At 37.9% G+C, this 61,706-nt stretch overlaps 9 protein-coding genes and 2 pseudogenes across 13 annotated transcripts in view; 8 read left to right on the top strand and 3 right to left on the bottom strand.

Annotated features, from left to right (window-relative positions):
- Positions 1-3,185: 3,185 nt before the first annotated feature.
- LOC137712344 (F-box/kelch-repeat protein At3g23880-like) lies at positions 3,186-5,254 on the top strand. The gene is made up of 5 exons (XM_088684623.1): positions 3,186-3,356; positions 3,439-3,547; positions 3,935-4,599; positions 4,695-4,888; positions 4,954-5,254. Exons 1-5 carry the CDS (start codon positions 3,186-3,188, stop codon positions 5,252-5,254), a joined length of 1,440 nt encoding a protein of 479 aa, XP_088540749.1.
- A 3,149-nt stretch (positions 5,255-8,403) lies between these two features.
- Positions 8,404-11,159, top strand: LOC137712788 (manganese-dependent ADP-ribose/CDP-alcohol diphosphatase-like protein). Its single transcript, XM_068451950.2, is given in 3 exon segments — positions 8,404-8,542; positions 9,948-10,926; positions 10,928-11,159. Coding segments are annotated over 2 exon segments (1,056 nt in total). The 5' UTR covers positions 8,404-8,542; positions 9,948-9,966; the 3' UTR covers positions 11,024-11,159.
- Positions 11,160-11,540: 381 nt separating this feature from the next.
- LOC137713879 (high-affinity nitrate transporter 3.2) lies at positions 11,541-13,169 on the bottom strand. Its single transcript, XM_068453229.2, has 2 exons — positions 12,937-13,169; positions 11,541-12,220 (listed from the first exon to the last, which is right to left on the bottom strand). The coding sequence occupies exons 1-2, from the start codon at positions 13,067-13,069 to the stop codon at positions 11,742-11,744; spliced, it is 612 nt and encodes a 203-aa protein (XP_068309330.2). The 5' UTR covers positions 13,070-13,169; the 3' UTR covers positions 11,541-11,741.
- A 5,110-nt stretch (positions 13,170-18,279) lies between these two features.
- Positions 18,280-22,306, top strand: LOC148691111 (uncharacterized). The gene is made up of 9 exons (XM_088684744.1): positions 18,280-18,922; positions 19,071-19,699; positions 19,957-20,171; positions 20,339-20,419; positions 20,656-20,742; positions 20,834-20,966; positions 21,074-21,145; positions 21,236-21,379; positions 21,871-22,306. Exons 1-9 carry the CDS (start codon positions 18,465-18,467, stop codon positions 21,984-21,986), a joined length of 1,935 nt encoding a protein of 644 aa, XP_088540870.1. The 5' UTR covers positions 18,280-18,464; the 3' UTR covers positions 21,987-22,306.
- A 2,729-nt stretch (positions 22,307-25,035) lies between these two features.
- Positions 25,036-25,553, top strand: LOC148691110 (isocitrate dehydrogenase [NAD] regulatory subunit 1, mitochondrial pseudogene; annotated as a pseudogene).
- A 7,454-nt stretch (positions 25,554-33,007) lies between these two features.
- Positions 33,008-34,198, bottom strand: LOC137712345 (uncharacterized). The gene has a single exon (XM_068451441.2). It carries the CDS (start codon positions 34,053-34,055, stop codon positions 33,045-33,047), a length of 1,011 nt encoding a protein of 336 aa, XP_068307542.2. The 5' UTR covers positions 34,056-34,198; the 3' UTR covers positions 33,008-33,044.
- A 4,055-nt stretch (positions 34,199-38,253) lies between these two features.
- LOC137713513 (uncharacterized) lies at positions 38,254-40,975 on the top strand. The gene is made up of 5 exons (XM_068452817.2): positions 38,254-38,699; positions 39,306-39,545; positions 39,637-39,723; positions 39,818-39,951; positions 40,568-40,975. The coding sequence occupies exons 1-5, from the start codon at positions 38,460-38,462 to the stop codon at positions 40,674-40,676; spliced, it is 810 nt and encodes a 269-aa protein (XP_068308918.2). The 5' UTR covers positions 38,254-38,459; the 3' UTR covers positions 40,677-40,975.
- A 1,224-nt stretch (positions 40,976-42,199) lies between these two features.
- Positions 42,200-46,223, top strand: LOC137713491 (putative serine/threonine-protein kinase WNK3). 4 transcript variants are annotated; one of them, XM_088684299.1, is made up of 8 exons: positions 42,200-42,691; positions 42,909-42,946; positions 43,123-43,350; positions 43,443-43,666; positions 43,774-43,931; positions 44,359-44,539; positions 44,609-44,749; positions 44,863-46,223. In XM_088684299.1, exons 1-8 carry the CDS (start codon positions 42,605-42,607, stop codon positions 45,702-45,704), a joined length of 1,899 nt encoding a protein of 632 aa, XP_088540425.1. In that variant the 5' UTR covers positions 42,200-42,604; the 3' UTR covers positions 45,705-46,223. The 4 variants fall into 4 exon arrangements, with proteins under 4 accessions (XP_088540425.1, XP_088540426.1, XP_088540427.1 ...); XM_088684300.1 differs by having other exon boundaries at positions 42,285-42,691; positions 44,615-44,749; XM_088684301.1 differs by having other exon boundaries at positions 42,352-42,691; positions 44,618-44,749.
- Positions 46,224-46,949: 726 nt separating this feature from the next.
- LOC137712018 (elongation factor Tu, chloroplastic) lies at positions 46,950-48,841 on the top strand. Its single transcript, XM_068451168.2, has one exon. It carries the CDS (start codon positions 47,232-47,234, stop codon positions 48,693-48,695), a length of 1,464 nt encoding a protein of 487 aa, XP_068307269.2. The 5' UTR covers positions 46,950-47,231; the 3' UTR covers positions 48,696-48,841.
- A 574-nt stretch (positions 48,842-49,415) lies between these two features.
- LOC137712019 (protein DEHYDRATION-INDUCED 19 homolog 5) lies at positions 49,416-53,747 on the bottom strand. The gene is made up of 5 exons (XM_068451170.2): positions 53,233-53,747; positions 51,596-51,738; positions 51,329-51,406; positions 51,011-51,225; positions 49,416-49,793 (listed from the first exon to the last, which is right to left on the bottom strand). The coding sequence occupies exons 1-5, from the start codon at positions 53,309-53,311 to the stop codon at positions 49,682-49,684; spliced, it is 627 nt and encodes a 208-aa protein (XP_068307271.2). The 5' UTR covers positions 53,312-53,747; the 3' UTR covers positions 49,416-49,681.
- Positions 53,748-61,588: 7,841 nt separating this feature from the next.
- The window catches only part of LOC137713370 (pentatricopeptide repeat-containing protein At3g48250, chloroplastic pseudogene), a 2,140-nt pseudogene continuing 2,022 nt past the window's right edge, over positions 61,589-61,706 (top strand). The window contains exon 1 of the transcript XR_015955958.1: positions 61,589-61,706. This exon is cut by the window's right edge and continues 2,022 nt beyond it. The product of XR_015955958.1 is annotated as a pentatricopeptide repeat-containing protein At3g48250, chloroplastic pseudogene (transcript).

The raw sequence follows: 61,706 nt of genomic DNA, 5'->3' as shown, positions 1-61,706 counted from the left end.
GGACAGTCCGAGAGAACTATTCAGACCTTGGAAGATATGCTGCGAGCATCGGTGTTACAGTTCAGTGATGCTTGGCACCAGCGATTAGATTTGATGGAATTTGCTTACAACAACAGTTTCCATTCGAGCATTGGCATGGCGCCATTTGAAGCTTTGTATGGTAGATCTTGTCGCACTCCGTTATGTTGGTCAGAGGTTGGCGAAAGAGTCTTAGTGGGTCCGGAGATTGTCGAGGAGACGACTCAAAATGTTCAGGTAATTAGGTCTAACCTGAAAGCAGCTCAGGACAGACAGAAAAGTTTAGCAGATCGACATGCTACGGACAGAACGTATGAGGTCGGAGATTGGGTATTTCTGAAGCTTTCACCGTGGAGAGGTGTTGTGCGGTTTGGAAAGAAGGGGAAGTTGAGTCCCAGGTACATCGGACCGTACATAGTCACAGAAAGAGTTGGTGAGGTAGCTTACAGGTTGGAGTTGCCTCCGGAGTTGGCTAAAGTGCATAACGTTTTTCACGTGTCTATGCTCCGACATTATGTTGCGGATTCGTCGCATGTGATACCTCCTCAACCGTTAGAGATAAATCCAGATTTGACGTACGACAAGGAACCGTTAACGATCTTGGATTGGAAAGAAAAGGTTCTGAGGAACAAGACGGTGAATTTGGTGAAAGTTTTGTGGAGGAATCACTCGGTTGAAGAAGCGACTTGGGAGACAGAAGAACGAATGAGGGATTTGTATCCTAGATTGTTTTTCGATTACTAGGGGTTATATGTGGTTGTTTTGAATTTCGGGACGAAATTCTATTAAGGAGGGTAGGTTGTAACATCCCGACCCTTCAACTCCGAAGATATTGTCCGCTTTGGCATTCCCCGCCCGAAAGGGGGCTACCGCACGGCTTTGCTTCTGTGGGCCGGTACTTGGGCCGTAGCCCAGCGCCTGCCACACCCCTACTGGGCGCCCACAAAAGGCCTCTTCGAAGTTAAGGAGCCAGGCATGGACATATAAGGCCAGGACTCGACCCTCGTGTGGCCGATGTGGGATGTAATATCACATCCCGACCCTTCAACTCCGAAGATATTGTCCGCTTTGGCATTCCCCGCCCGAAAGGGGGCTACCGCACGGCTTTGCTTCTGTGGGCCGGTACTTGGGCCGTAGCCCAGCGCCTGCCACACCCCTACTGGGCGCCCACAAAAGGCCTCTTCGAAGTTAAGGAGCCAGGCATGGACATATAAGGCCAGGACTCGACCCTCGTGTGGCCGATGTGGGATGTAACATCCTCCCCTACGGGGTTGAAGGGTCGGGATGTGATAATTTGGTATCAGAGCCGGACTCGTGCTGGTTCGATGTGCCGACGAGGACGTCGGGCACCCCTACGGGGGGAGGATGTTACATCCCACATCGGCCACACGAGGGTCGAGTCCTGGCCTTATATGTCCATGCCTGGCTCCTTAACTTCGAAGAGGCCTTTTGTGGGCGCCCAGTAGGGGTGTGGCAGGCGCTGGGCTACGGCCCAAGTACCGGCCCACAGAAGCAAAGCCGTGCGGTAGCCCCCTTTCGGGCGGGGAATGCCAAAGCGGACAATATCTTCGGAGTTGAAGGGTCGGGATGTGATAATTTGGTATCAGAGCCGGACTCGTGCTGGTTCGATGTGTCGACGAGGACGTCGGGCACCCCTACGGGGGGAGGATGTTACATCCCACATCGGCCACACGAGGGTCGAGTCCTGGCCTTATATGTCCATGCCTGGCTCCTTAACTTCGAAGAGGCCTTTTGTGGGCGCCCAGTAGGGGTGTGGCAGGCGCTGGGCTACGGCCCAAGTACCGGCCCACAGAAGCAAAGCCGTGCGGTAGCCCCCTTTCGGGCGGGGAATGCCAAAGCGGACAATATCTTCGGAGTTGAAGGGTCGGGATGTGATACATTTGCCATCTAAGATGGTAAAGAAATATGGTATAAAATTATGGTAATAATAGCATTATTGTTCTTATAAACCTAGAGTAGAGGTATACACTTTAGGTGCTCATTCATGGAGACAGATCGAGTGTGATATCGATTGTGATGCCTTGCTGATCCATTCCACTTATGTCTACTTCAAGGGATTTTTTGACTGGTGTTCTGCTGAAGTACCATGGACTAAGAGTATCATCCTTTCCTTTGACATGCATTGTGGAATGAAATACCAGATCCATATAGTACCCTTCAGAGAGAGAGGGAAGATATAGTAGACTTGCGTTGTGGAATGAATCCGTCGCTCTTTTTTCTTACCTGGAAAAATCCATAACCGGGATAATGTCTTCGATATGTGGGTGATGGATGACTCTAGAAGAAGTTGGAGCAAATGGTTAACGATCAAAGATGTACCAAGTATTGAGCTTCCGTTGGCATTTTGGAAGAGGGACGAGCTTATTATGGCAGCCGCTAATAGACGTATTGTCTCCTACATCCTAGTCACACGAAAGCTCAACAATCTTCTGATTCATCACAATGAACATCGAGCATATAATCAAGCTATTGTTTATGCAGTGAGCATTGTTTCTGTGAAGAGGGACAACAAGAAGCTTAAGGGCATAGAGCTAAACCGATTGGTTCTCTCCGAGATGTTAGAAAAACATAGCCAGAAAAGGAGAAAGCTCTACATGAACCAGAATTGATAGGAATTAATTTTATTGATGTTTAATTATCTGCGAATAAATAGTGGAAGTCCTATTCTTCTCAGTTTGGAACTTCGGATTGCCTACAGATTAGGAGTATCTCGTTTATTTTGAAGTATGTTGATCATGGGATTAGTTGTTCCATGTTTTTAGCTATTGTTGTTATTTCTACGTGTATTTATGTTGAAGTTTCGGTCAATGATTAAATTCTTGAGTTCAACCAATTTTCATACTCTCAAGCTTTCAATTCTAGTCTTTAGTTTTCAACATCTGGCATCAGAGCCCCCACTGGGGCCTAAGAAAGAAGCAGCAGCCTTCTTACTTGCAGCCGCGATCAATGGCGTCTGTTCTTGAGAATTACGTGTAGTCGGTGATTTCTCGCTTCGATAGTCACTACAATCATTGGAGTATGTTGACGAAGAATTTCCTGCGGTCTGAGGAGTTTAGGGATCTTGTGGAAATGGAAATTGTCGTACCTGAAGGTGAAGAAGCGCTGACGCAGGTGCAGAAAAAGAGTTGATGAACAAAGGTTGAAGGATGAAGAACTATCTGTTTCAAGCGAACGACCGAGCAATTGCGGAGATCGTTCTTGAGAAACATACGTCCAAGCAAATCTGGGATTCCTTGAAAAAGAAGTATCAGGGCTCCGCAAAGGTGAAACGCTCCCTGTTGCAGGCTCTCGATCGAGACTTTGAGATTCTACAAGGGGCAAATCAATTATAGATGCCACTATAATCACAGGTAGGGTCATTACAAATATGAGTGCCGTGCTAATTTACCTGATGACAAGGAAGAAATTGATAAGTTTGCAGAGAAACAGGATGAAGCCACTCTTCTCATGGTCTGTCAAACCATGGAAGAATCTTGCAAAAATGTGTGGTACTTAGACACGGGATACGGTAATCACATGTGTGGAGAAAAATCCATTTTTTCCACTTTGGATTAGACCTTTAAAACTACTGTCAAATTTGGAGACGACACCAAGGTTCCTATGATGGGGAAAAGAAACGTCAGAATCCGGACCAAAGAAGTGTCTTATATGTTCTAAGTCTCATTGCTCAGGCTTTCAAGAGAGCAAATCGAATGTCTCCTCCGTACATTCGGCATGATGTTTCAACCTGTTTCACTACAATTAATACCTAAAAATAAAAAGAAGGGTCTCACTACAATTAATAGACAGAACTCACGTTCATAGTAAGACCCTTCTTTGAATCGCATCAAAGATTCGCCATGACTTACGGACGCATTTGAATCGCATCAAAGATTTAGGTGGCAATCTTGTCAAGATTTCCACCACCACCATATCTTCCATTCGAGCAAGTTATCAGAAGATGTGGTGGTGGTGGAAATCCTGTCAAGATTGCCACCTAAATCTTTGATGCGATTCAAATGCGTCCGTAAGTCATGGCGCAATCTGACCAGTAATCCTACCTTTGTGGCCAAGCACCTTTCCAATTCCGATTCCGAGTCTTCCACCAGCGTTGTTGTCAAACGTAGTGTCTTCAATGACACCACTGTTAACAATGCCGAGGGTTATCAGAAAAAGAACGTTCTATTGTCGTTTCTCAAGGTTTGTAATGACGTCACTAACGGCTTTCATGACAGTAATAAGGTTGAGGATCTTAGGGTTGTGCATCCTTCGTTCGCTGGTCCATATTACACTCCTCCGGACGTTGTAGGTCATTGTGATGGGATTATTTGTCTAAACTTTTCCTTTTATGATGAGTCCTATCCCAACAACGACGACATTGTTTTATTCAATCCCGCAATCAAGGAATCCGAGCTGCTTCCTGAGTCTTGCCTATGTCGCCCTCCCCAGCACAAAGATCATGTTCGAGTAGTAAATCTCCATACTGTAGGTGTGGGGTTTGGGTACAATTTCAAAGCTAAAACTTACAAGGTTGTAAGAATTGATAGGGAATTTCCGGGGCCTGGTAATCGTAGAGAAGAGGTATATACACTTTAGGTGCTGACTCATGGGGAGAGATCGAGTGTGATAGCGCTTGTTGTTCCTTTTGGCATTTTCCTTGTTATGTTTACTTCAAGGGATTTTTTTACTGGTGTTCTACAGATATACAAGGTAGGGATGCCGTCCTGTCGTTCGACATGGGTGAGGAGGCGTTTCATAGTATACCGGCTCCATATGAAAGCTTTGAGAGATGTGGATGCTACAACAGCCTTGCAGTGTGGAATGAATCCGTCTTGCTGTTTTCATATCAGATGGAATTAGATAGTGGAAGGTATGGGTATGTATTTGATATATGGGTGATGGACAACTCTAGTGACCAGGTGAAAAATAAAGTAGATGGAGTGCGAAACTCTTAACGATCAAATCTGTACCGAGATTTGAGTGTCTGTTGACATTTTGGAAGAGCAACGAGCTTCTTATGGCAACCATCACTGGACGTGTTGTCTCCTACAACCTAGGCACACGAAAGCTCAAGTACCGTCCTATTGACGGGTTTAACGTCGATAAAGTACTTATTCAAGCTGTTGTTTACGTAAAAAGCATTGTTTCTGTGACGAGAGGCAACAAGAAGCTTAAGCGCATAGAGCGAAACAGATTGAATATCTCCAAGATGTTCCAAAAGGTAGCCAAAGTATGAAAAAGGTCTCGATGTTGTGCTTGGACAGGAAAATGCTGTTTTGATATCTCTCGATGATACAGAAAATTGCAAATTAACCAGTTCCTATGTTGAGGTGGACTAAATTTGAATCATGTCGTTAGGCTAAATCGTGTAGATGGAGACAAATTTGTTCGTGGATGTTTTTTTTTTTTTTAATATTAAGAAAATATGAAAATTTGACTGTTTGCGTGTAAGGAGCTATTTCACTTTGTAGTTAAATTACGTTTTGATGATGTATAAACTTTATTTTTTGATGATTTGAATGAGTTACCTTTTGCTTTTTGTCTGTGATCGAATTGTTCAAAATCTAAGAGAGTATCGACAACTAACTAATGTTGGAACCATATTAGGGGGAACAATATTAGGAAATATGAATATAAATAATAGAGAAATTCAACAGTACTAATTATAAAATTAAAAAAAAATAGCAACATTAATTGTGTATGAAATTAATATAAACAACAGTACTAATTATTAAAAAAATCACAACATCAATTGTGTATGAGATTAATATAAATAATTAGAGAGAAAGTAAGAAATACTGACAACATAAGGATGTCAACTGTTTGATTTGAGGACGGAAAAGTCATATCCATCTCCGTAATCACGAAAATTAATCATATCCATAACCACAAATTTATCATCAGGGATTATCCATAACTATACCCATCGGATAACGGATTCTCATCGGTCAACAGTTATATAAATCCATCCTCGTCAATGCAATAAAATTATCAGTTCAACAGACAGATTATAATTTAATAGATACTAATTATGTCATGGAATATCCACATCAACTCATCTAAAACATACAACACTTTAGATACTTTCTAGAGGTATTCATGATAAGCCAAATATGATAGCAAATTAAGACAAATTGGTCCCACGAAAAAAAGAGAAGGGATGACAAAAGCAAATACAACAGCCACTACAGAAGAAAGACAAAACAAATTATCAAAAACTATTCGCAGTTTTCCTCATATCCAGAAAATACTTGAGTTTTCATCCCGAAATCCGCCACTTTCGGGCGATTATCCGCGGTTATTAGGTTTAATGGATTAATTTGTCATCTATACTAACAAACCTAGAGATTGAGACATGCACAAATGCAATGTCTTAAAAATAAAATTTCACATATACTTTTGTGCTTGTGGGAGACGTACGTCTCTCAGGACTCAACAATACATAATCCGAAGTCGAAGCACCACAATCTTTGGACTCTAACGAATTTTATATATTTCATACTCTCAAGACACGACTTAGAATTTGACAAAGAAATAATGAATGAAAAAAAAACATAATGGAAAAACTATATTTCTCAAGAATAAAAATTAACTCTAGTTCTATGAAAACTTCATTATTTAAGAGTGGAGTGGAGTGTGCTTGAGTTTATATAAAACTCATGTCACCCTTTCATAAATTATGTGTCAAACCGGCACCTTTTTATTATTAAGGTATACAACTAATCAAAAGGTAAGTTATAATAATAAAGAAAACTAATGAAAATGACTTGAAAATTTTGAGTTTTAACAATAAGGGCAAAATAAAGAGTAAAGTGAATAGTACCAATATTGATATTTTAGTGTAAAAATGTAATTTTTTGTTAAAATAAACAGTACCAAAAACTTTTTGTTAAAATTCTCATAATAATATGGTGAACCAACCCCTTCAGAAAGGTTGACACCAACCGTAATTTTAAACAACAAAACCATGCATTGCATCCTCTACGATGGATGATCCCACCTCTTCAGAAAGGTTGACACCAACCATAATTTCAAACAACAAAACCGTCTCAATGAAACGGTGACAACTAGAAAATTTTCCATTCACACTTGATAATTAAACATTATAATAAAAAAATTTCAACAACTAATTTAATGAAAAAGTTACCACTAGTATTACTGTTTGGCGAGAAATTTCAAGCTCAACTAACGTAGACGACAAAACGTACGCATATGTACTCAGTTCGATACCTTACAACTGTTGACTCATTGAGTGGATCAGCAATAAAAAAAAATGGCAACGTTCAAATGAAAATGATATTTGCATCTTTTTTAATCATACATACTTATGTTTATTTATGTTTATCATGTTGAAATCACTTTTGAAGTTAAAATACACTAGTTTTTTTACATGCGCTTTTGAGCATGAGAAAGAATTTTTTTTAATAACGGCACGATACTACCGCTATGCATGACTTAAATGTATTTATCTACGTTAATCATTTCACTTGATCACTCTTGCGCGTGGAACTTGTCACTTTTTTTTACCAATCGCATTGGTAGTGTCCCACATGTTTTTATTTTATTTTTGTGTGTAGCTATCAATTTAACAAAAAATTGTGTGCAAGATTAACATTACACTTTTCTATCAATTAAATTTTGAATTAGCTTTCGTGCCTGCCATAATTTTCTTTTGTTTTATTCATCACGATATGTACCTCTAAAAGTTCAGTAATTTTGTGTGAAGAAAGTGAAGTAAGATAGACATCGTGGTTTGTATATTGTTGTTCAAAATAATCATTGAAACAGTAAAATAAAATAAGGGACATGGTTTCCTATCCACAAAAACACTATTGAAGACAGCAATTGACGTTGTCTGTTTAGAATGTCACAGTAACGTACCGAATGCAACTCCGTCGTCCTCCAACGACAAGAGCAATGTGGGGCCCACATAAACCACGTGATTTTCCCTACGTCGGTGGTGGTGTGGTGAGATGGAAAAATGGCAAATCTGGTAATTCCACCAGCAATCAAAAAGACTATTTTCACCCGCAAGCCGTTTGTTTGGAGAGATTTTTTTAATGTGATCGGCACACGAAGTAGTAGATCATATGTTATTATATAAAATAATGTGATATATATGTTAAAAAGTTAATAATTTAAAAAATAAAATTTTCCACCATTTACATAAAAATATGTAATATACCACTCGTAATCTCGTCGTAATAAAATATTTCTCGTATGTTTGCCGTGTTGTGCTGTCTTGGTTCCTTCATGCCCAATACAAAACTTGTATTCTTTCGAGGGGTTTATACATAATTTCAGTATTTATTTATTTTTTTTTAAATTAAAAGGAAAAAAAAAAAAAAAAAAGACTTTTGGTTGAAGATTGAGTGTGAAGAGAAGAAAGTGGGTGCACATTTGCGTAACCCAACAAAAGCCAAATCCGAATCCGATTCCAACTTCCTCGTCTTTGCATATAAGACGGCGTCGTACTGGGTTATCTTCCTCGTCTGTCCTTTCGGTCTCCAGAATCTCCCGCCTGGTACGTTAATCTTCCCCGTTTTCTTCTTTTCTTGTGAAATTTTTGTTGTAATTTAGAAAACCCGTTGTTCAAATCTCTTTAACAATCTAATGTACCATTTAATTTTGAGGATTAGGCGATTAAAATTTAAAATTCATTTAAAAGTCGACCCAATTACGATTAGTTTAATTCGGAATTATGGGTTTTTTAATTATTTTTTTGGGTTGCAGCTGCTGGCAATGTGTAACGTTAATTGTTTTTTGTTCTTCTGATTTGTTATGTAATTTTGGGTCTGAATTATGATTGGTTTGTTTCTGAAGCTGTGAAATTTGTCATTGGTTCAGTCAAATTCTGGAATTTTAATAACCCAGAAACTGAATTTTGCATTCAAAGACAGATTCTGAGGTTAAATGCAGTGTGGGTTTAGGTCATATGCTTGAAAGATTTTTCAAAGATACAAAATATAGGATTTGTACCCTTTTGGTTGATTAGTGTTACCAATTACAAATTCAGTATCAAACTTTGGTGACTAATTACTTGCAACCTATGTTGCACGGATATGGATACGGATAACCAGTAGGTGGGATCGGCTATATGAATCCTAAAACGTCATTGCACTCGGTTCTATGTTATGTCCTCCGTTAGATCCAAGTACTCTAAGTCTTTTCTTAGAGTCTCTTCCAAAGTTTTCCTAGGTCTTCCTCTACCCCTTCGGCCCTAGACCTCTGTTCTGTAGTTGCATCTTCTAATCGGAACGTCAGTTGGCCTTCTTTGCACATGTCCAAACCACCGTAACTGATTTTCTCTCATCTTTCTTTCAATTTCGGCTACTCCTACTTTACCTCAGATATCCTCATTCCTAATCTTATCCTTTTTCATGTGCCCACACATCCAACGAAGCATCCTCATCTCCGCTACACCCATTTTATGTACGTGTTGATGCTTCAGGGTAGGGGTAGTACGCCGATACGGCAAATTTCTAACATAACAAAATAGAGCAGGATATGGGAAGGTATTGTCGGGATCTAGGTATCCGAGACTCACCCTTGTCTAAATTTGAAGTTTTGGTGCAACATAGCTTGCAACTTACAAGTTTAGACAAGATGGAACTCTTAGCTTTTCAGTTACATCCTCATTCTGATTGAGTGAATCTGCGTGCAAATAAACTGATCTGGAAATTGTTTCCAGATATATGAAAAAAATTTCGGATTATGTAGATGATGGAGAGGTCATGTTTTGGACTCGCAACTTGCATAGATGTTTCACGTATACGTTACTTCTGCCAACAATTTATGGTTATCATAGTTGATTATGGATTTAGTCAGTGTGGCAGAGGATAACAGCTAATCTACTTTAGATTTTTATTGCACATCCAATGTGTTTGTAATGCATCGAGCTTCAATAATTTGTTCATTCTGTCTAATAGGATTGTGATACGAGCTTACATGATGGGCAGCACAAATGGCTTAACAAGTGTGCGGGGAAATCAACCTCTATTTTCGTTTGGGGTAATTTCTGACGTTCAGTATGCTGATATTCCTGATGGCCGCTCTTTCCTTGGTGTTCCACGATACTATCGTCATAGCATTGCTGTATTGCAAAGGGCTGTCCAAAGATGGAATGATCAGAAGAAGCATAAATTTGTGATCAATTTTGGGGACATTGTTGATGGTTTTTGCCCAAAAGACCAATCCTTGAATGCTGTAAGAAGAGTTGTTGACGGATTTGAGGATTTTAATGGCCCCGTCTATCATATGATTGGTAATCATTGCCTGTACAATCTTCCCCGCAACAAATTACTTCCGATATTGAACATTCCAAGTGTCGATGGTCGTGCCTACTACGACTTTTCACCAGCCCCAGAATTCAGATTTGTTGTTTTGGATGGCTATGATATCAGTGCTATTGGCTGGCCTCAAGATCATCCATGTACAATTGAGGCTTTGAAATTCCTTCAAGAGAAAAATCCAAATTCAGATAAGAACAGTCCGTCTGGCCTGGAGGGCCTCAAGAGAAGGTTCCTTATGTTCAACGGAGCTGTTGGAAAGGAACAATTAGAATGGTTAGACGGCATCCTTCAGGAAGCAACAAGTTTGCAACAGAAAGTAGTGATTTGTTGCCATCTGCCTTTAGATCCCGGGGCATCAAGCAAAGAAGCACTTTTGTGGAACTACGATGAAGTCATGAGTGTGATACACCGGTACAACTGCGTGAAGGTTTGCCTAGCTGGTCACGACCACAAAGGTGGCCACGCAGTTGATTCCCATGGAATACACCATAGAGTTCTTGAAGCTGCCCTCGAGTGCCCTCCCGGAACAGATGCTTATGGGTACATAGATGTTTATGATGATAAGCTTTCACTCAATGGTACTGACCGAATGGCGAGCACAGACATGCTATTCAATCCTCAAGCACACTTACAAGAAAAACGGCATCAAGAAGTTCGTAACTAATTCTTTTGAACTTTGTGTACGTTATTTGGAAATGTATGATTATCGATAATAGTTACACCAGAAGCTCAAAAGGGCTTGTTAATTATTTCCCTCTGCATTGATTTGGGAGAGTAGGCAAGCTTCTCATGTTCTGTAATCTGTACTCCCATGGGAACGCAATATACAAATTCACTGTTTGACTGTCATTACATGTGTTGTTGCTTTGCATTTTTGTTCTGCAAAAACTTGGTCTGTTCCCCGAGCACCAGCTACACTGTTGCTGTAACTTTGATACGAGCTATGTTGTGGGAGACGTAAATCGAACATAGGACCTCATTCTCATCACTCGCGTCCCTGGGTGTAAGGGGAAATGCTCTTAAAGACAAATTTCTACCAGCTGACCTTTGACTAAATAGTTTCATACTAATTTCCACTATGTTCGTACATTCCAAGTAGACAGGGAAAATGCAGGTTGAGAGGCACATCCAATCTTGCACACTTCGCAAACCAGTGGCGAACTAAACTGATTACAATTTTGATGGTTCATAATTTTTTAACCGTTGATGCATGAGAATCTCATTATGAGATTAACACATGTCGAAGATCAATAATAGGTTCATGATATCAATCAATTCTTGTGAAAAAAAAGGACTTGTTACATGCACGAAAAAGATAGAAAACACAAACTACCAGCGTTGAAAGAGTAATTTAGTAATATCTTGTACATGTAAAGAAAACTTTAAGGGTTTGTTACTCTTATGACGACATGACCAGTGGATATTTTACTTTTATGACGACTTTGTCCTTCTCTTCTCTGCAATAAAGAAACCAGCCAGGGACAAAACCGAGAAAACACTGAAGACAACCGATGCAATGTCAAGCGACACGTGGCGGCCGCTGATTCCCTCCACCACAAACAAGTTGGCGGTCTTTTTGGCGTTCGTAGTCTGACCATACGCCACCTCCTGACCCGCGGCGTTGAAAGCGTAGGCGCGTACGAAGTACGTGGCGCCCGGCACGTCGCGCTCGATGGTCCACTCGACGGTGTCGTTGGACTTGCTGGTGTACGACCTTTCGACGATCTTGAACAGGCATGTCTTGTCCTTGGCGAGGTTGTCGACGGTCTTCCTCCACCCGCGGTCGACTTGGCTCACCGGCGCGTAGCATAACTTGACCTTGATGGTCTTGAAGGTTGAGTCGGTGCCGGCTTCGTAGCTCTGGTTTAACCCCCATGAAACGGTGAGCTTGTCTATCCCTGCTTTCATAACTGCAAAACAATCATGGATTAAGATTAATATTGGATTTATTTTGCTAATTAAAATTAAAATATAAAGAAAAACCGGTTGGGAAGTTAGGTTTTTGGGGAGGAACGTAGGAGACTTTTTGTGTATTTGGCTATTTGTTTATCTTCGCAAGCTTTGGGAAGTGTAAAATTTGCAAATTTAAAATTTGCGGAATTAGGAGTATGGATTAAAAAGGTGGAGATTTTCAGTAGTGATTTTCACGCTATCGTTTTCTTTTCAACCGTGGATGAAAAAGTGCAAAAATCATTTTAGTATTCATGAATTGCAATGAGAATATAAAGAAACCCTAATGAAAAAGAGAAAAAAAAAAGTGTTTTGGACCAGAAATTTAATATAAAAAACCCAGTTGCAAAATAAGGAGGTTGGACTAGAAAGTTGGGGGACTTTTAGTATGGATAATAATTTTCACACTCGGTGTTTTTATCTTCTGCACTCCTCTTATTTCGTGTTTTGATTCTCTTTTGATTGAATAAATCGAAGAGGAGAGGAGAGGGATGGAGTGCAGAAGATAGAAAGAGTGCGGAAATCATATTCCTGTCGAATTTTGTTTACCTTTCCTAATTTGGAAACTGTAAAATTCATGACTTGCAATGAAAATATATAGAAACCCAATTGAAGAAACAAGATATGGGACTGGAAACTTGGTAAATTTTCAAGAAAAAATATCTATACTATTTACCCTGGTTTTCTGTGTGTGAAGCAGTAACAAAGAGACTATCCTTGAGAGAAGAAAAGAGGACAATCCCATAGGAAGTTTGGGATAAGCAGGAGAGCAGAAGAAGTGAAGACAACAGAATCCCATGAGATGCCATCTGATAAGTTTTACTTGCAGATCACCCAAAGATTGAAATTTTAGAGAGAGAGAGAGAGAGAACACTTTAGAATCTGATTCTGGAGGTGATGATATGAACTGGCACTAGGGTTCCCTTTATATACAAGTCCCAAAATTCAAAACTAAAAAAGAATAATATTTAAAAAGTGAGAAATTGGTTTTTGCAGAAGAGGTCGAAAGACTAAAAAGACCCAAAGTATATGCTGGAATATGTGAGGTTAGGGATCCAAAACATGCGGATAATTTAGTAAAAAAATTGTTTAAATATGTGATGGGAATGTTAAACGAATGAGGATCTCTCTGGGTTCATTTTGTGAGGATTTCGAGAATTCTCTAATTCTGTTCATTCATCATACATTGTGTGGTCAGAAATTATTTTAAAATTTTATTTAAAATTGAATACAAATGGTACCTGATAAAAACTAATTATATAATTTATAATGAACGAATACGATTAAATAATTCTCTAATAACCTCAAAGAGAATCCGAAGAGGGTTCTCTCTGTTAAAATGGCCTTAAAGTGCACTGAAAGGGTGGGGTTGTGAGTTTTTTTGTATAATTTTTGGGTATTAGAGTATTGAGATGACAAGGTTTCTGGGCTGGATGTGTGTTGGGATTTTGTTTATAGATTGACTTTGAGTAGGTTTAATTTTTTTTTTTTTTTAATTTGTTCCAAGTTGTGGTGGGAGGTGATAAGAGAAGATTTGCAATGGTGGCCCAATGTCTTCTTCCTCTTTGTCCTTTATGTCTTGTAAAGGGCAAACAAAACAAATCACCAAGTGACCGCTCAAAAACACTTTTCGGGTGGGAAAATAAATTGCAATTTCATAGTCTCTCCTCTGCGAGAGTTTCTTTCTCTCAGTGTGAGAGTGCTTTTGTGAGACCTTCTTCCGAATTTTTCGGTGGTACCAATCCTAGCTTCAGCTGGGGTCAGGTGCTCCGTTCTCTTCTCCCTTTTCTTCTTATTTTCTCTTTACATCTACTATTGGTTCTCCTTAATTTTCAATTCGGCCTATCCAATTCCTTCAACTCTGTGGGTTTTCTTCTTCTTGGTTCTTCCTTGCTTCATTTTTAAGCCATGTCCTCTGTCGAGTTCGTGTGTAAAGTTCTGACGCTTACACTGGGTCGGGTGTTTTCCACACCACAACGTTCTCCTTTGTGTCTACCACTTGCGACATTGTTGCTCGGGACTTGTTCTGAGCTTCCACCTAGTGATTGGACTCTTTCGTTTGCATGCTGATTACCCCTAACTTATGGCTGTGCGCAGGAGAAGTCAGTGAAGCAGATGATCGATGGTGGTTGGAGAATCGGCTGGTTGGCAATTCCTTGGACCGTCGGTGGAGAAGGCAGTGGGTGCTTCTCGGATGTTCCTTGGTTTTGGGCTTTTGGGCTTATTATCTGTTTCTGTTGTTTTTTCTTTCTGTTTAGGCCCTTTTTGGTTGTTTATAGGTGTTGTTGGGCCTTTGTCTGTTTGTAAGTTTGTGTTTTAGTTGAAATAAAATCTTCCCCTTGACCAAAAAAAAAAAAAAAAAACGAATCACCAAGTGGGTGGCAAGAGTTTAGATTAAGAAATGATAAACACACATTTTTCTGGTTAATTTTATTGGTTAAATAATTAAAAATAAAAAGAATTATTTGAGATTAAAATAGGTGTGTGAAAATTAACTCTCTTTGCAATTATAGGAAATAGGTTAAAGTTTGCCTTTTTTTTGGAGAAACTAAATCGCTTGTTTTTTGATAACTACATGTGCTTATGAGCAACGTCTTTTATCATACGATGTCTTACTCTTACTTGTAAAGAAGATTTTTTGACGACTCGAATCATAATTTTTCGATCACAAAAGAACAACTTTTCTGTTGTACTTATAAAAAAAAGTTGTGCACCAAAATAAAAATGTGTGCACAAACCATTTCCGTTGATAAAAATTTGTTGTGGTTCCAATAAAAATCAAGAATAGTTTGTGAGTAAAAATTGATTCTTACATAAGCACTTCCAAACCAACGTGGTGATCTGATAAACTCCATACTATATAATATTAATTTCAATACTTTTAGAGTCATGATATCTAAATTGAATGTTATAGTGTGCATAGCTGTTCAGTGGCAGAAAGCCTCCAATTTTAATATTCAAAGAAACTCTTTTGCTCTCAATTTGTGCAGCCAAGTGAGACAATCAAAAGATGTTTATGCACACAATTATTGAAAGTAGTCAACTATGTACTTTTCTCAAATCAAAGTCAACGAAATTGCTTCATGATTTCGCAAATTAGTTTAAGAGATTATATCCATGATCAAACTTTAATACAGCTTATGCAAGCATAAGATGAGATTAACATATTTTTCTCTTTAATTAGATTCTAGGATCAATGAGAAGGATTAGAATAATGAAGATATTTTGGAATAAATGTAATCAATTTGGGTCATTTGTAGGTGAATTTAGAGAATGACCCTTTTGATCAACTTGGGTCATTTGTGGGTGAATTTTTAGAGATGACCCTTTTTGAGTTGACGGTTGATATATGTCTTGTTAGCGTTCAAACTCAAGATTTCTGAGGGTGTTGATCACTTATGATTAATTGTTTTCTTTATTTATAGAAATAATGAAATAAATACTGTGAAATGCTACGTTCAGACAGATAGACTATTTAATTTATAACAGAGACGTGAAAGTTGAGAACAAATATGTCATCTTAATTAAATACAATAACAAAAACAAAAACAAAAATATGTATATATTAATCATATTTCATATAAGAATTGCCACAAAAGTGGAGCAGATGTTTCTTGAAGCCAGCCCCAATCAAGTAGGTGTTAAATATTAACAGAGTTTATGGTGGGCTAAAATATTTAAAGCCCCATATGATCATTGTTAATGGATATCAATTAGGCCCCATAAAGTATACTAATTGCTTGAACATGGATCAACATCTCCCAGACCCTTTATGCAAAGGGATCCTTATTTATTTATTTATTTTAATGAAGATTAGTTGTGGAGCTCACTCCATATCAAATTTCAACAATCCGAACGTCTATTTTATAAGTCTCAATTCATAGATCATCCTTGCAAAAATTCAATTCAATCCGAAACTGTTTGCCTATTTAATTATCAAGATAAAATTTCATTGTTTCTTATATAACAAAGTATTCGTTAATTTCTTTGAACCCAATTAGATGTCTTAAACATTTCCGATTTGGCTAATATTTTGCAAGAACGGTTCGAGTCGTTAAAGTTCGATGCAGTGTGGACCCCTCAACTAATCCTCATTTTATAAAAAAAAAAATAAGAATCCCTTCCCTTAAAGATTTCCCAACATCTCCTTCACTTAAGTAGTGCAAGTTTGAACATGTTTTGATGGTTTTGTCACAAGCTCAGGATATTTTTCTAGTTTTGCAAGAGGCCTTAAACATGGTTTTTTTGTTTTGGGGCATCAAGGCTGGGTCTTGATCGTGTTTAACGGTAAAAGCACAACTTCCTCAAGAGCAAGTTTTCTCAATGTATCAACTAAGTCAACAATAAGTTTTCATAACTATTGTTCATGCATATCTTCCGAGAAGCCAATATAGAAGCTAATGTTGTGGACTATGTCATCCTAATGGTTCTCAAAGTTTTCAGTGACATTGATGGCTCGTCTACTAATTCATAATCAGAACGAAAGCAGTTACATTGAGGAGGAGTTAGAATAAGGTAGAATCATAATTGCTTCATGTTGAAGCTTCTCCAACAGCAATTGGGAAGGAGAGATGGGTTTGTTGGAGGCTATAGGACTGTTCGTTGGAGTTGGACAGGTAAAACTGCAACGAGTGTTTTGGAATTAGCAAAAACCATGGGCTAATATTGGTACAAAATTGGATTCCTGATGGGCTTGATTTCGAGGAATCCAAATATTACCTCAATATCAAGAATCCAATTTCGGAAGTTTAAAGAGTCTGATTCCCCATTTTAAGTGGATCCCGTATATATTTTTCTTCCCCAAGTTTTGATAAACACTTGAATTACTAAAAATAAGTGCAATTCTCTGTCCTCTCATTTCATTCCCCATACGTAAACACGACATAAAAAATACATATGTTATTAAGTGTATGTAAAATCACCAAAGGATATTCGTTTCAGCTTGTTCACAAAAACAAAGTTTGAACATGTTTGTCAAAGGCATAGTTTGAACATGTTTGTAAAAAACACAAAAAAGGTGTGCAGCATTAATTTTTTTTGCTAATTACATTTTGGACACCAGTGGTTTGGGTCATATAGCAATTTGGTCCACATATTTAGAATTTGACAAAAACAACTCTTCGGTTGCGTTTGGTATGCTCGGGAATGAGAAAGGTTTTCTCATATTTGGCAAGTCCAAGCTTGAAAATAATTTCCTGGCCCATGAGAAATTAGGGGGAAAGTGAATTCCTCCACCCGTTGGTATTGATATAATTTTATGATAAATATATCCTCGTTGACAATTAGAAGTGCACATTATATCCCAAAAAGGTGATATTCCATGCCTACATACATTGCTAATGTAACCAAACATAACAAAAGAATTTGCATTTCCCTTCTCCTAAAAAAATACATGGAAAATTATTTATTTTCACATATCAAACGCAACCTTAAAGTTATAAATTGGTAGCATCGCAGTTTCATCAATCTATTGTTCATGGAAGCCAAATATTACTTGAAAGTTATAATAGGTTCTTTTGATGCCTCAATTTCTGAGTGCAGAAACAAACGTTTTAATAATTTGAAGTACAAAATTCTTGCAGGATTGATGAACAATTTGTTTTTTTTTTTTTTTTGGTTTTATTTAAGACATCGGCCCTAGTTGGAATTCAATGGTGGTTGAAAAGCTAGGTGACTAGCGAGTCTTTGCAGAGTTAATTTTTGGGCGGGTCTCGCTAGCAACTCCCTTTTAAATAATTTGAAGTGAAGTAAGATCCTCTCTTCTCCTCTTCCCTTCTCTCTCACTTTTTTCTTTATTTTTTTTCTCTTTATAAAGAAGTCAACACAAGATATTGACGTAACTTAATCGTGACTGTTCAAATAGGAGGTGACTAAAGAAAAAGAAAATTTGAAAATAAGAGAATTCTACTCCTTTGAAGTATTTTGAGCATGATTAATGAAATAGTAAGAAATTAAACTACCAATAAAAAAAGTATTTGTATGAGACAAATAGGCAAATAGTTTTGCCAGCAGAGTTTGGCATACATATTATACACGCCCCACAACTACAAAGCAAGAGACAGTGACCGGAAAATGCCGGCCAAAACGTTCAAACTTTCCTTGGTACTCTCTCCATGTCCAATCCAACGAAAACACTCCATATTTATATACAAATCTCCAACTCCAACACAAGAGAGACGACTCTGAGCTGAGAAATTAACAGCCATGGAAAGGAGAAGATTCGGCAGAGAAACCGGAAACGGGGGGCCGCTTTTAGCCATGCAGCACGATATTAAGCAGCAACAGCCAGTTGTTACTGCAGAGGTCCGCCGTAATAAACCCCAACAAGTGGCGGACCTCACGGACTTCATGAACGACATGTTCTTCGGCACCGTGAAGGTCGAGAACAAGTCGTATAACCTGACTGGAGACGACGTGGACGACGACGATGATGACAGCCCCAGATCCACCACACCCACTACGCCTACTAGCAAAATGACTCAGGAGTGGTTACAAGAGGCCAGGCGTATTGTTGCCTCGTCGCCGACTCGGAGTGACTCGCCCTCTCGACTCGCTGCTGGCTCACCACGGTTCGCAGCAGGTCCACAGGGTCATGTTAACCCAAGATTGTCGCTCTCTTCCGCCCTAGATCGACGGGACCCAATGTCTAGGTCCGCCAGAAGGTAGTGTATATGACGTCTTACATCGAAGTTCAAATTTATCTTTTTATAGATTATAATAATTTAGAATATTGTATTTGTCAAAAAGAATGAATACGATCATATGATCGAAAGTGAAAATTCAAACTATACCTTGTTTTGGGGTAAACAGGTACCGCGCAACGGAGACTTTTAGTGGCGAGATTCTATCCAAGTCAGCCAAGCACTCCCGAAACAAGTCTGACGTGCCGCTCCCTGACTCGCCCACATCACCAGCGTCGCCAGCGGAAATTTCACCGGCTTCTGCGGTGCATAAATGGTTTTCCAACATCCTCAAGCCCAACTCCAATCCCTCGCGGGCCCAACAACCCAATCTCCTTCAGGCCCAACAACCCAATCCTGAGCCTGCAGCCCAAACTATCGCCCCCCGTCAACCGGTGAGCCGCAGGTCGCGGTTCCAAAACGATCCCTCCTCTCCTCGACCGCATGGGATCCCGATCCCTTCTCGACGGACATTCCAAAGCCCGACACCGTTGCCTGACGCCCATGTGCTCTCTCCGCCTAAAAATCTTGTCCCGTCGGCCCGTCGTAGGTCCATATCGTCGTCTACTTGTTCCATTGAGAAGAGTGTCTCACGGCCCAATGTAATTGGATGGCCTAATGATGCAGCCCAAAATGAAGCCCAAGCCCAAGACTTTGACCTTAATAGGTTTCTCAAAGTGCAAAGGACCAAGGTTGAGAAAGTCTTGGATGGCCAAGTTAATTCCAAGGCTAAAATCGTACTTTCCGACACCTCAAATAGTAAGCTATTTCGAGTTTCAATAAATCATGCTAAAGAGATCGCATTTCTAAATCGCAGTGGGAGTGATACAATAGTAACCATACTTGCGACATAAATTACCATTTCAATTAACTAATATGGTTTACAATTCCTTGCGATAAAATGAAAAATGCTTTATGAACTGCTCATATTATATATTTGTTTACAAATTAATATCGCAAATATTTAATTAGAAGTCTAATGAGATGTCACCATATTGATAAAATTGGAAATGTAGGTACAAGTACAATGGTAGCAGCAATATGTTATGCATGGTTGCTTGAGAACAGGGTGAAGAAGGAAAGTAAGAGCAAAGGGAATGGGGAGGAGGAGGAGTATGTGGTGGTTCCAGTGATGAATGTGAAGAGAGGGAGGATGTGGAAACAAAGAGAGGCTGCTTGGCTATTTCACCATGTTGGCCTTGATGCCACCTCATTGCTCTTTGCCGATGAGGTACTTCAATTCCTTTATATATATAATTTGTGTGTGTGTGTGTATCTTCTTTTGCAATGCACTCTCTCTCTCTCTCTCTCTCTCTATATATATATATATATATATATATGCACACAACAAATATTTTTCATGATTTGGGGATTTTTGTTGATCCAATTTGGTTTCAGGTGGACTTGGAGAGTCTAATGATGGCCGGGAAATTAAACATTCTTGTGGTCGGACAAGATGTTCTGACGAACAATGGCGAGGTAATTGGAACGTACATGTTAGGTAGATTATGCGGTTACAAATTTTGAGTAAAAAATAGAATCCGGCGATACAAGACTTCCAATAAGCCGTATATAAACTACGGTTTAGTGTTCTTTAATATTATATTGTATGTTTAGTGTACGCTCAGCTCTATTTTCTAGCAAAACTTCAAAACTTCACTTAGACACAAGACGTGAACTAATACAGGTGTGTATTGTGCATCTTTCTTTATTAGGTTGGATCTCAATGCACCATTCTGACAGATAATTACTGCGAAGATGCCTACGATCTACTTGAAAACCCTTTGCTGAAGAAACTTTTGGTAAATCACAAAACTTTTAGTCGTCAAAAAACGCTTTTAATTCTTTTGTTTGAACCTGGATTAGGATTTTCAGTGACTTCCACTGTTGCAGCTTGCAGGTATTTTGTTAGACACTCAAAATTTGAAGCCGTCCCTTCAACTGTCCATGACAAGAGACGCCGAGGCAGTTCAGTTGCTACTGGTTGGCTTAGCCTCCAATTACCGGAATTCACTTTTTGATCAATGTAAGTACGCCTTTTTTTTTCGCTCTCTAGATCATCGACGAGAATGTGTTTCTTGTACATGTGTAGTAAATGTAATACTCCAATTTTCTTTTGGTTATTCCTATCAGTGACACAGGACCAAAGAGATGATTCCTTTCTTGAAGCTTTGCGGCAAAATTATGGGAAGCCTCCTAATGAAAGTAAACTTACTATTTTTGTGACTATACCTATGGTTGCACATTAGGGTTAAGACCCTTGACAGCCCTTAGCTCTACTTGTGACGATTTCAGGTGGGGGTGAGAGCAGAGAACGTGTGGAGCAGAAGGTTTCCGAGCGAAAATCAACCTCTATTTCCCGCAACCAACCCACCATCCAAAACTCAGACAAGAGTCCTAACGATGCAAGAAATGCCAAGGGGGTTTCCCCAAAATTAGGTTCGATTGCAGTTAAAACCGCTTTTCTAGCTATCAAAAACACCTCTAACTATCAAAAGTACTTTCCAAAAAGCAATTGGTTTCATAATAAAAGATTTGATAAAAGTTTTGAGCACTTGGTTTTATAATTAAAGTTTTGAACAAGAGTCCTAACGATGCAAGAAATGCCAAGGGGGTTTCACCAAAATTAGGTTCGATTGCAGTTAAAACCGCTTTTCTAGCTATCAAAAACACCTCTAACTATCAAAAGTACTTTCCAAAAAGCAATTGATTTCATAATAAAAGATTTGATAAAAGTTTTGAGCGCTTGGTTTTATAATTAAAGTTTTGATGTGTCATTCCCAGCATAAACGTTGATAAGTAGAAGTGCTTCCAACGTAATCACAGTTCCAAACGGACCTGTGTATAATCTATTGATAATTTTACAATACCTTCGAAAGTATTATTACATTTCCTTTATCCCTAAATCTTTGACATCTTTTCTGTTGTAGCTAAACCAAGCTCTTCGCCTGTCAAATCCCCTTCACCTGCAAAAGCCGCACCTGATGCCTCCCGAAAAAAGAATAAGTTCTTCCTGGCACAGTGGTTTGGTTTTGGACCAAAGTGAGGACCAATATCTGTTAAACTGTAAATTGATATAGAAGAGAGATTCTCAATTTGATCTCCTTACAAGAAACAAAAGGGAAATCATTTCCTACATATCTGCTAGTTTCGTCAAACGGACGTGATTTTTGTTCAACGAAATTGTTTGCTGTTCGTTTTTGGAAGAGGAAGAACTGAAACTACTACACATAAATTTAGTAATGGATTAGTACTTTTGTCTCAGACAGTAACGGTTGAAGTTGGTAAAAGTTTTGTATCTGCTATGGTAACAACTTTCTCATGCAGTAGTTTTTTGGACTCTCACTATTGTTCTTGTACACGATAATGCCGACATGCATTATGAATAAGATAGTGTTTTTCATACACTCGTTTTTCGTTTGCACTTTTCTTTTGTCCAAATAAATATTTTTATTTATTCAATCTAAATGCTAAAAGAACTTAAGGGAATACATGAAAAGAAAATAAGTGTGAGGAAACCATTAATGGTTTGTTTGGTACTCTACTTAAATCCAATTTTTTAAACTCAAAAACACTTTTCAAATTTTAGGCATTAAAAACTTGGTTGGTATGACTATTTTTTAAAATTGAACTCAAGACTAACTTAAAAATATAGCTTATTCTCTAAAACACCAGAGGTGAGTTTTTAAAATTTTTAAACTTAAAAGAGTTTTTAAACTAAAAATCACTTATTTCTTTTCCCTCTCTCCTCCTCTCTCACTCCAAATCTCTCTCTTCGTCTTCTATTTTTTTCATCTTCTTTCTCTCTCCTCTGATCCCCTATCTTTTCTCTCTCCTCCTTCTCTTTATATCCTCTCATCCTTTCTCTTCTTTCTCTCTCATCTGATCTCTTATTATTGCTCTCTCCTCCGATGTTCCCTTACTTTCTTTCATCATCTCTTCTCTTTCTACCTTCACTGCGACCCTTCTCTTTGGATCTCTTTGTCTAGTTTAAGTTTTAAGGTTTAAAAATTGTTAATCTCATATCAAGCAAGTTTTTTAGTCTTAAGTAAAATTGTTTTCAAGAGACGTTCTTAAGCATTGTTTTGAGAAATGATGAATTTTTTTAATAGGATACCAAATAAGCCCTAAGATTTGTGACTATCTTGTTTCTTCGAACTAGGGGTGGGTTCAGTTTCAATCAGTTTGGTTTTTTGCCAAAACCGAAACCAAACCGAAAATTTCGATTCGGTTCGGTTTGGTTCAATTTTTTTTCGGTTTGGTTTAATTTTGGTTCGGTTTTTTTCGGCTCAGTTTCAGTTTGGTTCGGTTTTTTTATAAGATTTTTTTTTTATTTGAAAATTGGTCTATGCTCTACAACTTTGCTTACAGTTTTTCCATTTCAAAGAAAGTAAAGAAAGAAAGAAAAAAAAAGAGAAAGAGAAAGAAGATGCAAGAAGAAACAGAGAGAGAGAAGATGTAGGGAGGGTTGGGTGGGGAGAAAAAAACAGGAAGAAAGTAGAGGGATGGAAGGGGAGAAAAAAATTGGAACAAAGAAGAGGGTTGGGTGGGAAGAAGAAAAAGGACTTGGATTATGGGTTAATGGTTGGCCTAAAACAAAAGCTTAAAACTTGGGTTTAAACTTAAATTGGGTTTGTAATATAAACACTCAAATATTAAATAAATAAATAAACTTAATTAAATTTAACTCGGTTCGGTTCAGTTTGATTTGGTTTTTGAATCATCGAAACCGAACGAATAACTTTCATTTCGGTTCAATTTTTTTTTTGTTCATGTTTTTTCTATTTAGGTTCGGTTTTTTTCGGTTTTCGATTTTTCCAACCTATCCCTATTTGAACTAGTGAAAAGACAAGCCGTATTTGCCATAATTTTGGTTTGTTGAATATGCTCCTTGATTTGGTAGATGCCATTTGAGAGGTGAATATGTTCCTTCATATGCTTTGAAAAGCAGTGAAATGATAAGATTGATAAGTTCTTTGGTAAAAAAAGCAAAAAATTGATCATTTCTATTTCTCCTTTGTTTTAGCAATGAGAAGGGGTCAATACTATTAAAAAATTTCGATAACGTAGTTTGATCAGGTCAAATTTTTTATTAGGTGAGACTAAGGAGAGTATGAATAAAATTAAGGAGTAATTAATTTTCTATATTTTTTCTAACTTGTTTAGACTAAACATCTGTTTCTTTATAAAATTTGCTTAAGATGCTTTGATCAATTGTCAATTCAGTATTTTTCTATGTACTTAATATACATCCACTTAAGTTAGCTAACAACTAATTTTCTACAATCTAAAAATTTTAAATTTGTAGCTTTATTAAAAATATAAATTTAATTAATTCCTCATTCTCATTAAAAATATTTAGTACTACTGTCTAGTAGTATTCCTCCTGACTTTTAAGTGAGAAGTCTTAGGTTTGATTCTCCTCAAGGTGAAGTTGGACCATATTATTATGGCAGTTTGGGATTGAGGTGATTAAAAAAAAAGCTGATATGAAAAAAAGCTAGGAAGATTTTTGGTGTTTGGTAAACTTTGAAAAACAGCTTTATTTCAAAGTTGGGGATGAAAAAAAGCCCAAAACCTGAAGCTAACCAGAAGCTGCAAATAGCAGCTTCCAAAAGCAGCTTATTTTCAAAAACACGGGTGAACAGTGTGCGTTTAATGAAATTTTCAATAACCCAAAATTGCCCTCCTTTCCCTCAAGCCTTCAGCTCTCGCCTTCAGCGCTCTCGCCTTCAACACTCTCGCCTTCAACACTCTCGCATACCCGAATCAGGAACACCACTCTCTCGTTCTCTTGTTCTCTCATTCTCCAGATTTCTCCAGTTCTCTCGTTCTCCAGGTTTCTCCAGGTTCCTTTGGTAAGCTTCTCTTGTAAAAATTTGTTATTTATTTGTTTGGATTTTTCAATTTGGGGATGGGAGATTGAGAGGGAAAGAGGGGTGGGAAGAGCAAAGGGATGAGGGTATGGGTGTCGGGAAAAACAATTGGGGATGGAGGGTGGGGAAAAAATTAATTGGGGAAGGTGATATGGTTTGTGGAAAAAACGAGTCAATCCGGAAAAAATTCTCTTGGAAAAAATTCATGTCCACAGCGACATGAAGCGAGTCCCGCCGAAGGTGATCGAGTCGATTCAGAAAAACAAGGTGTGCTTGAAGGGCGGGCTGAAGACTCCGGTGGGCGGCGGCGTGAGCTCGCTCAACGTGCAGCTGAGAAAAGAGCTCGACCTGTACGCTTCGCTAGTAAACTGCTTCAACCTACCCAGCCTCCCCACCCGCCACGAGAACGTGGACATTGTCGAGAGAACACCGAGGGCGAATACGCCGGGCTCGAGCACGAGGTCATCCCTGGCGTCATTGAGAGCCTCAAGGTAATCAAAAACCCAAAATTCAATCTTTAGCTCTGCAGTTTTGTGAAAATTGGGAATTGATTGTGAATGTGTTAGGTGATCACCAAGTTCTGCTCGGAGCGAATTGCCAAGTACGTTTTCGAGTATGCCTATTTGAACAACAGGAAGAAGGTGACTGCTGTGCACAAAGCCAACATTATGAAGCTGGCTAATGGGTTGTTCTTGGAGTCCTGCAGAGAGGTTGCTACAAAGTACCCCAAGTATTAATTACAATGAAATTATTGTGGACAATTGCTGTATGCAACTTGTTTCGTAGCTCGAGCAATTTGATGTGATGGTAATGCGACTTCAGCTCAGAATTCTGTTTTATGAATATGGTTTTTATATGTGGAGTGTGGATGTGTTCGTGGCATGATTAAAGTTTTATTTTTTGCTTCTTCTTTGACTAAGTGTGGATAATTTGGTTTAATTTTGGACTTGGTCTGACATCAGTTACTAGGATTTTGTTTGGCAGATGTGTTTGCCTAGTGATTAGGAGTTTGTTTGCAACAAATTTTGTCCTTCTCTCTTGTATTTAAGAGCTTGGAATAACTAATAAGACGTTAGTTAATGCATTGGAATAGACTTGCTGCCTAGATGGGGCGGCTGCCAAGTAATTTAATTTTCATCTCACCCTGTTCTATTTACCTTTTAGGCTTTAGCAAAGACATCTTGAACTTGGGTTGATTCGATTTTAAGCAAAGTTCAGGTTTCTTGGAATGATGATCTGGGACTAGGAATTATTGGAAATACTTGGTTGACTAGATTGTGATGAATTTGCAATTACTGGTATTCGCCTTTAAATATACTTTGGCCGTTGAAATGATGCCAATGTGAAAAGTTTCGAGCTTTGGAGTTTCTGTGATTTGAATTGTGAATTTGTGAGATGTATCTATGATTTGAATTGTGAAAACCATTTCTAATGTTTAGTCAAGAAGTGGTTATATTCATATCTTCTTATATGCTTCAGATTGGGTTTGACCGGTAATACAAAGGCTGGATATAAGATGAAATATTAGGTGCTTGTGACATGTCAGAATCGTCTGTTAAGAATCTTGCAAAGGCTCATACGCCAACTGATGATGCAAATTAGACATTCTCTTTTACTATTAATTTTGGTTTGAAGAAATTATGTATTTTAAGTGGAGAATTACTTCATAGCTTGGGCTTGTCAACCTTATTGGTGCCTAAAAAATCAAGACTGGCCAGCATTGAGCTACACTTTGGTATTATGCTATTGTGATGACCTATGAAGAAGTAAAAGAGTAAATGGAAAAGAGTTTGAGAGTTGAAAACCTGTGAGTCACATCAAAACATTGACTGAGTTTTTCGAGTCTGATGTCTATGTGGAGTTGATGTGGTAGGTCGAGAAGTAAGCATAGAATGATAGTAATCTGGGACTCGGTATTGAATCTAGGACTTCGTATTTGCCCTTGTAAATTGAATCTAGGACTTGGTATTTGCCCTTGTAATCTGGGTTCCAAATGGGAAGTATCATTTCCACAAAATGGTAAGACTGTTCATGTGGCACTTCCCAGACCCCACACTGGCAAAAGGCTCTGTTTATTAGATCATCTTGCATTTGAGAAAACGTATTGATCTGGGCCCAACCCTCAGCTTCGGATGCTTTATGCTTGCTCTTCATTTTAGCCAAAAGACCTATCTATGTTGTTGAGCTAAAAATGAGTTGTCTATTGAAATTTAAAGTAGATGTTTGCAATAAGTTGAAGGATCACATGAGATAGAGGCATTAAGAAATAGAATAGCAACAAGTTTGATGAATGCATCTAATTAGACTACTTTCAAGTACATTAACAATATTCTACTAATGAATCATAGCTATTCAGTTTAAAATATTTCAATTGAAGTAGTTTGTCATACTAATTAATATTTAAGATAAAGTTTAAAAATATTTTTCTTCTAAAAATAAAATATATTTAGTAATTCACTTTTATTTGTTAAGAAAATAAAATTAATACCCTTTTTGGTCATTTCACACAGTCACAACTATTTTACATAAAAATTTACCAAACACTATCATACTACTTTTTTTTTCCAAAAGAACTTTTACAAAAAAGTTTACCAAACACTTTGCTGCTTTATTTCACAGCCGCTTATTCTCACAGCACAGCCGCTTATTCTCACAGCAGTTTTTTTTCAAAGCACAGCAATACCAAACCAGCCCTTAGCCCACTCTCTCACCCCCATAGTGTAGATACTATTTTTCTTTTAACACACGATATTATCTACACTAAATAGACGGGGGAGTTAACTAAGCCTCATAATAAGTTTAGTGTAGATACTATTGGATGTTAAAAATAAAAAATAAAAAAAAGAGTAAACTTTTATTTATGTTATTATATTTAATTAGTCACTTTCTTCATTAAAAAAGTCATTAATACTTTTAAAGAAAACTTCATTAATTTTTTAAAATTTTATGCATAGTTATATAAAAAATGTATTTAAAACTCATGGTACATTTGAAAATAAAAGTACCGACTTTTAGTACGTTTAAATTCTAAATGTACCAAGAAACAAAATGCACCAGAAAGCCAAATGTGCCATAAAATCAAATGTACCCATAGTATGGATTATCAGATGTACCAATATAGTCAAACGTATCTATAATAAAATTGTAGAAAAAAATGTATGATCAAATTCATAAGAAGAACAAATGTTTAATCAATGAAATTGAAAAATAAGGTGCCTATATCAAAACATCCCTAAAGGGGTTCTTTAGATATAGACCATTACAACTCTTATTTCCTAAATAAAAACCTACCTAGTTACAAACATCAAAATAAAACCCAAATTTGAAAATGACTGCCAAGTAGAGAAGTAATTAACCTATTATTACAAAATATTTACAACTTGTACCACAATAATCAAAATAAATCAAAAAATGTAATTACTCACCTTAATTACAATGAACAAATAGTTATTGCACATATTATTACCCCTAACACACACACACACACACACACACATACATATATATATATATATATATATATATATATATATATAGTACTACTATATGTTCAAACATATTAACTAATTAATCTACCTATATGTAAATTTATGATGAGCAATAACGTATATTTTGTAGGTAAATTAATATTGAAACAAATAACATTCTTTTATTTTGTAGGTAATATATTTTCCATGTATTATTACATATATTTGGCACATTTTATTATTATAAGATATATGTACAAATAATAGGTAAACTAATTTTGAATCAAAATAAAATTGCTTTATTTGTAAGTAAATTAATTTTGAATCAAATAACATTTTTTCATTATGTAGGTATTTTATTTTGTATGTATCATCATATATATTGGATGTTAAATTTCAGGTAGACGGGATGAGGGTCTACTCTAACAACACCGATATTGTCCCCACTTTACCACCTGCTCAATCCGTCATGTGTGGGGCTTTAATCCAAAAGGCCTTGGTGTTAGTTAGAGTGGGCTAATTCTATTTAAACTGATTTTCTTCTCTTCCTCTGTCCGATGTGGGACAATGAATTCTAACACTCCCCCTGCACGTGAGACCCCATTTTATGGTTCACACATGAAGTTCCACACATCAGCAGCCACGTGGAGCCAAGTTGGGACTCACCCGTTCATGCGGGGCTAATTGGAGGGGGGGACCCATCCATTCATGCGGCATCTCTAGGCCTACGTGGAGCCAAGTCGGGGCTCACCCATTCGTGCGAGGCCAAAGGGGACCCACCCGTTCACGTGACAATACAAGCCCGTCCCCTGGCTCTGATACCATGTTAAATTTCAGGTAGACCTGCCATGTGACACACCCCGACCGAGATCAGGGCGTGCTGGCCGTCACACGAAGGTGACGTAACCATGTGCGCGTGCGGAAGCTAATGAGAAGGTAATATAAAAGTACGAATAATTAAAAACCTAATAACATACAAAGTACTAGTGTATGTGAGACACAATTCAGAGCAAGTCTACAACAGTCCAAAAGGAAAAGATACGACATAAGTACACCCGAAGGTGACCCTACAATGGTGAATGTCTGTCAGAAATTGCCGGGACGCCCTCTGGGATAAACCACCGAACCTTCTAGACCACTAGAACCTGGAGGGGCGCAAAACAAAAGCGTGAGTGGGCAAAAACAAAGTTCTTTGAAAACTCTTTAGCAAAATACATTCTAACCCCTCGCCGTAAAACCTGTATACTTCCCAGAAAATGAACATATATACGTATGTATAGATATGTCAATCATGCTCCACATATGCCATTCATGCTCACAATATGCCATTCATGCTTGAGAATATGCCACAACAGAATCTCATAATCAAATATAAATGCTCAAGCGTAATTCACATCGAATATATATAATATGGCAGCCGGGAGTCACCTAACGTGACCTGTACGGCTGAATCTAGAGCTCCACTCTCAACTCAATAACTGAATCTGCACACGAGTCGGAACCACCTAACGTGGTCTGTACGACAAGCTGGGTGTATTATATATATGTATGCTCTAGTGCTACGATCACGTGAAGCTGTGCGATAATCGCGGGTCACCTACAAGTCGGAACCACCTAATGTGGTCTGTACGACAGGCTTGCACCTATCTTGGATCCAAGGCGAGCATGCGGTGCTGGTGAACATACACGTGAAGGCTGTGCCCTGGCCCTGGGCGGGAGCACTAACACCGGGGGTGCAGATTATGAGCTCTCTAAACCTCTCAAACTACCATTGCATAATAAACAGGAATGCATAACCACATGAATACCGCTTACCTGGCACTTACCTGTGCGTCCACAGCACCAAATACACAGATATATATATGTATGCCACTACTAAAACATGCGATGATGCGTAAACAATATTCAAATGATGCATGGCATAATACATATAACCTTTTCTATTTAATTTCTGGGAATTAATATGTATATAGGTATATACGGAAAACAAAAGCCCACTCACTGATAATTAGAAGGGTCGTAGCCCCCCTGCCTCGAGTGTGTACGCTCGTCCTCGGAAAACGAATCACCTATACGCGACAAAGTTACGAAAACATTAATTTAAAAGCACCTAAGCAACTTCTCGTAATAACTTCTCATACATTGCTCAATTTGGAAAATTGAATATACCAACGTGACCTACACAACCTCAGGATCACGCCCATATTTTTAGAAAAATTTTTGGACCACGCACGCGCCCCCACGCGCCTGTACACGCACGGACCTACGCGCCCCCACGCGCGGCCCACGTGCACTGCACACTGACGGCGTCAGTTGACGCCGTCAGGAATATTCCGTTAACTGACGGAATATTCCGTCAAATCTAACCGGATTCTGTCACTGCCGTTAGGAATATTCCGTTAGACTTAACGGAATATTCCCCTTTCTTCTCCGGCGAACCTCCGGCGCCGGCGACGGCGCCGGAAAACTGGGTAATTTTCAAACTAAGTTTTCTCCTTCGTTTTTCAACCATTTTTCACGTTCTTTATACCAAAATGAAGCTTAGGACTAGTAGAATCACGTTAGACTAGTTTTAAGGCCTAAAAATCAAGGAATCTCACCTGCAACAACGATCCAAGTTCGGCCAACTTTGCACAGGACGATCCCGACGTCCAAACTCACCCAACGAACCACTCCGAGGCTCCTTGGGACCTCACAAACACATCTACAAGCTTAGAAATTCCAAAAACAAGCTAGTTTAGGTTTGCATGAACAGTGTTCAAATCGGACCTCGTGATATCGACGTGAAAATGGTGTTTTCCTTACCTGAAAATGGCACCACTGGACTCCTCTCAGCTCCACGAACACGATGGTAGTCTTGGTTTTTCGATTGGTGAAGTATTGAGTAAGTTTGTGTGTATGTCCGTGTGTTGAAGAAGGAAGAAGAAGAGAGGACTCGGGGAGGAAGAGAGAGAGACTGAGACAGAGACAGAGACAGAGAGACAAAGAGTGAGGGAATGAGGGAGAGAATCCCGGGAGAAAAGAGAGTGTATGAGTGTGTGTGGTCCCACAACCCACACAACACAAAACTACCCGAAAAAAAACGAACTAGGGGGTAAAACAGTAATTTCACACGTACGTTTCTTTAGTTTCGGGACGGGATGTTACACCATGGGCCCACTCCAACAACACTGATATTGTCCCCACTTGGCCACCTGCTTAATCCATTAGGTGTGGGGTTTTATCACAAAAGACCTTGATGTGGGGTTTGATCAAAGGTAGACGGGCCAAGGGCCCATTTCAATAACACCGATATTGTCCCCACTTTACCACCTGCTCAATCCGTCAGGTGTCCAAAAAGCCTCGGTGTTAGTTAGAGTGGGGTAATTCTATTTAAACTGATTTTCTTCTCTCCCTCTGTCCGATGTGGGACAATGGATTCCAACATTGGACACATTTTATTATTATATGTACAAATAATAGGTAAACTCATATTGAATAAAATAATATTATTTTGTATGTAGGTACATTATTTTCCATGTATTTTGGGATTTACTTTATTTTGTAGTTAAATTATTTTGCATGTACTTTACATTTATTGGGCAAATTATTTTGCTTTTTTTTAGCAATCTAACATTTTAAATTTTGAAATCTAACATCTTTTTGGACTAAAAAAAAAAAAACATTTTAAAAGTTGAATGGTAGGTGCACTGAATCAAATAACATTTTTTTATAGGTAAGTTATTTTGCTTGAATTTTTACATATAGCATGCATGTTTTTTTTTTTTTTTTGTTATGTGTGTGTGTGAAATAATTTACCTACATTTATATGTAAAATATAATTTAATTGACTAAACTATGCATGTGTTATTACATATATTAGTCAAGTTTTATTGTTATTATATATTAGGCAATGAATTTATTATTTTTTTTATTTTTGTAAAATCATTCATTCTCCTTTACAATCCGTATAGAATTAATTGTGTACATCAAACATTCAAATAGGGGTATTTTAGGCATCAAAAATTTTAAAATGTGTAAAGTCAAACATAATTAATGAATTTACTAATGTGGAATCTAGTCAATGAGTTTTATTCAAGTAAAAAACTTATGTTGGGTTTCATGTGGAGAAAATTAAATTTTTGGGGCTAAAGTCATATTTTTTTTAAATTAAAATACAAAAGAATCTCATACTTGAGTAAAAAACAATATGAAAAGCAAGGAAGGGAAAAAGGCAAATAAATAAAGTTATATATATTCATATAAAGAACTTTGGAAGACAACACATTCCCATATGCACATGCTGGTAGGAAAAATTTGCTCAATTATCAAAGATTAGATCAAGAAAGAGGAAAAAAAATATAAGAGGTGGAAAGATGCCTCTCTAGATTGGCAAATTATTGAGCATGTATGTGTATTGTGTGATACAATCTGTCTTCCTCCAATCATGCCCATTTGTTCATCCCAGCTGTAACTAACCTCCAACCACCCTCCCTCTTGGGTCCCAAACCCTCGTTTTCCAATCCAATCTTCCAACTCACCATCCAATCTGCATCCTCACCATCCCATGATGTCCCCATTCCTTGATGTCCCATTTAATTTGCCACCCTAGCTCATTCTCTTCTGGTGGGGAAACAAGGTGGATATCTAAACCAATCACGTACTGTCACGTAAAAGAATTAATACATATAAACAATCATAGTGCGTGATTGACTTGAAATATTATCACGGATGTCATCTGATGATGATGATGATAGTCTACCAAAGGATAGATATAGTTTCTCATTCAACTTTCCAGGCATAAAGAAACAAGCAAAACTCAGATGAACCGGCAGAAGTTACATTATTAATCCCTTCTACTGACCCAGAACTAGTCTGAGATGACAATGGAGTTGATGCCAATGACGAAAATGGCGGCGAGGACGACGAGGTTCTCGACAATGGCGACAGAGATGTACTTGAAGCAGGCAAATTTGGCTTGAAAATAAACAATGCATGCCTTAATCCAGGACTAAAAAGCCAGTCATGGACATCCCAATAAACCTCAATTCTCAACTTGTTGATGTGAATGGCCTCATTACCTCTAAACTTCCATTGAAGATGCTTCACATGAACCACCAAATGCCCATCAACCCTAATCTCCAACTCCGGCTCCACCCCATTTAGGGTACTTCCACTCCCAATGCTCCCGCTGCCGCCGCCGCCACCACCTCTGTTTTTGCATTCAATTGCAATTTCATGCGATCTGCCTCTCTCATAAAACTTAGCTTTTGTGGAAAACTTTTTCTTACCAAAAATGTGCTCCTTTTTGGAAACCAAAGTGGGATCAGTCAGGGCAGGTCTAAAACCTGTTTTTCTATAAGCATCTTTTTTGAGATCACCAAGAACCAAAACAACTTCCTCGTCACAAACAACCGCCACGTAGTACTCCGATTTCGGCTCCGTCCCGCCGTTGAATTTCGCCGCCTTGAGGTCCCAGTAGATTTCCACTGCTTTCTCATCAACCACAAAGCGCTTGGAGCCTTGCTTCCTCCAGAAGTACCACGGCTTGAGCTCAACTTTGCAGGTGTGCTGCTGGGTTTGATCTCCATCCGGGCCCTCCACGGACACCGACAGGCCGTGGAGGAGCAGGTTTTTGCACCATGTGATCGTGATCAAGCGGCTCTGACCGGCTATCTTGGCTCTGTACACTGACATGCACACACTGTGGCCTGACCTAGTCACAGCCGAAGCATCATCGCTTAACTTCTCACCTGATGAGAAGCAAGCAGGAATGCCAATGTGGTCTTGCATTTTCGCGACCAGGACGGATTCAGGATTTGAAAATAGAGGACGCTGAACTTTTCACCGGGGACGGATCCAGGATTCTAAAAGTGAGTTGTGCTAAACCCTTATTAGCAGCGACGGATCCAGGATTTGAAACTGAGGCGTACTTAAACGACTTTCCGAAGCGGAAGGTTTCTCTACAGAACGAGAAACTGGGGAGTGGAAGATGAGGAACAAATTGGAGGAAGGAGAGTTGGGGGGAGAAGGGAATTTCTAAGATGGTGGGAGAGAGTGAGTGAGAGATCTTACTCACAAGATGTGTTGAATCACAGATGCTGCCAGAGGTGTGTTTGGCAGCACTGATTGGAATAAACAATTATTTCCAAACTGGCAGATAGACTGGCAGTGAGTGAGAGTGAGTGTAGAACCACCTTTTTTATTCTTTTCTTTTTCTTTTTTAAACTATTCAGTTGTCTGCACCAATGCTAACCTCTCTCTTACCTGGATTTCAATTTGTTTATTTTGTTAATATTTATTTTAATTTTGTTACCGTTTTCTTTTTTAACATTGACAACTTTATTGAATCCGAGGTGGTTTTGCTTCTGCTGCACTTAAATTACATATTTCCATGCGCATTTAAAAGCAGCAATTGACCATTTGTCAAGAGATTAGGGTTCAGATTTCTACACAGAGTCAAAGAGCATGTTTGACAAATGATCTGTAGAGCGGGAGAGTCATAACGTTGCGTAGTGCTACTAGTTAACGTATTGTATGTTTGATGACATAAATGAAACGATAACAGCTTACGAAAAACGACTATACAAAGTTAAAGACCATCTCCAAAAGATATATTAAAATGTCAAAATCAACAATAACAATAAAAAAAGACAGCTGTAATGTTTTCCAACCGAGAAGCCAAATCTGATGTGACATGACATGGAATAGCAGCTCTCCCCCTTGCTGTCAAATTTGACAGCAGTTTCAAATATTCTTTTAATTAATTTTTAAATGTTATTTTATTAATTTTTTTATCAGATCTGCAACTCTACTCTCTCACTTGAACCTAAGAAGCGTCGCTCGTCCTTCATCTTCCCTTTTCTCGGAACCAAACCCAGAAACTAACCTCATGATCTCAACCTAAAAACCTCCATTTCGCACCGTTGCTCAAACAAGAGCTCTCGAATCCTCGCTGCAATGCCTCGGCTACAATTCGAGGAAGATCGTCGCTGACGGATTGCAATCCCTCGGCTACAATTCCTCCACCTGCAAATCGAAATGGGAAAAATCATCGTCTTTCCCTGTCGGTAATTTAAAATCCCACACTTTCTCAGCATCCAAACATATTTTATAAAAAATTGAAATTAAAAGGTTAAAAAAATTTTGGTTGTGGCCTTTGGATTTCAGGTGAGTTCGAGTATATCAATGTGATGGTAGAGGGTGATAGGTTGTTGATGGCGAAGAGAAGCAGGTATACAAAGATTCAGAAAATAAAGAACAAAGATGATAGGAGAAGTCTAGAAAGAACAGGTATAAAATAATAGTTTAATAAAATAAAAAGAAAAGAAAATAGTGTAATAAAATAATATTTAATTTGACATACTGGGTGGAGAGGAAAATTTTGAAAGATGTCAAAATACCACACAGGCTGTCAAATTCAAATTTTATATTTAAAATTTGACATCTTCTTTGGAGATGCTCTAAAGATGAAAGAGTTGGGTATTTGGTTTGCTTTCCAATATGGGTCTGTGGAGTTTTTAATTATTTGAATATGTGTTCATAAAGTTTGCATATGGGAGGTGCAACTTTTTTCAACTTGGGGAGGGGTAGCTGCTGCAGATCTGGTCCAGCTAGCTCCCTCCTTGCATTGCAGCCCTAAAGCTACCCACTAATGGTTGCTTAATAATGCTTGGATAATGTTCTATTTCTTATAATTGTAGATAAAATGGAGTTTGAACGAAACATTTTTGGTACTGTTCATTTTTAACGAAAATAACATTTTTACTCTAAAATGTCACTCTTGATACTATTCATTTACAACACATTTTTGTCATTTTGATTAAAACTCAAAGTTTTCAAACCATTTTCATTAGTTTTCTTTAAATAAAATGGAAGAAACAAACACATAAGTTTTGTGGGGGCAAAGACTTTGTATGGTATGGTTCTCATTCACCTTGGGTTTCATGTGTCTTTTGCACACTCACACGGAACTCACCCTTAAAAAAGGATAGTGTTATTCATACACTCGTTTTTATCTTTCACACATTTTTGTTAATGTTTTACCATTGATCTTCGTCCATTCATTCGATCTGATGGTTGAAAATTGAGAAGGGTGTGAGAGAGGTAAAAATGAGTGTATATACTAGATAGCACTAACATTGAAAAATGATAAAAGTAGTCCATGAGTTTGTCTATCGTAAATCACTTTGGTTATTCCATAAGAAATCTATCAATATCTTTGTCAAGTGGAGAAGAAGTTGGTTTGACAAAAATACCTTAAAAAGTTGGTCACGTGGTCATTCACGTGACAATTTAACGATGATATTGACAAATTTTTCACGGAATAACCAAAATAATTTACGGTAGACAAACTCAATGAACACTTCTATCGATTTTCATTGTCATTGACTAAAACAAATAGTTATATCAATCTCATAGACCATTTTAGCTAAAAAAAACCATTAAAGAATCTTACCTATAATTGAGATGTGATTATAACAATATTTTAAATCAATCAAAATATTATTAGATATTTTAATTTTTTCACATGATAGTCCTAAATTCGCTTCAATTATCGCAACATTGATACTCTAGTTATAGCTATGTTCACGTCCTTAATGGGAAAGAAGAATAAGGAAATGAAATTCTTTATGGTAAAGCTTCATCAAATGGAACCCAACTGTCTTAAAGGAAAAGAAGGTGAAAAGTATCATCGTGTGGCGTTTTCCACAAAATAATTATTAGAGTTGGTTTACAACAACTATCATTTACTCTTTTCTATTTCGTAAGGACAAAATGGCTCGCAGTGATAAGATATTCAAAAGATAATCTCTGTGATAAATTTAGGATTTAAACCCTTGTGGTAAAAACTATTAACAAAACTAACTCAAAAGTAAAATTTCCGTCCACTAAATGCGACGATAAATACGTACTTTTGTCGAACCTCAAGCTTTCTTTTGTTCACGTTCTCTCTCCATCTCTGTTCTCTCTCTAATCTGCATCTCCTTTACCAAATACACTATCACAGATTCATATTTCTTTCTCCTTGTCTCCTTGTTCTGATTTTCTTTGTATATTATCACATTTGTTTGTCTGTTTTTGTTCTTGGGCGACCGGGTGTTAAGGCGGAGGCATTATTATGTTAGATATTGTGTCTTGTTAGTAACCGAATGGAGGCATTGTGTCTGTTGTGATGGAAATGCAGATGGTTGAAGATGACAACCATGACTCAAATGAGCGCACTTGGGACAGAGAGAGGAAGGGTAACAGAAAGAAAGAGTGGTCGGTCATTTTTATCTCTGCATCTAACTGAGATTTGACAGAAATCTAACTTACGGTTAAATTTGCTAACAGTTTTCACCACGAGCGTCACGTGGGTTATCTTTCAAATACCTTATCACCATGGAACCATTAATCCAATTTGACCCATCGTAAAGAAGGAAAAGGAAATTACAAGGAGAAGAACGAAGTTGAAATATTACTGGCAAAGAATGAACCCAACCTATCTCGTGTAATTGAGAATATATTAGCAAACATCAACCCCCAAAAATGAGAATGAGCTATATATTCGTAAAATTAGTAAAGCTAGTTGGCTTTATTTAAAAAATAATTAGAATTAACATAATTTAGCTGTCATTCTTGACATATCTTGCGTGCACAAGAAATGAAAAAACGGATGAGTTACACGTTGAAACTAAATATATCATACGATTCATACCTATACAACCATGTTTTTCTTTTCTGTTCAGTTCACAGCTTCATTTCAAACCACAAACAAAACGAAAGAAAAGAAACAAGAAACAAGGAGAGCATCTCATACCGGAACAACCAGATATCATTCTCGTTCTTCACTTTTCTCACACTTGCTTCATAAGACGAGATATTACAATTAACGTTTATAGGCCCAAAGTCCATTACTGGGCCACTCAGGTTGTTGATATAGGCCCGTTTCCTTGGTCCCAAATCGGAGCCCTAAATGCCTTTGAAGCCACTGACGGCATTTTCGTCTATCTACCCTGCACATAAACCCCAATTCCCAAACGACCGCGGGTTTTGGGTACTGTCACTGGGATTGTTGTCACCGAGCAAGACCTGGAGCTGGGTAAGCCACCGATCATCCCTCCCCGTTTGGTTCCCTAGAAAACCCAATAGAAAATTGCATCCATTTTCTCAGTAACCAAACAGGAAACTTGATTGCAGACCCACATCGTAAAAATGCAATCTTTAAGTGCGAGCATCCGATTGGTCCGGAGGCAAAGAGTCGACGGCTCAAAAATTGCTCATTTCAGATCGATTGGAGCTTACCAATTGAGCGGCGGTTCTGGGTATAGCTCGTTGGCGTCGGATAGTTTGGCCTCTGCCAAGAAATTGGGGGATTTATCGGGTTTTGGGCCTTCGAAAAGTTCCTTGTTTCAGTCAGTTTCCAAGTTTTCGTATCGATCTTCGGCCCCGTTCGTATGTTTTCGACTCGCTATGCGCTCTCTAATAGCATTTTAGCATGTTTTGTGAGCTATTTAATCTGAAGAATACATTTTGAACATTTTTATAGTTTTGAATTTTACTATGTATGTAATTGTGAATTTTAGGTTTTTGGAATTGAAAAGCCCAATAATTGAGCGGTTTAGTTTAAATGTTGATACATTTACGAAAAGACGATTTCTTTGTCAAATTTGAGGTTTTTGATGCAATTGAAGCCTAGAAATTAATCTAGAGGCCAGCTTGCATTTTACATTTCGTCTTGTGGATTGCCACTCCGGCAGTGTTCACCATGGTCGTAAGTCATGACATTTTGTATAAATGGGGAATCGGGCGATTCTATTGATACTTACGAGATGTAAACCAGAAATGTGATAGAGAAGTAAGTAAAATATGTTCTTAAGAGATTTGGATTACGATAGAATTACTGTACAAATAGGAAACCGGAAGACGGGCCATCAACACTAGATGACATGTCATTAACACAGTTTTTGTTTTATGGTGTATAATTCATTTGGAGAGCAATATTTTGTCTTTCTTTCCAAATATAGCGTTTTTCTGATGCTTGTAGTGTTATTCTACCAGACAACAATGAGCTCTCAAACTGCGGCCCCAACTTCTTCCTGTAATTCCAACTTATTCAAGAGTGCTCAACTAAGCTTTTTTCGATGTGCGGCAGTTTCACCTCCTTTCCCGAGAAGGTGCATTGCAACAGGGGGAAATTCTGTTCAGTCGGCTACTCAAGATTCAGGAATGTCCGTCTCTGATGTAGCTCCTCGCATCAAATTCAAGAGGCTTGATAAAACTGCCCACCACATAATGCAGGCATGTGTGTATCGGTTTGTATTCGTGACAATACATAACACCTTTTCTGTTCCTGTTGTTATATTTATGTTAGTTGATTTATATGTCACAGATTCTAGATAAGGAAGCTTTAGAGGAAGTGAAGGTGCAGAGAGAAATACCAGATGTTAGGCCTGGTTATATGGTGCAACTCAGAGTGGTATGATGTGTTCTTTTCGGAAAAAATGGTGTTATAATGCTCCTTATGAGATTGAGTCCATATTTTTTCTCAACGCTTTTCCGTATGTGAACAGGAAGTACCCGACAACAAGCGACGTGTTTCAGTCGTGAAAGGTGTTGTGATTGCTAGACGTAATGCTGGTCTAAACACTACAATTAGAATCAGGAGGCAAGTGGCTGGAGTCGGGGTTGAATCTCTCTTCCCATTGTAAGCAATTCTGATGTTTATTTTCCTTTACTGTTGATGGCTCTAGTCGTCTTTGACTCCCTGCTTTAAGTTGGAAGGTGAACATGTGATTTCTTAGCTGGATGTCCTGGAAGCGGGTGTATTGAAATGTTGCCATACTGAGTTATCTCAACTCTGATTATACGAGTCTTAGATGCTTGCACAGCATTATCGATACAATTTTCATTGAAAAATAGTTATTTGTAGATTTTGTGGTAACATGTTTATTAAAGTGGAGTCTGTAAGGACTAAGGAGGTACTGAATTTTATTAGTCAAAATTCTGTACTCTGAAAACAAGGAAACTAATCATGCTCAGTAAACATTGCTTATTAAAGCTCTGGGTTCGTGACCGTGAACTGATTAACTTCAACGCAAGTTTAGGTTTTTAGTTTTTTCCACAAATTACTATTTGAGGTGAAACAGACGATTAACTTGGGGTTGGGGCTAGCGCTTCAAACAAAAGTTTATTTCTATTGATATCTGATAATTTCATCTGGAGTTCTCATGTGTGTGGGATTTTATCATTCGTTTCACATAAGTAGATAATATGCTGTCAGTCTCTACAAAATGACCGACAAAGTGGATGATGTTTGGCAGGTATTCGCCGAACATAAAGGAAATTAAGGTGCTGGACAAGAAGAAAGTGCGGAGGGCCAAGCTGTACTATGTCAGGGACAAAATCAATGCATTCAAGAAGCAATCGTAGCTAATGGGATCAAAAGGATGTTGCCTGACAAAGATCGTGTCCCATGTATGACTTAGGTCAGAAATCCAGCAAAAGTTTTGGTGATTTCTTTTCCTCATTCTTTTTCTCCCTTGAACGCATGAGTAGTCTGTGAATCTTCATCAAGTCTTTGAGAATCTGCGATGCCTGGTAGAAATGTGCGAGTTCAATTGAAAGCCAGGGAAGTTACCAGAATTGCTTACTTTCGATGTTAGAACTGTGTACTCAGGTTGATTAATGTTATGAAGTTGTTGGCATAAATATGATTGTTTGTTACACAAGTAGGACTATTTTCTTCAGTATATTCCTTATTTGGCTAAAATTTGGGTTTGCATGCCAGAAGTCTGGCCAAAGAAGATAAAAATGGGAGAAATGTAGTATTATTTCACCTTGGTTATCTTCATCTGTAGTTTCTGCTCCATTGGCCACCTCTTATGTTACTACCGAGAAATTTTTAAGTGTGATTGTTGTCACTCTGTCTCGTAAAGTTACCAATTCGCGTGTTGTAATATTGTACTACAGAATTTGTAACACAACATGGTGGTGTGACGATCACATTGAGAATATCTCATTGCTGAGATCGATATTTTGATCATCAACTTTTGAATTTTGAGTGCTTGAATTGAATTTGGATGTGAATTTCAGCTATGAGGTCACCATCAGCATTTGTGTGCCGGTTCGTATCTCTGCTACATTTATGAAACAGAAAGAAAAAGGTTACTGGTGAAAAGATTTTTAAGAAGAATTATTTTAAAAATTAGCATGACGATGATGATTAATGAGATTACGACTAATTAACTTCACGTTACCTATTTTGTATTAAAAATTCAAAAGCCTACTAACCTAATAGGAATGGTAGGTCCTTTTTTAGGTGTTTGTTGATGATTAATGAGATTACGACTAATTAACGTCACATTATAAATGGGCTCTTTCTTTTCCTAACATGTCTTTTTCAAAGCACTTTCAATTGATTGGTTAGTCTTATAAAGAGTAGCACCAAAGTGATCAAACTAATTAATTAAACCTCTTCGGGGTGACTTAATGATTGATGATGAACTTCAGTTTCGTATTTCATACAGCATGTCTTGAGTTTGATTCCTAGCGCTGGGGAATCCACGATGGTGAGAAGTGGCAGGCTGAAATGCCTCTTTGAGTATTAAGGTGTTAGATTATTATTATTATTATTAAGAGAGAGAAGTTCAAAACTATTGGAATAATTTTTTGGAGAGGGAAGATTTACGAACTTGAGACTCATGAGTGGAAATATAACATCCTATCCACTAAGATATTAAATCACATGTAATTGTTAGTTTCTAAACACAAGTATATAAAATATACGTAACCTCCAAAAACTAAACAGTTAGCAAGTTAATACGATACTAAATATTTGATAACCTCAAATTAATATTTAATCAGGAGATCATACTTGTAAAAAATTTCAACCGTTGGATGGCTCCACACTCCACGTAAAGAATAAACGTGGGAAAGATCCGAAGATCCGGCACATAGCAATTTGAGGTGCGAATGTAAACTGAAGAAAACGCGCGTAGCATATTACTCCCCCATGCCCTCCACAAACCGTCAAACCCCACCTTTCCGAAAATCAAATCAAAATCTCAGTTAGTTCATCTTCTGATTTGCTCTGCGTCTCCCTGCCAAATCCAACGGCTTCGCTTTCACGTTTCAATCTCTCTCTCTCTCTCTCTCTCTCTCTCTCCCTCCTTCTTTCACTTTCTCACACCTCCGCAAACGCACGCTCCTTCGCCTTCTTCTCCACCTTCATACTCCAGCACCTCCGACTTCCGGTTCCCTAATACGGTGCGTATTGGGATTTGATTTCGGCGCTAAAAGCGGGCGGAATTCACGTTTCGGACTCGATTTGATTGGAAAATACGAACGAGTTGTCGACAATGCCACTGGATTTGTCGTCGGAGCAAGACACCGACGATGCTGATACCGAGTTCGTTGAGGTTGATCCCACTGGTCGATACGGTCGGGTCAGTAGCCCTTACTTTTTTCGCTCTCTTTATTTTTCTCCTTTAATTTCCATTTTTTCCTGGTTTTTTTATTATTGTTGATTTGATTTAGCTGGTTTACTTTTGAAATGTTTGGAAATTAATTACTCAATGCTTTAAAGTCTTAATCTTTTATCAATAAAGTTGTGATTTTGACTGATTTGTGTTGAATTCTCTTTTGTTTTTGGTGATTTTGCAGTATAAAGAGGTTCTAGGAAAAGGGGCTTTCAAGAAAGTGTATCCTTTTGCTCTCATTTGTTTATTGACCAATTATTTTTCGAATTTTAATTTTTGAGTTTTTTAGTTGGATTCAAATGCTGTGTGAATTTGAACCATTTTAATTTGATATCATATTGAGGCCGAATTGTGTTGTGGATCTATTTTTGTGTGGCCTTGATCGGTATGGAACTTAGATATCGAGCATTTGATGAGTTGGAAGGTTTAGAAGTAGCTTGGAATCAGGTTAAGGTGGCGGATCTATTGCGCAACTCTGAAGATTTAGGGCGGCTTTATTCGGAAGTTCATTTGCTTAAGACTTTAAAGCACAAGAACATAATTAAGTTTTACAATTCGTGGGTCGATGCCAAGCATGAGAACATCAACATTATTACAGAGATTTTCACCTCGGGAACTTTACGACAGTGAGTTTTTAGTGATTTATTGTCGTCTTACATTTGATGTCTGTGATTCCTTTATGCTTTTATTCAGTGTTTCAGTGTCCATTATCGTGTAGGTACCGGAGAAAGCATAAGCATGTTGATTTGAGGGCGTTGAAGAAATGGTCTAGGCAGATCTTAGAAGGCCTTTGGTATCTTCATAATCATGATCCCCCAGTCATCCATCGAGATTTGAAGTGTGACAACATTTTTGTCAATGGGAACCAAGGTGAGGTCAAAATTGGTGACTTAGGACTCGCTGCTATTCTTCGCCAGGCTCGTTCAGCTCACAGTGTTATTGGTGAGGACTAAAAATATAATCAGTTATCTATATTTTCCTTCCGCAATAATATTAGTGCAGAATCTTTCTGTATCAGAGCCGGCAATGTAAGTGTTTTATCACCTTAGGTACCCCGGAGTTTATGGCGCCAGAGCTTTACGAAGAGGAATACAACGAGCTTGTAGACATTTATGCCTTTGGCATGTGCTTGTTAGAGTTGGTGACCTTTGAGTATCCATATGTTGAATGTTCCAATGCAGCTCAAATATTCAAGAAAGTGACATCAGTAAGGGCTTCATGACCTTTTGTGTTTTCACTGTCATAGTTGAGAAGAATTTCCTGTCCTTGAATGTTACATCATTTAAAAGTGTGAACTTGAACGGTCACTGGATCTGTCAGACTCTCAACTTTTTTAGATAATTTCATTTTTCCAGATACATTGCATTTCTTTTAATTGTTGTTAATGGTTCATCTAAGTGGATTGTGATGCATGACTCAGTTGTTTAGCTTGTTTCATTAGAGCAACTTTGGATCCTTTCCCACCAATACAAAGGTTAATACTTGAATTCTAGGCATAATGGCACAAAAATTTCCTGTGGCGAATGATTATTTTACATTCTAACATGGTCCTTGCATCAGCTCTAACATGGTTCTTAACTTCTTATATCACTTCGGACATGGTCCTTATATCGGATCTTTTTCTGTTGTGGTAGGGAGTAAAGCCAGCATCGTTGGCAAAAGTGACAGATCCTGGAGTTAAAGCATTCATAGAAAAATGCATTGTGAAAGTTTCAGAACGCTTGCCTGCAAAAGAACTTCTGATGGATCCTTTTCTCCAATCAGATGCTAATTGTGAAAGTATATCTCGCTCTCTACGACCCACTCATTATTCAGGTAAAGTGAGTTGTTTATCTAGTGCTCAAAGGCTTTTTGTGTTATTCTCCTCACATTGTGACATGCTAGATGCAGAAGGCAGCTCTGATCAGATTGATATTGAAACAAAGGATATGGACCCTTCTCATGAGACAAGCCGAGACTTCAGTGTCCAAGGTCAGAGGAAAGATGACACGATATTTCTGAAATTACGAATAGCAGATTCTACAGGTAACCTTTTCTTTCTTTTCCACTTTTCTATTTTATTTACTTTTCTGTCAAAGAAGTTTGTTTTTATGCCAGCTCCCGCTCTTAAAACTGAGAAAGTTTCCACCTGGGCCCAGGTCATTTTCGAAATATTCACTTTCCATTTGACATTGGGGAAGACACTGCAATTGCTGTTGCTAGTGAAATGGTTCAAGAGTTAGACCTGACAGATCAAGATGTTTCAACACTTGCTGAAATAATTGACTCCGAAATCCATTCCCACATTCCAGATTGGCCACACGTAGAAGATTCTGGAGACCATATTGATGGTGAGGCCTCAACTCCTTATAGCCATGCTTCTGAGTCTAAGGAGGACGCTTCTCCCGTAATACACGAGGCCCTTCTTTCTAGTAATCTTGCGTTAGAAAGATTGCCTTCAGGCCGCAAGTACTGGTGTGACTCACCCAAGGAAGGTGGTGGAAATTCTCCAGCTAAGTATTTCTTTTCTAATTTGAATTCTCCAGCGGCTTCAGTCACTGCAGGAGGTACCGAAGGAAATGAGAACTCTGCTGGTAGCAGCCCTAGGGAGGAAGATGATGCAAATGGTGCTGGCGCCTCAGATTCACCAAATGGTGGTGTTGAGGAAGATGAGAGATCTCCTGGTAGCCCTAGAGAGGAAAATGATCCAAATGGTGCTGGAGCCTCTGATCCACTGAGTGGTGATAGTCATAATGCAGCTACTGATCCACATCTTATTAATGGCGTTCTTCCATTTGAATCAGAAGTAAAGATCATTGCCGAGAAACTCAAGAATCTATTGGTAGAACAGAAAAAGGAGTTAGACGAGCTCAAAAAGAAACATGAATTAGCAATATCAGAACTATTGAAAGAACTGCCCCCAGTTTTCCGTCGAAAGGTTTTAGATATATGTAAGATGAGATTTCCCGACTACAAAATGCAGCTTGAGGCAGACTGCTAAACCAAGCAATTTGCAGATTCAGCTCCTCGTATCTGTTTCACGTCTCCACTTCCAATGCTGGGATATATAGATTGTTTATTCAATTTTCCAGTGACAGAAATAGAAATCGCAGGGATATTCTGTACTTCGGTGAAGTGGGGGAGCATGAGCTAGTCGCGGTATCTGGTGCTGCTGGATGGACATTGAGAGATTTGTAATATAGATCCAGCAAGTCATAGCCTGGAGGACAATCAAGCTTGTCATCCAGATCAGCTTTTAGAGCGACCCCTGAAGCCCTACAGATTCTGGCACTTGAACTCCCGCGAGGTAACACACATCACGTGGAGTATATACCTGTACAGATAAATTCTTTTACGCTTTTTTTTTCCTTCAGTTATACCTCAAATCAGTTAGTTGAGCAAATGTGAAAATTATCTTGGTTTTTGGGTTACTTGTTTGTCAAGTTATTGTTGTGGGATGCTTTGCCCTTGTGTTATTTGTTGAACTGCATAATAATTACAACGTGAAAATTGAAATTTATTAGTGGCCCTAGTTTTTTTCTGGATTCCAAAACTTTTCACCAATCAAAATATGAGGTTGGTGGTCGTGGCACGTTTGCCATGGTAGATTGTGACTCCATAATCCATAATTCCATATGATTTGCTTCAAAAAGTTAAGGTATTTGAAACAATTACGTGGCACAATGGGAGTCTGTCTTTTAGGGTTGCCATCCCACATGGACACAAATCACCATCTATCAGTCCATTTCATGTACTTTGTAGCCACAAATAAATTTTGAGAGCCCCCATTGGCATTATTTTGAAGGATTTGTATCCGGATTCAAATTGTAAGAATCTTTATATCTTAGCCATTTATTATATATCGTAATGCCAGAAATTATTTTGAAAATAACTTAATATGATGGTTGGTGTGTTGCCAAATCAAACTATTTTCAAAATAACTTAAAAAGTGTAAGTTTTGAATTTACCAAAAAAAAATAAAAAAAATCAACACACACCTTTTTTAAACTTCATACATTTTGTTAATTTTTATTTGATTTATTCAATTTAATGACTAAAAATAAAAAACGGTTTGAAAAGCTAACTGTATGTGAAATTCATACCTCACTACCGAAAATTCGGTGTATTTCGGATATGAATGGATATTGAAGTTCCGAATTTCGTTGCAATGGAATGGAATAAATTGAACCGGAATTGAAATAGAAACCCTTAAAATGCAATTAGAGCGGGTTTTATTTTCACACGTGTGAGGATATAACCCTAGTTGCACAAAAACCCCAAACTCCTATCAGTAAGACTAACTCCCTCCAAAACTCAGGCAGAGAAATGGATAGACCCCCATATGAGGTCCTCCATTGTCTTCCCAAAACAAGATAACACTATCCCTCTCTCGCTCTCCCTCCTCCTCCTCCTCCTCCTCCTTCACATTATCCCCAAAACCCCCCCCCAAATCCGAGCACCTATCTTCTTCCTCCTCCCTCCCTCTCTCTCTCCTCCCACTTTCTCTCTCTAAAGACTTAGTCTTTCCATGGCAATCTCCACACTAGCAGCTACAGCTGCAACCTCAGCTTCCTCAAAGCTCACATACCCATATGCCTCCCCAGCCTCCCCTTCCCCCACAACCCCTTCTTTCTCCATTAGACCTTCTCCCAAGCTAACCCACCTCTCCTCCTCCTTCCTAAACCCCTCCACCATCCTCCACCTCACACCCTCCACCGCCACCCCCCACCACCACCACCAACGCCGCAACTTCACAGTCAAAGCCGCCAGAGGCAAGTTCGAGCGCAAAAAGCCCCATGTCAACATCGGCACAATCGGCCACGTCGACCACGGCAAAACCACCCTCACCGCCGCACTCACCATGGCCTTGGCCTCCATCGGCAACAGCGTCTCCAAGAAGTACGACGAAATCGACGCCGCCCCGGAAGAGCGCGCCCGTGGAATCACCATCAACACCGCCACTGTCGAGTACGAGACCGAGAACCGCCACTACGCCCACGTCGACTGCCCCGGCCACGCCGATTACGTCAAGAACATGATTACCGGCGCCGCCCAGATGGACGGTGCCATTCTCGTCGTCTCCGGCGCCGACGGCCCAATGCCGCAGACCAAAGAACACATCTTGCTGGCGAAGCAGGTGGGTGTGCCGAACATGGTGGTGTTCTTGAACAAGCAGGACCAGGTGGACGACGAGGAGCTCCTGCAGCTCGTCGAATTGGAGGTGAGAGAGTTGCTTTCTTCCTATGAATTTCCTGGTGATGATGTGCCTATTATTTCTGGATCTGCATTGCTTGCACTAGAAGCTCTAATGGCGAATCCCACCATTTCGCGAGGCGAAAATCAATGGGTTGATAAGATTTATGAACTTATGGACGCTGTTGATGATTACATTCCGATTCCTCAGCGGCAGACTGAGCTGCCGTTTCTGATGGCAATCGAAGACGTGTTTTCAATCACTGGCCGTGGCACTGTCGCCACTGGCCGTGTCGAGAGAGGGAAAGTTAAGGTCGGAGACACTGTCGACATTGTTGGCTTGAAGGATACTAGGAACACAACTGTCACCGGTGTCGAAATGTTTCAGAAAATTCTTGATGATGCCATGGCTGGTGACAATGTGGGGTTGTTGCTTAGGGGTATTCAGAAGATTGACATCCAGAGAGGGATGGTTTTGGCCAAACCCGGGACTATTACCCCGCATACCAAATTCGAGGCCATTGTGTATGTGTTGAAGAAGGAAGAGGGGGGGAGGCATTCGCCGTTCTTTTCGGGTTACAGGCCACAGTTTTACATGAGGACTACTGATGTCACCGGGAAGGTGACTTCGATTATGAACGACAAGGATGAGGAGTCGAAGATGGTGATGCCTGGCGATCGCGTTAAGATTGTTGTCGAGCTGATTGTTCCGGTGGCGTGTGAGCAGGGGATGAGGTTTGCTATCAGAGAAGGAGGGAAGACTGTTGGAGCTGGTGTTATTCAATCCATTATCGAGTGATAGAAAATAGAAATTATGTGGTGGTCTCAACTTGTTTTTGCAATTTGGTGTCAAACTTGAACTCTCTTAGCTTCAATTTTATCTAGCTTTTGACATTTTGAAGCAATTTCCACAACCAAATGTTATATATTTTGTAGGTTTCATCATCCCAATTTGCTCTGCTTTTTTTTTTTTTTTTTTAATGATTCATTTGTGAGTTTGATTCTTAACTTGGTCATGTGAGATATATTTCCGGTTGTATGGCAGAACGAGTGAGGTTTTACGCCGGATTCTTAACCTAGTTATTGAGATCGAGAGAGGCGGATATACTCCCGGTTGTATGGCAAAATGAGTAAGATTTCACTTCGGATTCTTAACTTCGTTAAGTGAGATCGAGAGAGGCGGATACACTCCCGGTTGTATGGCAATAAGCAAAAACTTTGCACTCCCAAGTCCATGTTCAATTTGAAACACCACCGACTCAAAAAGTTTCTGTTTTTTACTCTAAAATAGCTTAATCAAATTATGACTCGAGTTAATTACAAAATACTTGAGTCCTAACTAGTCAAGATAAAAATTTCTTACCGATTTGCCATGCCGCCGGTGTGTGAGCTTCGAACAGAATGGCCGCGAGATTGCCTGAACATTAGGCGGGCGTAAATTTGGTACTCGTATATAGATTAGTATTAGATAATACGTTCACTAAACATGCCGCACTCTGCTAATTATAGAAAGTCTGCCTTTGAAACAAGCTGTTTATATATAAATAGACATTTAACGACAGATTGTATACGAGGTTGTATACATATTGCCTTGCTGCAGACAAATATTGTCCATCTCAAAGACAACTTCTCTCTAACTTACTTACCTAATATAGAAACTATCTTACTTCCTAAAACCTTGCTCCACTGTGTATGCTGAGAGTGCCTGATGATACACCGTCCTAAGTCCTTGGCGACTAAGATCAGTCTTCGGCTTCCTCCAGAAAGCTTTGTATTCCGATGGGTTCATATGTCCAAGAATATGGTTGATGCAATCAGCCCTTGCACGAATGCCGCCCTCTGCCTTCTCTCTTCTTTATCCTTTTCACAAGCTTCATCTGGGGGAGATGGATCGGCGCTGCACAGACAAAATGCATCAGTAACGGCGCATCAACAGCATCACCAGGATATATTATTCGACAAGATTAGTTACTGAAGCCAGTAGAACTTGCAGCTCAGTCACGTCAGCCAGGACCCTGGCTAACAAAGCAAAAGAAGGGCAATGCTACTCGTAAAGGGAACAAATTACTATAAATTGATGGTTCATCACATTTTTGGTTCAACCGAAGGAGCATTAATAAAGTAGTGCATTGACTCGCTTAACGACAAATATCGAGATAAAATGAAGTGAAAAAAATGAAACAATTTAATACTCCATCCTGTTGGAACAGACAGCACGGTTCATACTGGATTACGCAACAGTTAAGAGATAACGACAGTTTTTGCATGACAAAAGTCACAAGATAAACCTATGCAGATAACGAACGGGTTTCCTGTTTCCTATTTTTCTTCATCTATCCCGCAGAACACTCCCTAACTGCCGTAATGGCATTTTAATTGCCCTTCACTTTTAGTTAAAAGGAGGTGTTGGCTGGAAGAGAAGATAGCATAACATTTCAAAAGTACAGAGCCCAGGTAACATAAAAATGTACTATCCATAATCCGCAACGGTCAATCAACTAATTAAATATTCGCAGTTAAGGGCATCAACCAAACATAGAATGATAGCAAACTAATCAGAAAAAGATTCAATACCAATAACCAAACAGAGTTAAATGATGTTCACGGGTCACTAGGAAAGTAAAAGACTCAATAAGAGGTTACGAGACAAATGAAGGCAACTAGAGAAATGAGATAACCATATATCCACGATAGAACTTAGATCTAACAGAAATAACAACTTAATGGGTTCACAAAATTTAATATCTTCAAGAATTTGAAACTGCCGATGAAAAGCAGATTTAGCTGCAAATAAGACTTTCTAGATACCAAACAGTTATTAGGGTTAGTAATATGTATGCATAACAAATCTTCTTTTTTTGGAAAGCATATAAACAGCAGATCTTTCATATTATCGAAAAATAGATATGATGTTTCAACAAATTAGTTTCTGCCTTACGAAATCATGATATAACTGAGTTTGCAAAGACCCATTTACAATTATATCATCAGTTCATAACATGGTGCATGTTAAAATAAAAGATTTCTCAAGTTTGCAATCCCTATTAATCTCACGCTCAAACAATCACTAATATGGTATGGTTATACTTTCATAAAACAGAAAAAGGAATTTACCTTTTCATGCCGGAAGTGATAGGGGAATCCATATCCGAACAAACATCTTCGGGAATACCTGTAGGGTCTGAAAATGATATATTGCAGATAAATGGTGAGAGGAGAGGATCAGGCGCAGTTTCCTGTGCATATGTCCTTCCATGTTTAAGCATTGCCTTCCCCAGCATTGCTGAACTACCAGTCCACAAACCGGATTTTTGAGATTTTCTCCTGTGCTGAAAGCACACAGATGAATCCTTTAAGGTTCCGACAATGATCAACAGAGCTATCGGCTAAATTCACTATTACGAAGCCTTGATCCAATATAGGTAATAATACCTTGAAGGAGCTTCCATGGTGCACCATAAAATGACCAATTACATCTTTCCCCAGATTCGCAGCACACAAAGGACAAACCTGGAATAGCAGGTTTAAAGCAGCCATCAGGTTCAAATTCTAGCTGAAACATCTATCAATTTCAAGCAGCATCTTTTTTGTAATCAATATATCAACGTTCTTCATTGGATAGTTCAGTAATGACTCAAGAATCCATTTTTGATAACACTAAATCTCCTTTTTAATCACACACGAAAGAAAAGCACTTACTGCATTTTTAAAGTCAAAGCAGTGTTCTTCCTCCAAGTGGCTGCAAAGCACTGGGACTTCAATATCCACATAACAGAAAGGGCATGGAAAACACGATTTTGTGTCGTCATCTCCTTCAGAATCTTCCAAACCCATATGATTATCTGTTTAATATAGAAGATCGAAGATCGATCAATAGGTGTATAAATCACACATGGTATCTATATATGTACACGTGTATATGTGCCCACATGTGGATTTAGCAAAACAAGTCAAAAGCTTCGAGAAAGTTGATCTCAGTATTTAAAAGAAGGTACTTGTCGTTTCAATTACATCAACATCCCCAACATTCAACCATTTAAACTACGAGATGAAACACATGCAGACAAGCGCACATGCACACAATTCACACGGACACGTAAATAACTATATTAGAATGATAGAACCTAACACGCAGCTATTACTCCGGCCCCAAGAAACTACTGAAGTGGAACACTTCGCCTCGCATTAGGTGATCAAGTATGGGATATTCATGTAACAAACACCACCTGATTCTTATCGAGAAGACAATAAACAGAGAGCCTAAAAAAATACGAAGGCATCTTCTTATCTATACACTGCATAAGCTACAAATGAATTAACCAGTCTCAACAACCACCCTAAAGCAGATTTTTCATCTTTCTCGATATGTTTTTCAATCTCAATCGAGCCCTAAAATTCTCACCTTCACGAATAACACTAGAAGCATCATTCTCAGATTTTCCTTCACCCAAAGCCTCAGACAAAAGGCTTTCTGCTTCCTTCAATATCTGCTCTTTCAGTCTCTCCAGATCTTCCCAAGAACGCTAAAGTTGTGATTTTTCTACATTCCCCTCTCCGAAATTTTCATGACCATTATATTCTTCATCTTCACTGTAATTTTCTACATCTTCTTGAACCCCCGTCTAATTTTTCATGCTGATAAATCCCCTCAATCTTTTTGTGATGTTGATTAACCTCCCATTATAATCTCTCCACCCTAATCAATCAAAGTAACTTCTTGATCTCCATGTGGTCTATACCAAACCCTAAATTCTATAAGAAATTCAGGGATATAAATAATCACACAAATAGAAAACCTTAAATCTCTAATGCAATATTACAAACTGGGAAAGCTTTTATGAAAAAATCAAGAAAACTTCATAAAATTACCTAATCTAGCATCATATAAGATATGGAAAATCTCAGATTTTCCGGACCTTTTATTTTATTAACTGTGATATTTTCCCATATTCCCCACAAGATAAACACCCCATACATTTCAGGATAAAACATTATTCGCTTGAAAATTCAAGCAAAAATAGTTCATTTAAAACAGGGTTTAACAAATCAATTAGTTAAAAAAACAATGTGCCAATTTCTCTCTTAAATCCAACCAAAGTTCTCAACTTTAATTGCAACCCAGTTCTTGAAATCTCACATACAAGCCATTGCTTTACTCAAACATCAAAAAGAAGAACCTCAATTGGTGCAAGTTTTGTTAAATTCAAGGACCTCAATAAACGGATTTTTAGTTCAGCGACCAAATCTAAATTACGGTGAAAGTTAAAAAGACCAATTCTAAATTTTACTCGACACAAAATGTCGAAGTAAAAAATAAATTCAGAAAACTGAAGTACCATAGTGAAGCCTTGCAGCATGAGCAGCAGAGAGGCTCTTAGCTGCATGAACCCTGCAAGCCCACAAGTCAACGTCCATGGTGGTGGTTCAACTCTCCGGCGACCCAAGTCAGCTTTTCCCGGCGAGAACCGGTGGAACCGCGCCTTTGGCAAATGGGTTGGGACCAAAAGGCTTAAAGTTTCAAGCTTTGAGAGAGACTTTGGGGTGTGGGTGTGGTGATGTTTTGCTTACTCACTCGCCTCTCATATATTGCTCCGACACTGAAAGCTTTCTCTACACACAAAAGATAGTTGATGGATATCTGACACGTGGCATTTTATTTATTTTATTACACCGCTTGCTTTTTTATTTTCTTGAGTTAAATAATTGTACGTTTAATTGCAGTTCTGCTTGTTAATTGTCAATCTTTTTGTCAAAGTGCAGAGAAAACCATGGTTTTAATCTATTTATTTATTTATTTATTTGAATATTATATTTGCTTTCTGCTGCATTTGACATGTATTAAAGCAGGATTAGTCTAATTAGATGATTAATGAGATTGTTTAATGACTTGTGTGAAACAACCTTTCTGCACATCACATGGAAGCTTTTGGCAGGTCTTGAAAGATGCCACTGATACTGATGTTGAGGGATTTGGATTCTCTCCTGAGCCCAAGGAGAGGATCCTCCTGACCAAAAGATTTGAACCGTTTGATGAAAATCTAACGATTATAATTATTATAATTTTAAAGGGATCTCTTTTTTTGTAATCGTTGAATTTTCATCCAACGGTCCAAGTCATTTGGTCAAGAGGATCCTCTCCTTGGGCTCACGAGAGAATCCAAGTTTCCGATGTTGAGCTTCTTTGGGTTCTTTATCTTAAAGTGTGAATGACGTGAGGTAATTTGGTTTCATTTGGAATCTTGTTATTTTATAAAGAGCAAGGAAACAAAGAAGTAAAGGGTGAGGCTATAATCTACCGTTTCGCTTCTACAATGCTCTGAATCGTTACTTGAAGTCTTTAGATTTGATTGTTGCTTAAAGTGTTTAGATTTGATTTAATGATTGTTCATATGTATTTAACAGATGTTGGACTGGATTTGAAAACTTTAAGTAGCAAGGTATTCAATACTTCAAAGTATTATTGAATAGCTTTGTTAAGAAGTATGTTGATTGTTGTAAATTCAATGTAATGTTGCTTTAAATGTGGCTCTTATGACGTTCTAATATTCATGTTTTGTATGAAATTGAAGATTTGGAACTCTTAAGACAATAGATTTTGTTTTCAAGGAATATATACTTATGAGAGTGTCTCCATCATCACGTGATCAATCATTTAGTATTTATACATTAACTTTGCAACCTGTGATATAAAAGATGCACGTGAAAACATACTTCAATAAGATAGGTAACAACTTTACTTTCTTTCTAAATATACTTTGATCATAATTATCGTATCACCGATTTTATGTTTAGAATCTGTTTGATAACAATACGAGTAACCTTGACAATTACATGTTGAGTATCCAACTTACCTCCAAACCTGTCGGGGTTTTCCATCTCGTTCCCTAACCATAAATAGAAACTAATTAGGTTTTAGGTGATTAACTTTGATAAATAAGATTAATAAAGCAAAAAAGATGGGAAAGCAAATGGGGGTGACAAGGACAACCTAAAAACCAAAGGGCCAAGGCAGAGAAAGGCAAGGCATGCAGTAACAAGTTGGACAAAAAGTTGCTTTAGTGAGGAGGAAGGTGCATTACACCTACAAAAAGGGCCAAACAACAGCTGCTCAAAAGCCTGTGGTGGCACAGCATCTTCTCTTACAAAAACAGATTGAAGAGAGAGCTCAAAGGTTGAAACCCATCAAAGGGGTTTTGTAATTCTTTTATGTTTTTCATATATAAATAATCGTTATTAGAGGCTAGTGTTCCATTAGTTTAGTGGTAAACAATGGGATGGTTTGCTTGGCATGAAAGGAATTTACCAAAAGCTAAAAAGACATAAGAAAAGAACTAATAAGGTATTGTATGGCTGCTCGGACTCGACCGAATTATCTCAGTCGTCTTGTTACTTTTGTTGAACTTATAAATGCTGAAACTGAGTTATTGAATTGGAAAACAGTCCATCATAGTGTGTCATCCAAGTGTCGTTTAAAAGGATTGGATGAATTAGGATTGACTTGTACTCGATTCTATCCTAGTCCAATCCAAGTCACCAAACAAGTACAATGGCATCACAACATATATGAGTGGATCCCAATTGGCAGTTTGGGTGATTTGGGCTACTCAAAAGAACTAATGTTCGGGCTGAACTCATATTTTCTTTGATCAATGTTAGGAAGGACTTAGCCTAAAGTTTGAGATATTATGAAGAGCGTCCACTATTAGACAGGCCCAAAGGTGTTCATGATAGGGAAAGCTAGCTAGGAAATCTTTTGATGAAGATCAAAGACCCATTGAAACATATTTTTAGGCAGATAATATGCTTTCAATGGATTTTTTTAGGGACAAGTAGACAATCCATGAGGGAGAATTCATGGCCTTTTTGGATTTATGTCTGATAATTTGTTAACACCAAGCTTGCATAAAGAGAGAATCTCTTACATAGACCGATGAAGATATAGATATGTTAATTGTCCCTTGATCTGCTGCCTCCATGTTCAAACTTATACGATATCAAAAAGAGTGGGACTGACACAAGGTCAAGCTAAATACCTTTATGAGTTTAGAGCCATATATTGGTGGGGAATGGGAATGAGAATGTTGTTGAAGAATCCAAGAATTCTTCTTCGGAAGACTGAGAACACTATATGTGAGTTATATTGTGTGGTTTCACATCTGCTATGCCGTTCAGATGATAAGATACAAGTTTGAAAATGATATCTATGTGATTGATAGTACGCCGATAACCCATTTATCTGAAATCTTGACAATTACAATAATATTTCTCCCAGGTTTTATGACATAATGATTCCTCCTCAGTCCTCATTCCTTGTAATAACCTAGCTATGGCCCAGGGCCAAATTGACTCCCTCATTACCATCATTGAGCTAATAAAAAAGTAAGGAAAGATGAATGATTATAGTACTCAAGAAAACTTAGATTGTGTTTTAAGCTAAGAAGAAGATCTGATGATAGATACACACACATATAGCTGGAATATATATACCCACCTATGGATCAGTATAATACACACTTGACACAAAACATCAGTTATAGAAAGAAAATGAAAGAATTTGAAAGAAAATGAAAATGTTATCATATATATATATATATATATGTATGTATGTGTGTGTGTGTGTGTGTGTATGTGGATCACAGTAATGCTCTCAATTTGTGTGTTTGGTGTAGAACCGAAATTCAGTAGTTGGTCAAAGTTTCTGAAAGAGATCGAGACAGCGCCGACCATTATGGTAAATCAGCATATAATGGCAGACATTATTTATCCCCAAAATGTAGGAGAGCAAGTTGTATAGGGCAAGTACATCGTTATATATTATGGTGTTTTTAGTCAATGAAACAATGTTAACGTCACATAGAGAAAAACTTAAAGCCTTCTCCAAATGTAAAGAATTTTCAGATGAAAAACTGAACGATGCATGGCAAAGCTTAGCTGTTCTCATATATACATGTGCGTGTGGGTGTATAAATATATAAGCACTGAAAGCATATTCAAAATAATATACAGTTCTATAACTAAGGGCTCTGGTAATGCAGATGGAGATGAATGTCTTCAAAATTGACAAATTAAAACATATATATATATAATCTCTATGAGTACTGGATACTAAAAAAATCATATATTCACGCTTTCAAAACACATACTACAATTACAATACAAGTCTTACAAGCATCAAGGCAATGAGAACAAGACAGCAACATGATATATTTGCTGCATCCATATACTTAAAAAACAGAAATATATAATTGAGAACTAAAACTGAAAAAAGATGAAAATAAATAAATAAAGGAGATTAAAAGGAAAAAAAAAAAAAGTGATCGATCGGACCAGGAGAGCTTCATTCCTCCATTAATGGATGCTATATATCCATCATCAGTGTATCATTCTTGGGTTGGACTTGGAGAGACCCCAAAGTTCTTTAAATGGCAGTTCCAAGAAACACCCATGTATATCTCTTGAAATTGAAACTGAGGAGAAACCCTAGTTTGCTTCCACTGCACTGGACCGCCATATATTTCAGAAACAATTCCCACATCGATCGTGATCATGAGAGAGAAGATATGCAGTTGAGGGAGTGAGAGAGGGAAAGCATCAGAGTTAGAGTAACTCACAGAATACGGTAACATGGTACAGATATATATATAGCTTTATATTGCACAGAGAGAGAGGGGTGAAATAAGCACGCATGGTGTGGACTGTGGAAGTGTGGAGAACTACTCTTATATTCCCGCATGCAGGATTTCTCTTTTTAATGAACAGTGGTAGAGGGCACGTTTCCACAAGGAAAAAGGAACAAAAAGGGAAGACGACACACTCACACAGTGGACTGTGGAGGCAAATGTGTATCTGTGTGTTCAATTTTAAGGGTTTACATTTTTGTGAAGGCAAAGCAAAGTAGCAAACTTAAAGCATGATAGATATATCGGTGCCGCAAAGGTGGGGCTAGCTAGCTCCTTAACCCTTGAAAAAAGGGTCCTTATCCATGTATAATTTATGGTGTTTGAATTTTTGGCTCCTCTCTTTTATCTTTTGGTCGGCTCGTATCCAAAAGGGTTATAATTTTCTTTTTGGTTGCCTTTCATATGCTTTTGTGTATGGTTTGATTTAGATTTACTTTGTTATTTTCAAAACCTTATGAGATTAAGTTACAAATATCAGAAATTTACGTAGTTGGATCAAGCTGGTTTCAACATCTAAACTTGATTAACACGCATTTAGACCAAAACTAATTATGCCTCATCATGTGCAAATTGATCGTTAACATCCATCTTCTTTCTCAACCTACACTATATCAATATAAGAATTTTTGTGATGAGGGGTTAACTGCATTTTATTAAGTGTAACTATATCGTCGATATTGACGAACATAACAATTTTATAGTTGATAAGTAGGGATAGCAACGGTTCGGTTTGGGGACGAAAATGTTCTATCCATCCTCATAACCACGAAAATTAACCATATTCATAACTATCAATTAACCATTAGGTATTATCCATAACCATACTCATCGGGTAACGGATTCCTCATCGGTTAACGATTATACCCATCTTCGTCAATACAAAAAATATATTTGTTTAATTGACGCATGATAATTTAGTCAATATTAATTTCGTCATCAAGTATTTGAGGTATAAAATGATTTAATGAATGGATCTTGTGGAGCATAAAAATTAAAGCTAAACAATGATAATGTGGGCTGATCTTTGATATCTCCTATAAGTATTATTGGTCTGGATTCTCATAGATTTTGATTCATATTAAAACTTTTTAACTTGTCCACAAAATGCAACTCACACAGTGCAACTTTTGTATTCTCAAGGTAATGGATTCAGTGAATAATATATATATATAATTTGGTTCGGATTTGGGGATGGATACGGATTGGAGACCCCTATAACCGTATCCAAAACCATAACCGAATATTATTCACGGCTTTTTCCCATATCCAAAATATATCCGAATTTTCATACCCAAATCCAATACATTATGGCGGTTATCCACGGTTATCAAGTTTAACGGTTAGAATTGTCATCCCTATTGATAAGATTGTTGATATAACGTCGATAAATGTGACAGCAAATTAATTAACCTTAACGGAGATGAACTATTGGTATAAAACCATAAACTCATTTTTGATAACCATATATACAAAAACGAAGCCCTTCTTAACAGGATTTCCGCTCGACTGTTCATAGAACCCTAATATTCTACAACCATAACTGGCAAAAGAATATTGAATAATAAACAATCAATATATTGCCATTGAAAACGAATAAAGGACCACCGTTATGTTGCGTAAGCTCTCTACTCAATCCTTTCCCCTGTACCACCTTCCCATTCTCTCCTGTAATAAATCGACACGTGCACCAGGCTTTGCAGAACTTCCTCGCACGCCCGTTGAGGAAGAAGGGCGGGTTCCCGTTCACTTTTGTGGACCGACACCAAATTCGCGTGAAAGGAAATGAAGTTGGGGTCCATGAAATTACACAAATAATTAATCACTTAAACTTAAAATCATTTCATCATACTACATTTTCAAAGAAGATGTTAAAACACTTACGCAGATTGTTTTGAGAAATAAAAAGGTGGTTTTCTAGTTTCAAAGAAAATATCTAAGTCCTGCATGGATTGACACTCTCTACTTTGCTGCTAAATTCGAAAGCAACGTCAAAATATATATATATTTTTATTTTAATGTTTGGCCCATGTATTTATTTATTTATTTTTACTTACTGATTATTTTATTAGTAAATTTTTGACCCCCTTGATTTTATAAATACTAAAAAAAACATTTTAATTTGACATTTCAGTTGGAATAGGAGATTTGGCAAACTGTTATTTTGCCACATCAGCTAAAATAAAATTTGCCATTTTAATTTGACATCTCTATTGGAGGAGAAAAACTTGTGTGGGGCTTGGCGTGCCATTGGATTTTATTGAGTGGCATTACAATCCAATCAAAATTCACCACATGGTAAGTCTAAATATAATCTTTTAATTTTAAATTTAAAGCTCTTATAAAAAAATTTCTTACTAATTAATATACACCATAAGAATAATTTAATGGTTTTTTTTTTTCCTCTTCTCCTCTCTCTCTTTTTTCTTCCCAAATTTTCTCTACTGTCTTCTTCCCCACTCTATCTTTCCTTTCTTCATATGAATATGGGAAAAAAACAATTAAGTCATCTTCTCCCACTATCATGAAATGGAAAAAAAAAAAATCCAACACATATTTCATATTTTACAAAAGCTGTATTTTTACAAGAGTTGTTCGTTCATTTAAAATTTAATTATATATTTTTAACAATATTATAAATAATAATGAATGTTTTGATATTTTAAACACAAAACTTACTACAGTAATTAAGATTGAAAATGTTGGAAACCCAGTGACCAAAACCGGCTGTTGATACAAGGTGAGTTCACATACCTGAAGAAAACTATATTTTTATATATACATTGAGGAAGGTGAAAAGTAAAAAAGTTTGAAAAATGTTACACAACAAAGGAAAAAGGAACAAACTTCCATCTCCATTTTCCTTTTTCCCAGCAATAGAAAGGACTTGGGAAGAAAATTTGAATGGCTTAATTTTTTTTTATCATATTCTTATGAAGAAAGGAAAGGAAGACACGAGTAGGAAAAAAAAAACATTAGATTAATCTCATAGAAAAAATAATTATGAGAGCTTTAAATATAAAAAAGTAATAAAAGTTTTATATTGTAGAATTGTCATGCAATGAGTTTTGATTGGATTGTAGTGCCACTCAGCAAAATTCAGTGGCAAGACAAGCCCCACACAAGTTTTTCTCCTATTGGAGATAGTCTTAGTATTACTATTGAATAATATTTTTCTTTATTTGTAATTGAAAGGTTTTAAATTAGAATATTGTGAATAACAAGTTTGAATCCACAATATATTGACACTAAGGTTGAACGAATAAATTAGTTGTATCATTAGTAGTACCAATGTAGCAGGACTAGTTTAGACCTGACATTATATTATTATAGGTGAAGTGCCAATTTAGTCTCTAAACTATCACCTCAGTGAAAATTAGGTTCCTGAATTATTTTTTCAGTAAAATAAGTCCCTGAACTCGTTAAAAATTGCTAATTTCATCCCTTCTATTATATTCAAAGCTATTTTATCCAATTTTTCTTCAACTTAAGTCATTGCCACAGTTTACAATGTAATACCGTCATTTTCTCGCCTATAAGCCCTTAACATTTCATATAAGTTGCGAATCTAACGTCTAATTTACCCTCTAAGGTTAACTCCATACACTATTTTTCTATGAAAAATTACCAACCTACTTTCCAATGTGTATCACATGCAAGTAATGTGACTTAAATTGACGGAAAGTTAAATATAGTAGCTTCAAATATAATATTAGGGATGTAATTAGTAAATTTTTATAATTCAATGACTGATTTTTCTGAAGAAAATAAAAATTTTAGGAATCTAATTTTCAATCAGGTGAGTATTCAAAAACTAAATTAGCAGTTCATCCTATTATTTAAATTATAGTACATGGGTCGCAGAAGGTGCGAAAAAGCCCATGGGTTCCCATTTGGGCCTATCAACATATGACCCAAGAGAAAACAAACTGCAAGTCCACATTTGACCCAATTACATTCGGGTTGACCCGAAAAATGCTTAAACCCTGGAAATCCCCTAGTCCATATCAACGTCTCTGCTGGTTGTCTCAGTAAGAAGTTTAGCAGCCATGAATCGAGCAAAGGCGGCGTTTCTCACTACCTGCCGATTCGCCAACTCGCTCGCGGCGACTCGGTTCGACGTCATAGCTCCG

This window comes from Pyrus communis, chromosome 14 (genome assembly GCF_041283825.1).
Source record: "Pyrus communis isolate YQ-2024b chromosome 14, ASM4128382v1, whole genome shotgun sequence".
In the NCBI taxonomy this organism is placed as follows: Eukaryota; Viridiplantae; Streptophyta; class Magnoliopsida; order Rosales; family Rosaceae; genus Pyrus; species Pyrus communis.
Note: the sequence above shows the minus strand (reverse complement) of the source record. Positions and strands in the feature narration are given on the sequence as shown.

Excerpts from the sequence above, each read along its gene's own strand:
- LOC137712344 (XM_088684623.1), top strand. The coding sequence starts at position 3,186 with ATGAAGAACTATCTGTTTCAAGCGAACGACCGAGCAATTGCGGAGATC. Across the intron at positions 3,357-3,438 it reads ACTTTGAGATTCTACAAGGG|GAAGAAATTGATAAGTTTGC; the intron begins GCAAATCAATTA and ends CCTGATGACAAG. Across the intron at positions 4,600-4,694 it reads CTGGTAATCGTAGAGAAGAG|GGATTTTTTTACTGGTGTTC; the intron begins GTATATACACTT and ends GTTTACTTCAAG.
- LOC137713879 (XM_068453229.2), bottom strand. The coding sequence starts at position 13,069 with ATGGCATCTCATGGGATTCTGTTGTCTTCACTTCTTCTGCTCTCCTGC. Across the intron at positions 12,221-12,936 it reads TTCACACACAGAAAACCAGG|TTATGAAAGCAGGGATAGAC; the intron begins GTAAATAGTATA and ends ATTGTTTTGCAG.
- LOC148691111 (XM_088684744.1), top strand. The coding sequence starts at position 18,465 with ATGGAAAGGAGAAGATTCGGCAGAGAAACCGGAAACGGGGGGCCGCTT. Across the intron at positions 20,967-21,073 it reads GAATTCACTTTTTGATCAAT|TGACACAGGACCAAAGAGAT; the intron begins GTAAGTACGCCT and ends TATTCCTATCAG. Across the intron at positions 21,380-21,870 it reads GGGGGTTTCCCCAAAATTAG|CTAAACCAAGCTCTTCGCCT; the intron begins GTTCGATTGCAG and ends TTTCTGTTGTAG.
- LOC137712345 (XM_068451441.2), bottom strand. The coding sequence starts at position 34,055 with ATGCAAGACCACATTGGCATTCCTGCTTGCTTCTCATCAGGTGAGAAG.
- LOC137713513 (XM_068452817.2), top strand. The coding sequence starts at position 38,460 with ATGCAATCTTTAAGTGCGAGCATCCGATTGGTCCGGAGGCAAAGAGTC. Across the intron at positions 38,700-39,305 it reads ATCGATCTTCGGCCCCGTTC|ACAACAATGAGCTCTCAAAC; the intron begins GTATGTTTTCGA and ends TTATTCTACCAG. Across the intron at positions 39,952-40,567 it reads GTTGAATCTCTCTTCCCATT|GTATTCGCCGAACATAAAGG; the intron begins GTAAGCAATTCT and ends GATGTTTGGCAG.
- LOC137713491 (XM_068452790.2), top strand. The coding sequence starts at position 42,605 with ATGCCACTGGATTTGTCGTCGGAGCAAGACACCGACGATGCTGATACC. Across the intron at positions 43,351-43,442 it reads ACCTCGGGAACTTTACGACA|GTACCGGAGAAAGCATAAGC; the intron begins GTGAGTTTTTAG and ends ATTATCGTGTAG. Across the intron at positions 44,750-44,862 it reads ACGAATAGCAGATTCTACAG|GTCATTTTCGAAATATTCAC; the intron begins GTAACCTTTTCT and ends ACCTGGGCCCAG.
- LOC137712018 (XM_068451168.2), top strand. The coding sequence starts at position 47,232 with ATGGCAATCTCCACACTAGCAGCTACAGCTGCAACCTCAGCTTCCTCA.
- LOC137712019 (XM_068451170.2), bottom strand. The coding sequence starts at position 53,311 with ATGGACGTTGACTTGTGGGCTTGCAGGGTTCATGCAGCTAAGAGCCTC. Across the intron at positions 51,739-53,232 it reads TGCTGCAAGGCTTCACTATG|ATAATCATATGGGTTTGGAA; the intron begins GTACTTCAGTTT and ends TATATTAAACAG. Across the intron at positions 51,226-51,328 it reads ACCATGGAAGCTCCTTCAAG|CACAGGAGAAAATCTCAAAA; the intron begins GTATTATTACCT and ends GTGTGCTTTCAG.